At 44.0% G+C, this 71,786-nt stretch overlaps 2 long non-coding RNA genes across 3 annotated transcripts; both read left to right on the top strand.

Moving 5' to 3' along the window:
• Positions 1–31,886: 31,886 nt before the first annotated feature.
• Positions 31,887–37,355, top strand: LOC137442160 (uncharacterized). The gene is made up of 4 exons (XR_010987594.1): positions 31,887–31,936; positions 32,859–33,052; positions 36,156–36,219; positions 37,263–37,355. It is a non-coding gene; the product is annotated as an uncharacterized lncRNA (long non-coding RNA).
• A 2,630-nt stretch (positions 37,356–39,985) lies between these two features.
• LOC137442159 (uncharacterized) lies at positions 39,986–69,004 on the top strand. Of its 2 annotated transcripts, none has more exons than XR_010987593.1 (11): positions 39,986–40,185; positions 40,898–40,974; positions 42,037–42,124; positions 44,667–44,739; positions 46,496–46,681; positions 51,102–51,291; positions 51,876–52,059; positions 61,822–61,907; positions 66,728–66,797; positions 67,313–67,582; positions 68,883–69,004. It is a non-coding gene; the product is annotated as an uncharacterized lncRNA (long non-coding RNA). The 2 variants fall into 2 exon arrangements; XR_010987592.1 differs by having other exon boundaries at positions 61,774–61,907.
• Positions 69,005–71,786: the final 2,782 nt, after the last annotated feature.

Genomic DNA, 71,786 nt, shown 5'->3' with positions numbered 1-71,786 from the left:
AAGACAAATATAAAGGGAAAGTGGATAACAGAGTTTCCTAAATGGTTTATGCTGCGCATGGCAGTCCACAAGTCACCACCACCATAATCTATGACTGTAATGTTAGAGGCATAGTTAATTATTCATGCCCTCATCTCTGGAGCAGACGTGATTAAGAACATGAGGAGCATTCAGAGATCTAAGCAATACCTATGAAAACCGGAGTTCAAGATCTGATGCTGTTAGGAAACAGTTTAGGGGTGTCTCACATGGTGAATATTTTTATTAAAACACTTTCATTTTCTGCCCTAGTTCTGCTCTGGTTTAAATGGCCAAGCCCCTGGTTCACATGGTCATTGTAGATTTAGAGCAGTTGGAGATTTTCTGTACTTGAAGACACTTTACAGGCTGTACAAGCCCTGTTAAAAAACAAAAAACAAAACCACCAAAACAACCCCCCAAAATTTATTATTTAAGCAGAACGCAGCACTCTAAATTTGTCACTCCAGGAGCACTCTGCCACATATGTAGCTCATTTAACCATTTAAATGATTCTGAGAATTATGGCCCCTTTCCAGCAGCCTTTGTTCAGGCAAGGCTGACCTTGGCTTTGTGGCAAGCGTGCTGGGCTTGGCCCCTCTTACCTAGCCCTCGGGTCCCAGCTGGAGGACCACTGGCCTCCCTGCAGTCACACCTTCATCGTGCACTCAAATGTTGGTCTGAATCAGAGCTGAAAGCTTCCAGGATGATCTGTCCAAAAGTTTTGTTTATTTTCTGTGTGGCTGGCTGTGCAGTGCAGAGCTGTCTCATTTTCAGATTGTTAAATGTGCATATTGCTTTAGTGCATAAACTATTGCTCCCTCAACCTGAAATGAAAATGTATTTCCTTTTTAATTCAGGGACTGTAAGGCTTTCTGATGCTCTCTAGAGTAAAAAGCAACAAGCACGCTGTTCCCACCCTTCCCTGTTTCTTAAACCCAGCTTGCATGCATCTAGTCTGGGGTTTTCCTGTTTCCTTTGGGGATGGTTATAACTTGGGAGGACTTTCTGAAAACTTTTAATTTTTCTTTGGAGCCTACTGACCAAAACTGTTGCAGTACCAGAATGCAGTGGAAGTGAGAGAAGCTGCACCGGTGAACACTGCAGGAAGCTGGTCAGAGCCCATGGTCAGAGTGCCCTTTCCAGCTGTTTGACTGCTGCAGTGATTTGTATCTGGCACAATAAGTCCACCAAATAAGATGAAATCCTGATGGAAGTACCTGACCACCTTTGGAACTGTTTTTGACCTGCATGCCTGTACTGCCAGTCTGTTCTCTACTTGGAAGATCTGTGGACCAAATTTTAAAAGTTTCCATTTGTTGGGACACTCTCAACCCCCTTCCCCTAGTGCTCTTCTCAGCTGGTGTGAATCAGCCAGGCTCCATTTAATTCAATCAGCCTACTCAAATGTACACTGGTTTAAGATCCACCTCATTGTGTGTTGGTCAGTGAGCTCTGGCCTCTTGGGATGGCTTTTATTTCACTAGTATGGAGTCGATCATGGTTTTCTTCTCAACGGTCCAAGAAAGGATCCAGTAGGAACTGTAATGCAGGTGAGTCTACAGTGTCTATCTGATGCACCCTCAAAGAGTATTGAATGGTAAGAATATCATGTGAAAGCTAAAACTTAACATGAAGGAGGTTGGAGGAAGGAAACTCTTGAAAGTTATAGTCTTCTCCTTGCTCATTGGTGCTTCCCTTTCCAAAGGACTCTAAATGTTTGGTGGAGATACTAGAGATCTTCTCTTCTTGATGGATTAGAGTCACAATAAGGGCTCACAAAGTTTGACATTTGGAAAACCTTCCAATTTTTAGTAAAATCCTCTGAAGAGTCTGGCCCATTGACTTCTGAGATCAAATCATTGGTGAAGGTAGCTGTGCAAACTAAGCAGAGACCTAAAATTCCTTATTTAACCAAGTCACATACAAAACAGAGCAAAAACCCTGCTTGCATGCATATTGAGCTCTGCTGCCTAATCTATTTTATAATGTTTTGCAATTAACAGGCCAATGTTCATCAGCTGATAAATAATTAACAGCTGTTGTTGTTTCTAGGCTGTGACGTAAACGGCTTACATAGGACAAAACCTAGCTGGAATTGTTTGCCAAAATTCTAACCAAACACACATTTACAGCTCACAAAAAATTAATTTGTCTGAAAAATGGCACTTAGTGGTGTGTCTGAGGGCCTCCTCTTTAGGAGTCTGCCAAACTCAAAAAAAAAAAAAAAAAAAGAAGGTAATTTACCTCCTCGTTTTGTCAGCCAGGTGTTGGAAATCTAAGATGAAGGCTTCTCTTTTTTACTGGCATTATTCAGGCAAACCAAGAATTCGAGTGTAAACACAAAGGGGTTTTTATGACTCACCTACAACTCGCTAGTATCTAGAGTTTTCCTGGAATTACACACAGGATTGTTTGATCTTTGCTCAAAATCTTCAGATGTGGGAGGAGAGAGATCTGTGTTTGGTGAGATGAACACGTTTAAACAAATTTAGTGCTCTAGTTGTTATTCATCTAAAATAAATAAAAAATGACTTGCTGTAAACTCTGGTTACAAATGAGAGGTACAGAAAACAGATTGTTTGAGAATACCCTTTGAATGCATCTTGCTGAACTGTCTCGTGAGCTTGCAACTCTTTTATTTGCCTCCTTACATCTGTTCTGACTGAGGGGAGGGTCTGCATGAGCCTTAAATGCCAACAAGAGGAATACCTGCAACTGAATTTGCCCTGGAGGAGAGCTCAGTGGCTTCCTCCAGAGCTTTTCTGATTTATTTACTTTTATCCTACATATTCATCAAGCAATTACAAGCACTCTTGGCTGAGAGAGGGGGATGACTCCTGTTTACAGCACACACAATCATCTATGATTAAGCAAGTTCGTACCTTGCTCACAAGAAGTTCACTCTCCCACACGGGGAAGTTTTACTTCTGTTGTAAAGGCTTCTGCTACACTGGAGAAGCATGTTGCTTGACCATGGTTTTTATCCAATACTTTCACATAGTTTTTCAGATATCCTAGCTTCAGACCAAGGAGCATCTCAGAAAGAAAAGGGTCAAAAACTGGAACATGTCTCCAAATTAAAATTGTGAAGCTATTGTAGACAGTTGAGGATAGAAGTGATGTATTTGTGGCAGTGAGTGTCACTGAGGAGGTTTTCTGTAACATTTTGTACTATTTGGAGTTTCCTAAGTGTTGCAGGCTTCATGCCCAGGTATATCGGTTTGCTGTAATACAGCCAAGTGACCAAGGTGTGAAAAACTAAGGCCAGGTCAGTATCTGCCAGGATGGGATGCAGTCTCTCAGCCAACTGAGGGTGGTTGGAAGTGATAATTGTTGCTGTGAGCGAGCTGAATGTACTTGTGGATTCTTCAAATTTTTTAATAGGGGCTCGATTGTGAATGTGTCTTTTAACCAGAAACTCTTCCAAATTCTTCCTCTGCATACTGGCAACATCTGTCTCACTTGGGTTCAACTTCACCTGTCTGTTGTGTCTCTTTCAGGTTATCTTGACTCAGCACTGGGACCTCACCCTGGTATTGGCATGATTGTGTACGGTGAAAAATAGAGATGTTTGCTTTCTGTGCCTTGCCAGCACCGAGACCATGTGCCCTCAGTGGTACATAAATATTGAAAGAGCTGGAGATATGTCTTGGCCAATCTTTTACCCCAGGGCAAAGATACAGGCTCAGACTTTGCTCTGGACTCATGTTGCTTCTTGCAGGTTAAATACCATTGCTCAATGTAAGTGGTGTTGTATAAATACAGAGCAGCCTGGAAGGTTGGCAGTGGATTGCCTTCCTCTCTGTGGATGGGAGGGGACCTTTGGTTGGTGACAGTACAGCTGCTTCAGCTCTGGGTCTGGTGTGAGTCATTTGTGCAAGGCTTGACCATAGGTCTAGCAAAACAAGCATTTAGCTTACCAGTTAGAGTTCTCTAACCTGATCAGACATCAGTGGTTCATAGTGGATATTAGTTTACCAATGTATGTAGAGAGGGCTTCCTTAGAGGTAATTGTTTGTAGGAGCACAGAAACAGTCCTATGCTGTATTACACTGGGACCATTTAATTCAAGCTTAAGTACCAGCTTTTGTCACTCTTCCTCCAAACCATGGTGCTAACATCAGGATTGTTGGTGGCTCCTGTTGGCTGCTTGTCTTTTATAAAACTCCACAGCAATGTGATCACAGCCTGTATTACCACCATTCACAGTGCCCTCAGAATTATCAGGAAGGTTGAGCATGGGGTCAGGAGTGGCTTAGATCAGAAATTACCTGAGTGCTTAGCTAGAGGTGGCCTGTGTACAAACACAAAATCTATAGGGTTCTCTCTCTCACTTTTATTTGTTATGTTTTTATTATTTTTCCCCTTTATCTTTCAGACTTCCCTGAAACCAGACTGTGCATCATCCTGCAAGAGCAGAGCTCTCTTTTAGAAAGGACAGATTTTAAAACCAGGGTAACTCTCTCTATTCCAGTGAGATGTGTACCACCATACCTGCAATGGGATGCCACCACTCTCCCCAGATGTTTGTAAGCCTCCTGGTAGGCATGCCAGTCCTCCCTCTCTCCCACCAAAGGAAAGCCTATGCCTTTAAATGCCCTCCCCATGGCGGGTGCACAGTTTTCTGCTTATTCTGAGCTGACAGGTTTAACATGTCGCCTGCCTGGTCACCGGAGAGAGGCACCTCTGGCAAAAGTTCAGAAGTCAGTGTTTTGGAAAGATTGGTTTGACCAGCTCTCAAGCGAGAGCAAATCCCAGACCAAAGGCAGTCAAATCTTCAACGACATTTAACTGCTGTGGTGCTGTGGCTTGCTGACATCCTTTTAACGTGGAGAGGAGTGCTCAATGCACTTAAACCTTCAAGTTTTATTTATTGTTTCTTTTTGGCTCTGTTGGCATGGGGAGCTTGGGGTGAAGACAGGTTGCTTTGACTTAATCCTAATTAATTAATTAAATTTGTATATGGTTCTGGCCTAAGACCATGGTACAGACTAGCAATTTTGGATGTTGCCTTGGTTTCTAGACTTCTGTAATACATAGCATTGCAGTAAGGACATATGTTCCCTTATTGTCTCCTCAGGACTTGCTATTTAAGGAATCTGAAAATTTACTGCATCTTGCTTTGTAGAACTGCCAGTTCACAAACTTTTCCTCATCCTTTGGTATTTACTTTGAAGGCTAACAATTTCTCAACAAACAGAAAGAGCATGCAAACAGTTAATAGCAAGTGGTGCCCAAATTACATATTTCTTAAACTCATGGCCTACTTTACTAATCAGTTGTCATAAGATGTCAGACGGGGACCCATCACTGAAGAATTGCAGAATGCACCCAGTGAAGCAACTAATTAGTTGGACAGTGGCATGGAGGTGTGTGTCCCCAAGGAGCTGAAATGATCAGAGCAGGTGAAGAAAGTTTGGACACATCACTATCTCTGTAGTGTAAACCCCAACACTTGGCTGAATCACAGGGATGCTGAGTGTGAGGGCACCACAGGCCTTGCATCAGGGACTGTGCATGGCAAGGGACTGCAGTGCCTCTGTTTCCAGAAAGAAAGGCAAGTCAGCTGAATGCTTGAAGGAACACGGCCTGAAATGTGCAGGCATTAGAATGGCTGAGCAGTTGCTGGCTTTCATTTGGGAGGGATGTAGCTGGCTGACATGCTCATTGGTGGCTTCTTGCTTGCCCCTGAAGCCATTGCTCCCCAGCCACTGCAAGAGTTGGTGCTGGTTATTCTTTGTAGGCATCAGACATGTCTACCAGCACAGGTAGGTGATGGTCATTGAGCCAGTAGAGTGGAGGGTCTGCTGGCTCCTGCTGTAGCTAGGAAAAGGAAGCAATAAAGGACTCTCAGACCTCTGGAACAAACATTAGAACCTCTCTTGTGAGACGTTAGCTTATAAACATCTATAGGTGGCCTGTATGCTCCTTTAACACCACTTCAGTTGTTTCAAGAGTGCTGCATGACTTTCTTCCCTTCATCCCACCCCTATATAAGTGCACCTCTGCTGCACTTGTTTTGTCTCTATGCAAACTCCATAGGTGCAGCAGCAAAACAAATCCTCTCCAAAGGGAGAGCCCCACCACCCTGAAAGACCTGGGAGAGGCTCAGATTAGGACGCCAGAAAACCATTCTCATCAACAGCTCACTTTCACAGCAAAAATTAGGATCTTCCCTTTGGGTAGATCCAAACTCAAGCACTTTACTTGGAATCTTTAATGCAACAAGTCCTCAGCAGAAAACCAGAAGTGCTACAATACTCAAAATGTTATTGCACACTGTAGGAGCAATTGCACAATATGATAACTGTTTAATAAGTAATATTAAGCTGTGTTGTTGTACAGATTAAGGATAACTGTCACACAAATTGTCAGGAGGCACATTTCCTGATCTGGAGCTCACTTTTGGAGCCTTACCTTTCTACTTGCTTAATTCAGTGCAGTGGACAACTTCCATGAAATGGGACAATTCAACATACAGCCTGGATCCACAGTTTCAGGACTGGCCTTAAAGGAAGAGAATGACAGAGGATAATTGTGCTCTGGCAGTTGTGTGGCCAAACCTAGTGGATGGGCATGGAGGTCACCTTGGACAGGTAGGATGCACCACATACCCTGGCAGAAACACAGCAAGCCTACACAAATCCTATCTGGAGGTGAAAAGTAAAAGGGCACCAGTTTGTTTCATTCTGTTGAATTCAGGTAAAGTACTTTTATCAAGGGATAGGTTCTCAGTTCCAAAAAAGCTGCTTTGACCTTTGAGCTGCCAAATTCCTTTTCCCATTGCCTCTCATCTTTCTTTCCAGTATAGCGCAGCTACTCTGAGTCATTGTTTATCTAATTTAATTAACATTTACCAGTGCCTGCAACCTAAAACACTGTCTTAAAACATTTGCTTGAAAAGCCTCCTTGTCCCAGAGCTGTCATTTTTTAGCATGATGGATAATGGATAGAAATAATTATCCTGAACAAGGTTAGACAGCTTAAATGATTTGAGTTTCAAGGAATTAGTAATCTTAGCTAAACATCTTATTTTTCAAGACACATTCATAATAAAAATACAGCAATGGCCATAATAGATTGTAAAATCTCTACTCTACTAAAACATGCGTGGTCTCTCACAGGTGGCTATGTCCAGCATGCCTTCACCCACAGAGAATTAAATCAGCCCATCTTCTGATACATCACCAACCCCTCTGGTGAAAGGGCTCCAGGTAACTAAATCCCAGATAAGATGCTCCTAGGGCTGGCATCCAATTCAGTTGGTGCAAATGGGAGGACAATGCACGCACAAGTTCTCAGGAGGACCTAGGTCCGCAGAAAGCCAGCGCTGCAGCTGCAGCCAGAAGAAATCACAAAGCACAGGCTTGGTGCAAGTAGAGTGAGCTATTTTGGGTTTACAAAGGTAGAATGAAGGGTGGAATTGGGCTCGCTGCCTCTGCATTATTTCCCCAGCCCATAATTTGGAGGGAAATAGAAGTTTCGAATTAATCATTGACCTTTAGCTTTGAAGCAAAACAGAACTTAGTCATGGAATTGCCAAAAACTGAGAGTAACAATTTGTAATTGCTTAATTTCGCTCCTAGAAATCCAGGTGCAGCCAGGCCTCTGCGGTGCTTTGCTCTGCGCAGGAGTGGGCTCTCCTCCAGGGAGTCTCAATCCAAGGCAGACAAAGAAAACATGGAGAAAAACAGGCACCTGTCAGAGAAGTGCCAAGCCACATGCAATGGGACACAGGAGATGCTCCCTCTGTGCCCTGCATAATGCACTGTGACACCTTTCAAATAACAAACCTCCTCTGCCCAGCGAGGTGCACAGACCTGGTGTTGTTCTCCTCCTGGTGTGGAGCAGAGGGTCACATCCTGCTGCCAGGTGGCCATGGTGAGTGTTCTCAGGAGCTTCCCAGGCATCCTGTGTGGACCCAGCCTCAGGAACAGTCTGCAGAGTTTACAGGGTTCTGTAGTCTAAATTGTTAAATACATCAATATGAGCTTTCCACTTAAGGTAGATGTTTTTAAATTCACATTCCCCAAGTTTTATATTTCTGGGGCCTTCAGGCAAATTAAATAAAAATCTTCATTCAAAAAAGAAATGTCCCTTTTCACTTCAGGAAGCAAATGAAAATTTTCATTATAAAGATGGGGCATTTTTGTAGACCCACTTAGTAAAATCCAAAAGTTTCACTTCACCCCTCACTTTTTATGTTTTTAAATTTGTTTTTTAAAGATCTCTGCATTGGTGTAGAATACAATTTAAAATTCCTCTGGCAAAGTGGAGTTTTATTGCTCCAGACCTAGCATAAAGCAAAATGGGTGGCTGTATTTCAAGCAAGGAGCTGTGGGAGAGTGCAGCTTGCAAATGGCAAGAGAGCCCAGAAATTGAACTCTGCCCTTTCTACTCAGTGCTCTTTTTATTATAAAGTGACAGAATAAGTAAAATGTTATGGGGACACTTTAAATCTACACTTGTTTGTATAGCATCTGATGAATATATGATGGGGAAAGGAAATGAAAAATGTGGGGATGCTGAAAATAAGGAAAAGATTGGATGCTGACGAATCAAATATGGTAAATTATGGGATGCAGTTAAATCCATAATTCTAACCTGAAATAGAGGAATGCAGCTTTGGTGCATTCTCATGGTTGTGAGGTGTCTGTGGGGGAGGTGGCCTCTTCTTGGTGGCTCAGAGGATTGGTGGCACAGCAGGAGGCAGCAATGGCCATAGCTACCACAGCTGTAGCAAAAAATGTTATTTGAATATCAGAAGATCCCTCTTGTTTTGATTTATTTTCCAGACTTGAAATAGAACTATCCAGAACTTAATTGCACAAGGTCTTTTTATCAGGCTCATGAGAATCCTGGCACAGGTGGCAGGCAGGTGAGAGTGTGGAGCCATCACTCACATCAGCCTTAAGGTACAAAATAGGTTTGGGTGGAAGATGCCTGCAGGCTGCCATTAGCTCCTCTTAAAGATATGAATCCTAAATGTCTGTTTGATGCATCTAATTTAGACTAATGAGTCTTGCTTCATTTTTAAGGGCCAAGATATTTCAGCTCAAGCTGACTAAGGATAACTTGCAGACTAGAGTTCAGTGCAGATGGATCTTGGTACTACGCTGATTTTGTTCTGTTCCATTACGGTTCTTGCATTGTAAAAAGGCACATACTGGATACAGTTTGGGGGAGAAATCTATGCATCTTCTGCCCCTGCACATAAGTTGTGCCAGCAGAAAGCATTTCTATATGGATATCCCAAAGCTGCAGATCCTTGGGGAGCTTCCTCTATGGCGCTTCTCATTACCCATGCCAATCATGATCATGGAGGAATGAGAGGGCAGAAAAATGTCCATGTGGCTCCCATGCTGGAATGAGATTGCATTGCTTGTTCTTTCCACTGTAAGACAGTGCAAGTGACACACCACCAGCTTTCACACATTATTTCCTATTTGGATCCAGCCTTAATGAGTGTTTTGGGCAAGTATTCCAATGCAGGCAAATGTGACCATCTCCCAGCTTGGAGAAAGCAGGAAGAAACACGGGAGTGCAGATACTTTTCTAGGCAAGGACAACAGACAACCACTGCTAACACTGGTACAAAGGAAGCTGCAATTTTAAGAAGCAGCTTTCAATTTGGGAGTCTGTAGTTGTGCTCTTGTAACCCTGGATAGGAGATACAATGCCAAAATTCCTCCTATTCCTATGTCCCTGAGTGGGGTGGAAGAGAAACCTGAAAAAAAAACCACTTTTTTCTGTCCTCTGGGCTGACTGGGGCTATGGACTGATTCCTATTTCTCAGCAGTGTTAAACCAGTTCCCTGGGTATCAGCACTGGCCCTGGTCCTCTTATCCTCACCAGCCTCTTTGCCCTGACCTTGTGCCTGTGGTTCTTGCCTTGGTGCTTGTCCTAATAAGAGGAGGCATGAATTTCCCTGCCAAACATGCTGGAGAAAAGTGGAAAGGGCTGATCCTTCTGCTGTAGTCTTAAGCCTTGTTTTAAATGTGCTTTAAATTTCACAAATCCATTGTACTATTTTTCACCCTTCTAGCCTGAAAAAAATAACTCAGTGTTGAATATGATCTCCTGATGGTGTTTTTAACATGCAACAGCAGAACCAATGTGAATGCTAAAGAGCTTTTGCCCATGTTTTCTGTAGTCTAAATGAGGGACAAGTGGCCCATGAGCTACCCGCCCATGGCTACCCCATCGTTTCTGCTGTTGCAAATAACCATGGTTTGTGTGTTCTGTAGATCACAGATGGATGGCTCAGATGGAAGAGATCACTGAAGCAGATAGTCCTGTGACAAAGAGAGGCCCCCATGGAGGCAGCTGTTTATCTCCCACAAAAATGAGCTAGATGAAGAGGGATTTGGATGGGACACCAAAGCTGCCAGTTGTCCAGTTGGGCAGTGGCTTGAGACGTGCTGTTGAAAAAATGACATGGGGATTTATTAAGGCTGGGGCCTATGGTGTAAAGGTTAAATATGCCGTGGATGAAATCCTGCTGCCTTAAAGGTAATACCAAAGGAATTGCTGTCAGTGGACTTTTGTCCAGCTCTTGGGGCACCCAGGATCATTGCAGGTTAGATGATGCCTAGAGAGGAGAAGCAATAAGAAAACCACATCCAAGGGATGAGGGAAGCAAAGTGTATGCAGGACCCATGGGTGGCAGAAGTTGTGATCCACAAACCTGTTCCACAGAGCCAAAGGAAAACCAGCTCTGCCTTTTTGCCAACAACAGGAATTGAGGGAAAGGGACTGTAACACATGATGGGTGTCTGTTCCTTGGGGTTTCCTTTCAGTAGCATAGCTGGGGTTTTGATGCAATTTGTTTCTCATGCTTGTGGATGTGTAACATGAGGCAGAGCCCTCATTACTGGGGAGCCACAACTGATAGATGAATAACACAGCTGGGTGCCAGTGTTGGCCTTGGCTCTGTGTAACCATCATGTTGGGAACCTGCACTAATCACTCATGGCAAAACCAAATGGTTGGTTTTCCTTAGCAACTGCTTTGTAATTACAGAGTGAGTCCAAGAAAAGCAGTAGTAAAGTATAATTATGTAGTTACTTTTTTTACAGTTACCAGATCATTCTTGGAGATATATATACATATATATATATATGATTAATGTATTGCTGCTACATGCTGGGTGGCTGGGAGAAGCCAGGCTTTGGAGTATGAGTTATCTATAGTTTCCTCTGCTGATGATGCTTTAGGAGGTGTTGCAGCCACTGCTCACCTTTCTGGGCTGGGAGGAAACATTGCTTTGTCCCCTGGCTTTTGGTTGTGGTTCTCTGGCCAGTTCTTGGCAAGCCTGTCACCTTCTCCCATCTGATGGCATCTTTGCTTCTTGCCTGCCTCATGTCTTTGTGGCTGAAGCATTTCTGATTGTCCTTGAGGGATTTTAGCCAAATGCTGTGGCAGAAAGTGCTCTTAACCCATCCGGTGACACTGAGAAAGATAAGTTTGAGCACAGAAAACTGCTGCTAATACAACAGTTATTTTTTAATGGTGAAATGCAGAATGGGTGTAGTGGACCTTCTCTGCTTGTGTGCTGACTCTTCTGCATTTGTGCATGATGTGTGGAGCAGGTTGCTGGGAGGTCTTTACTGAAGGAAAAGGAAATCTCTGTGCTAACTTAAATTAACTCCTTGAAAATCTCAGGTTTGCTGCTGGGTAATGGGGGGAGGGAGAGAAGGGGGAAGAAAGGGGCAATCAAAAAGCAAAGCTGTGTTCTGGTTAGTTTGGGATCATACTGATGTGCCAAAGTCCATCAGTCTCAGCTGGACGTTCTGATCTGAGAACATCACAGTGCTCCATTGTATGTTCCATCAAACATAAGCAGTTGTGACTTGATTTTTTTGCTATTAAAAAAAAAAAGGGAGTATTTCAGCATTTGGCTGAAAACAAATGCCAGTTAATGTTCTTTATGTCTATTAAATAGGAAATCAGTGAATAAGAATGAGGGTGGTGAAAATGCTCTTTAATGATTTGGGATTTTGTTAATAATAACATAGATCTTTGCCCCAAAATTTTAAATTCAAGCAACTGGCCAACTTATGCAATATTTAGAAAACATGTGATCCTCTGATTATTCCAGTGGAAAACATTTAGGAATTCACAAAGCAAGCTCTGTGGTGAGTTTAAATGTAGAGATTCACTCAAGCATCTGCTTAAGTCCCCTTGATGCTGTAAGACCTAAATCCCATTTCTAAATAGCAGTTCTTTCCCAGGTGAGGAGTCAGGTTGGAAAAATGCCTCCCTGTTGGGTCTGCTTCAAGCCTTTTTCACCACTCATCCTGCAGTGGGATGGATGTCCAAGGAGAGGGAGTCATTTCCCCAGACATCTCCTGTTCCCTGCAGCTGGATCCACTGTCGGCTGTGAGTTGGGCACAGCCCTCATGGTTTAGGAGATGGTTCCCGTAAACCCAGGACAGGGCTAATTTTAGGCCATTAGAGTTTTGGCTCTCAAAACCTTGGTTTCCCCCTCTTCTGCTTTCTGCTCAAGCCCTGGCAGGTGAATTTGTGGCTGCCTAATGTGAGTTTACTCCTTGTGCAAATCTGGAGTATTGCTGAATTCTGCCAACCTGCTCCACCTTATCAGGGTATGCTCGGGTAGGACACTTGCTGCTGTCTCTCTGCAGTGTTTTCAGTGATTTTCAAAGGACAGTTGACTTTTCCTAAATATAAAGTGTATTTCTATGGAAACTGGGAGGCTAGAAGAGTTAAATGAAAAAGCTAAATACCTAATAGCACCCACAATAATGGCAATAGGCAGACGTACATCATCCTAAACAGCCAAGCTGCAGATGTAGGCGGTTGGAAGCTCTGGAGGATATATCCAGCATTCATTGCCCAGTCTGCCCACCCTCTGAACCCCTTGCATGGTGCTTAGCAGCCTGTCCTGCTCCCTGGGACCATGGGCAATCTTGGCCACTGCTGGAAGGCAACTGTGGCAAACTGGGAGTGGGGAGTAGAAGTGCGATGTGATCAAAGTACACAGAGCAGTAAAGCCTCTGCAGCTCCCTTGGTGCAAACTGCAACATGCCCTTGCCTGGGTGCGGAGGTCGGCGGTGGCGCAGCGCTTCCACAGCAGTGCCTGCATGGAGGCTATTTCCGACTGCCATAAAAATCTTTATGTCTCTCTGATCAGGCTTCGGTGATGCAAATTTGCTGTGTCAAAGGAAGATGCTGCTGTAAATGAATTAGTACAAGAAGAACTTCTTATTTAAGAAGTGCTGACTCTGCACTCTCCTCTATGCCCTTGCTTTTAAAATTGAAGTCTGGGTTTGCTGCTTGCTATATGATCTATATTTAGATACTTGTAAATGAAGTTTTGCAGTCACGTGGCTGCATTCTTGCACGGGTTCATGAGGCTGCTTTTTCACATTACAGAGATTTATACCTTTGCGTTTACATATTGCAGGTGTTTCCATAAAAGCTTGGGGTAGCCCCACTAAGGAGGATGGCCTGAAAGAAAACCAAGAGGTGTTTAATTTTATACTGAGCACACCTAGAAACATTATCCTGGGGCACAAGGATGGAGTCACTGCAGAAATGAGGGAGTCACAGGGAAGATAGAAGGATATAGGATTTTGGGAGCACCTCCTCCAAGCAGATGGTCAGGTTGTGCAAGCGGTCAGCACCTCTTTTAGGATGCATCTCCTGGGATGCATCCTGTGTGATGCTACCAAGCCCCTAGCAGAATATTTCAAAATGCTAGAGTGTGCTGCAGTGCCGAGCTCATGCTACGTAAATGATAGCCTAAGGAATTATGTGCTGTACACACTACACACAAATCCTGTCCCAGCCAGCCCTGGAAGAGATTACATTTTTGCCAGTGTGTCCTCTGCTCCAGGAACCTTGCCAGCAGGACACACCATAATTCATGCTCTGCTGATGCTTTATGAAAGTTGCAGCCTGTACTTTGGCTGCTGTGCTGCTGACCCCAGGATGTCACCCACTGGACCCTCTATGCCTGGAGCCTAACAGTATCCCCAGCACCTATCTTGGGAAGCCTGCTGTATCAGTCAGCTCTCTGGCTGGTCCAGGCAGTCCTGCCTCGCCTGGACTCAGCACTGCATCACAAAGAAGGTCAGGGCTCTCCTTGCTATGAGGGTATGTTCAAAGCTGGCTTGACCCCAGCTTTGCCCTTTTGAGTGCAAAAGCCTGCAGCTCAACCTAGAAAACATGGTGGTAATTCACAGGGCTCCTCCTTAGCTAGAGAACCTCTTCCAGCTTACTTAGTATAGAATTGTTTTGGTTGGAAGAGACCTTTAAGACCATCAAGTCCAACCATTGATCCAGCACTGGCAGGACAACACTAAACTATGTCACTCAGCACCACACCTACATATCTTCTAAATCCCTCCAGGGATGGGGATTCTGCTACTCCTGGGCACTCTGTTCCAGGGCTTGACAACCTTTTGGGAAAGAAATGTCCCTTGGGACAGCTTGAATCCATTTTCTCTTGTTTTGTCATTTGTTACTCAGGAGGAGAGACCAAGCCCCTCCTGCTTCTAACCTCCAAGCTCTAACCTTCAGGTAGTTGTAGAGTTACCAAAAGCAAGTTAATTTAGCCTGATTTAGGACTCATGATAAAGATGTAATAGAGTCCCTTCCATGAGGCAAGGCCTGGGAAACAGATTTCACAGAGGGAAGGGCTAGGCTGACAGTATGGGATGATAGAGGAACTCCACAGTATACTAAAATACTTCTGAAACATTGGGGGAAGATGACAGAATTTTGGGGCAGAATGGTCAGAAAGAGTTTGGCTGCAGGGGAACAGTATTTTCTTCCATTCTCCATCTCTTTTTCCATGGTGTGCTCTAAGGTTGGCCTGAAGAGATGCAAGCTGCATCCTCAGGACAAGGCAAGGCAAGGTGCCACACGGGGTGAGAAGGGCAGCCAGGTGTGTAAGCAGTGCCGGAAGGCTCCGGGCCGGTGGCTGCCCAGGTCAGCACACACAGAAGTGCCACTCTGCCTTTCTGGAGACTTCTACCTTTTTTGAGGTTTGTTGGGGAACTAAAGATCCCCAATTCTTGCTGCCAGAGACGCGACCAGTGGTGGCCCAAAAGTTGGTCAAGAGTGACACCCTGTGGACAAGTTACTCTTTTTCGTAACTCTCCAGAATTCCTCTCCTGCTGTTTGTTGCTGTGTTTTGTGGGTTTCGGAGGGGTTGGGGGGGGAGGGGGGCTGCTTGTTTGTGGGTTGGGGTTTTTGGTTTATTTGCCTTTCTCTTTTGTTTCTGACTTTATTCACCCACCCCCCGCACCCAACAACGCTTTGCTTGCACGACTCTCCCCTAGACCTCGGCTTGCGCAGAGGTTACCGCTGCAAGCCCCGCGATGTGCAGGGAACAGCATTTCTCAACCCTGTAAAAGTGACAGGTTGAGAAGAGGGAACCCAAATCGCCTCCCTTTCCCCTCCTTTTGTTCATTTTAGCTTTCCCCCCATTTTATATTGGTTTCACCCGTGCAGCTCAGTCCCAGCCGCAGCGCTGCTGCTCCCCGTCCCGGCTCACCCCGGCTCCTCTTGCCGCACAGCTCTGCAGCTGGAGCCGGGCGCGCTCCTGGGGCTCGTAAATCTACTGGCTGCTCGCAAAATTTGGCAAGTATGAACCCATGCTGTCTGTTAAACCGGGAGAGAAACTGCGTGGGCTTCCCCGCCCCCACGCCCTCGTCCTCCGCAGCTGCCCAGGGGGTGGTCTCCTGCCCGAACATGACAACGACTAAAAAAAAAAAAACAAAAACAAAGGCATTACAAGGACTGCTGCTCTTCCGGTCACTGTGATGGTCCTTTCCCAAACTTTTATCCGTTGGGGTTCCACCTCAACAGGAGTTAAAACTGCTTTACTGTGAGGGTGACAGAGCACTGGACTGCCCGGGGAGGTTGTTCACTCTCCTCTAGAGACTTCCAAGACTTGTCCTGCCCCAGGTGGTCCTGTTTTGGCAGAGGGGGTTGGCACAATGATCTCCAGAAGTCACTTCCAACCCCTACCATTGTATGATTCTATGCTGTCCTGATGTTGCTCTTGTTATCCCCAAGGAGCAAAAGCAAGTGTCCCAGGACAGGCTGATTGACACCAGCTGATGACCTGGAGAGGGTACAGCTCTATTTTAAGTGACAAATGATTCAGTTTTATATTGGTGAGAAATTCCTCATCACTCATGTAATTATGGGGGTCTAAAAGAAACCATAACATTTTGGCATGCCTGTGTGCTGGATGTTGGAAAGAGCAGGGAGAGCATCAAAATCCTTCCAAGAGTTTATGTCCTTTCTTACCCCCAGCAGTTTAACCCTGCAAAATCTGCACAGACCTATATAGATAATATACCTCTAAAAGCAGAAAGTGGGTGCAGATTCCTCGGTACTCTCAAAAGAAGCAAATATAAAAGCATTATTTTTTCTCAATGCTATTTATGTGCCACAATTAACTCTACTTTAACCAAAATAATTTATGGCTTTCAGAAAATATAATTTCATCTGCACCACTACATGTTTTTGTTGCCTGGACAGTCTACACAGGTTCTCTGGTTTTTCCATTGTATGCAAAGCCTGAAAAGGAAGAACTGTCCTACAGGAAAAATAATACAAATAATAATAATAAAAAAAATATCCAAGCCTGAGCATGCATCCAGGTCAAATGAAAAGAAAGAGATCAGATATCTCATCCCACCTCTGGGCTGCTGTAGATTAAGATTAGGTAAACAAAAAATATTGAAGGAGTGTATATTTTCCCAGCAATATTCATGAGCTATCGTGTTGTATTCCAGCCTTTAAAATGAAGTGGCCACGCCTGAGCAGGCATCAGAAGTGCTCAGAAGGCACCAGTGGGGGGGAAAAAAAGGAGAAAAACTTAAAAAACTCTGCATTGTCCTGGGAACCTCCTAGTGACCATCAGAAGTAGGAAGATCTACCAGGAAAGAAGCAGGGGGCAAGAAGCCGCTGGTGGCTGAAGGGTAGGTTGTCTGGTTGGGTTGATTTCAACAAGTAAACAATGGAGTTTGTGACAGTGCTACTGGGTTGCAGAAGATGAGGGTTAAGGGATGCATGAGCACAGGAAACTGTGTACCATCTCTAAGATGTGGCCAAACTGACAAACTCCCTCTTCTCGTTAAAAAGCCAGGGCCATGTCTGAGTGGGAAACATTTCATTCCAAGTCCTGCCTCCTCAGTTCAGATTAGGCCACTCTCTACAGAAAGATGTCTCCTTGTGTCTGTTTCAGTCTTATTGCTGGTGGGACGATATGACTGTGCCTCAAAGCAGGTTCTGTATTTCACCCAGAGATGCCTGCAATCCACGGGAAATGTACTGCTTGTAACCTTCATCATTGCACTGGGTGGTCTTGGCAAAAATGTGTAGCCCCAAGTCAGCCTGGCACCAAGAGCTTGGGGGGAGCTTCACTGCTTGCTGTGCAACAGCTCAGCTAGAGCGGCTACTGACAGACTTAGAAACAGGGTCAGGCCATAACGATCCATTTTGGAAGTTAGATTTGGTGGGCTTGGGGTAAATAACATAACTATGCTGCCTGGCTTTCAAAGGGTAGCTTACTTTTGCAGAGAGCAGCATATGCTGTTGGAAAGTGTACAGGGAACTTTCAGGATGAAGGGCTCCGCATGCAACCATCAAGTTTTTACCTTTTAATTAACAAAGCTTTATAAAGAATTTCAATTCAGAATTACTAAACAAAGAAACTATACAAGCCCCAGATGAGATCTAAACAGTTTCCAAAAGACATTAGGAAAGAGAAAAATACCGGGCCACATGTTTTTTCTTAGGTCTCTCGAGTCCATTTATTCCAGACATCTGACATGCAATTCAAATTTCCAATAGTTTTAGGTAACCATGTCCAATTTGGAAACCGCAGCCTTCAGCTAAGCCTCTCTACCTCCCAAATCAGGCCGGAAAGCTGGAGCACTTGCTGATACTCTTCATTTTCAGCTTTGTAGGGCTTTGTTATATGTGCACCATAGATACTTGGGTTGAGTTTTCTGGCTCCATGCAATCCATTTAGCTGTATTTCATAGACCTGTAGACAGTGGTCACAGTCAGATAAATTATAGTTCCTAATGGAGAGCCTGTTTGTGCTTTCAAAGACTAAAACCGCTATAAAATTGATCTCATCTTTTCAGATGCCTTTGACAGCAGTTGTTGTATGGCAGTTCAGATGAGACGGAAGCGAAGGGCTCCCTGTGGATGAAGAGCTAATGAGCTTTCTTTCTGGCTCTGAGATTTGGGCTGAATTCTTAACCTTGCAGTGGCCGTTTGTAATCCCAAAAGCAGAGATTAAATAGGGTCTTCATGATGGGCAAAGCCAAACTGTGGTGGAACTCCTGAGTTTATATATGGCCTGATTGGGTCCTTCTGTGTGCCTTTTCCTAATTCCCTGCAGAAATCTCCTCGGTGAGTATTTATTAGTGTTTGGGAGGAGGCAGGTAAGGAAGGGGATGCATTAGGTGCCAGTTTTCACACCACCTTTCTCACTTAACTCCCTGAAACCTGGGTCATCCAACTCTATAGACCCCAGCACCCTGGTTGACCTTGTATAGTGCCTTTCCTACAGATGTTCTCATCAAAAGTCCTCTCTTCCAGGGTCCCAAGGAAATACTAGATGGTCATGCACTAATTCCAAGAGAGCTCAACTGAATAAAAATTACAGAGCCGATTCTCTGCTGTTAAAATGCAAAGTCAGAAGAAACTTCATCAGTCTTCAGCAGTGAATCCCATTTTGCTGGTAAGTGGCCATCACTACCTCCTGAAAGCTCTCATTTTTCTCCTCTATTTTTATCTTTCCAGTACTTTTTCCAGTGGGAGTGCTTCTATACAGTCACAAACTCTTCTATTGGGGAAAAAAAACAAAACAAACACAAAAAAACAGGATTTGAATCAAGCTTTTTGCTGTTAATTACTTTCAAATAAATCATGAATCAGAAGGAGCAACTTGTGGTGGCAAAATGTCTGTTCATCCATAGTGAGAGGTCCCTGGTAGGGTTTAGCGACTGGGAACATAGGAAAGCAAAGGGGAGATTTGGAAAACTTACCCAAACCAAAGAGATTTCCTAAGCATCTCCTCCATTTTCCTTCATGCAGAGGTGATCCTGAGCAGAATCAATATTCTCCCTCAAAAAATAAAAAGAAATAAAATAGAGAATAAAATGAATCAAGACATTCTTAGCTGATAGCTGGTTTGGGATGACCTTTATGTCCTTCAAAACCAGAAGTGCCAATTGTCACAGCCCCACTGACTTGGGAGGACTTGCCCTGATTTTAAGGACTGCAGAATGCAATGCATTTTGAGAAGAATACAAGTGGCCAGATTATGATCCCACAACAAAAGACTTTCTTCAGCCTCTTTTTCTATATATACAAGGGCTGAAAAGTAAAGAGGGAAAAGCTGAGTCTGCTAAAAACTGTTCAGATTCTTGTGGGTGCTTTGGAGGGACTGCTGTACAATTATGAGGCCATTCTCTCTGCTGGCAAATTAACAGCTTAGAAAAATTACAAGGAGGGGGTTGGTAAATAAAAAAAAAAAAAAAAAGAAAGACATGGAAATTCTGTTAATGAAACAGAACAATGAAAATCAAAGCTAAAGATGGAAGGAACTGAGTGGGCCCCATCCACTTCATTGCCTGCTAGGCTGGATTTCTGCCTATAGTAATTTATGCCATAGCCTTGGAAGTGAAAACAGATTTCATTTACTACTGAACAGTACTACTCTGTGTAGACAGAGTTCATGGCCTTGCAGCATTTCTGAGAAGGTATTGTGGGATTATTGCTCCCACTTTGCAAATGGGCATGGTAATGCTGCTTGAATTCTTAAATTTAGGCTCTGGCGACAGGGACTCTGAATTAGGGCTTGAGTGTCTGAGGACTGTCCCTTTTCTCCTGCTGTCACATTGCCTGACCACCGTAGGAATTGTTGAGAGTGCAAAGGTCCCAGATAAAGACCAACGTTCAAGCACGCCAGGCTCTGTACAAAGATCATCACTTGCCCCAGGGATTTATCCCTAAAGGGTTTGATGGCAGTGTTGGACAAAAGGTGCTTCTCTGATAAGCAATAATCAACTTTCTATTTTAACTACACCTTAAGGGAGAAAAGTAACCTTAAACTTTTGGATTCCTTTTCCTTTACACAAGTCTGAGTAATGTCAAGGAGAGCCCAAAGCCACAGCCTGCTCTACCAACTAAAACCAGGATGGTGGATGGTGAGTCCTTGCTTGCTCACATCACTGCTCCCACAGGCACAACATTCCTCAGGGAGCTCTGGCCCTGAGAAATTTACCCATTCTGATGCAAAATACCAGAAAGTAGGTAAAATTAGCATGTGGAGAAAAGTTCCTCTGGTAAGAAACTCCATGTTCCCTGAGAGCCAAATGAAAAAAAAAAAAAAAAAAAAAAAAAGAAGGGAAAAAAGCAAAAACCCAACCACCACCAACCCTCAAACCCAAGTTTGCAAAGGCTGCTGTAATTTATGATATACCATATGAATCTAACTATAGAACTTCATTTAAAAATTTTATAAAGACTGTAAATCTGCAACAAAATGTTCTAGGGACAGTCTGCTGGCAGAAACCCACACTCTACGGACTGACCTATGGGAGAACCAGTTCATCAAGGGCTTGAGTTGAAGCCCACTGAAGACAAAGGAAATATTCTTATTGACGTCAGTGGCCTTTAGATCAAAAAGCCTCCAAAGCCTAGCATGGAAAAACGAGTAGTAAAGAGAAGGAAACAGCTCTAATCAATAGATTCTGCTGTATGAAGGTCTTTAACAATAGATTAATGATCCATGATGAGCTGCTCTGGACACTTTTATTTTGTGTTGTATGTATCTTAGAATCTTTCTCCTGAAACTTTTAATGGAATTTATCTCACTGGAGAATTTGGAAGAACATCTGCTGCAAATGATGGGTAAAGACATAAGCTGTTGTGGGTGGGGTGAGCCTCAGGAGGTTCACAGTTTGGGTTTGGCTTCTGCTTCAGATTCTTATCTGAACTGTACAGATCTCCTGTGGCTGCAAAAATTGGACTGGAAATCACAAGAGTACGAGACTTCTTGTGAGATTTCCAGCACTTTTCTTATGGTTTTGACTGAACACCAGATGTGGAAAAAATATTTAACAAAACTGGATGCAGTTTTTTCATGTCTAGTTCTAAAAAGAGAGGAAGGTTCAGGAATCTAATTTTATCCTTTTCAGTTGCACTCCTTGGTAAGATTCAGTTGTAGCTGTTTAAAAAAGTGCAATTGAAACCCAAAATGTAGCTATTGCAACTAGTCCCCAAAGAATCATTCAAGTAGATGAAACTCTAAACATTACATTGACCATGAACAAAATTAAAACCTTATGCCTTTGGCAAGTTGGGTGCAAAAAATGTACGGGGTGAATGGTGACCATGAGGAAACATTCAGTAATATTCTTTCTCTTCAAAGATTGTTTTTATTTGCTTTCCACACAAGCATTACTTGCATTTTTCACCCTGTCCTGCCTGCTTCCACCAACCAACCAACCTCAACAGCTTGCCTAGCACAGATATTTTTAAGAATACTTGAGCAATTATGCTTGCCGCACAGAAATTTGACGTTTTACACCTGACCACAACATTTTCTATTCATTTGACAAACTTGCCCTCACTATGAGGAAGACATTGAGGTGCTGGAGTGGGTCCAGAGAAGGGCAACAAAGCTGGTGAAAGATCTTCAGAACAGGTCTGCTGAAGGAACTGGGGTTGTTCAGCCCAGAGGCTGAGGGGTGACCTTTTGCTCTCTATGACTCCCTGAAAGGAGGTTAGGTTCAGGTGGGGGGCAGTCTCTTCTCCCAACTAACAGGTGGTAGAGCAAGAGGAAATGGCCTCAAGTTGCACCAGGGGAGATTTAGGTTGGATATTAGAAGAAACTTTTTCACTGATAGGGTTCTCAAACACAGGAATAGGCTCCCTAGGGAGGTGGTTGAATTCTCATCCCTGGAGGTGTTTAAAAGACACACGGATGTCCTAAAGGACAGGGATTAGCCGCAGACTTGGTAGAGTTAGGTAATGGCTGGAGTCAGTGATCTTAAAGGTCTTTTCCAACCAAAATGATTCTAAGCCTCTAAGATTCTGACTTTGCAAGCTGCTTACACAACCCTGTCTTACCATTTGGGTGTAACGCTGGTATGGGGATGCTGAGCCACTAACCCAAGGCAAGTTCTTCTCATCCATACATTCTACATGTTTTTTGTGGACAACTCACAGCTAGAAATGGTGGTCACTTTACTGAACAATTTATTCCAGTTGTATCACCTACTTATGCTTGCTTTTGAACTGGGTGTGTTCCATCAGAGAGGAAAAGGGAAACGGGTTTTGAAACCAAATACAGAAGTTAGGTTAGGGGAGCTTTTAAGTCACAGAAGATTTCACAACACACGTAGGCATCTTTGGGTGATGGAAAGTGGCCTGAAGTGAATGGCTTATCTTGGAGGATTTGGATCACGAGTGTTGGGATAACAGTTCAGCAACAGAAAATCAAAGAAATCAAATGAGGAAAACAAAGTTTAGAATTGGCTAGGCTGGTGCTGACCACACTCACATGAGTATTTTATCACTTGGTTTCAGTTTGGAACAGGAAGTTTGCACCTGTGGGGTACATAAAGATCAGGCCAAATGGAAACTGAGATGCCGTATCTTTTAAACTCCTTGTTTGGTGTGTAGTCTTATGTACAAATCAAATGCAGCTGATGGAAAGGCAGAATATCATATCACCCAGAAGCTGTGAAGCAGTGAACCATAGATCCAGAGTCTGAGGACACTGTCTAGAACTCATGGTGTCTTGCCATTTCACTCAGTTTTTGGCAATATTGGAACATTTTCTTCGAAGATCTAGAGCCAAGCCTCCTGTGAACCTACACTACCATTTAACAAACAGCAAGTAAACCAGTTAGTAACAGCAAGAAACAGCTCCTAAGTGTGGACACCAAGATTGGAAAAAGGCCAGAAATTAAAACTCCAGGGTTTGTTTTTAATCCTATTACTTTGATCAGAAGGAGGAGCTCTGGTGATCTTTGAAAGATTTTATAGATGTCTCTTTGGGACCAGGGAAGGAGTGGTTTGGGGAGCAAGACATGCCAAGACCCTGTCAGTGCCTCTGCTCCCATTGGAGGTGGGGCTCCCAGCCCTGGCGGGTGCGGGGCACATTTTGAGCACAACTTTCTCGGGAGCTGCTTTTCTGCATGTGCATGGGGAGGTGAAATCATGCTGCTTCTTTCTAAAAGTCTGGGAAATGTCCACTGGGAAGGACTCTCCAAGAAAAATACTGGATTTTGAAATGCACCTTGGGAGAGTGCTAAAAAAGACTGCAGAAAAGGGTAAGGAGAGGAGGGAAGAGCCCTCCCACTGCTCTCCCTGTGCTTTGCTTGCAGGGCTGTAGCTCCAGCCCATGTGGAAGTAGTTACCTTCAAATAACACATCCTGTGGGACCATTTCTAGTCATTTCACAGAAGCCTTATTAAAAAATAGATACTTTATTAACCTGAGATTCAGGGACTTGAATTCATGATAGAGGCTGTAAACTCTCAGCCTATGGCTCACTTTTACAAGAACGATTTGAGAGCTGGAAATGGAAATCTTGTGGAGAGAGGCTTAAGGAGCTCAATTTGGTGAACTTAGCAAAAAAGCAGATCAGGCAGCTACCTGGCTCTGTGCAGTAAATGCCTTTGGAGGAAAAAATACTGCATACAAAAGGGCTTTATAATCTAATAGGGGAGAACAGAATGAGATGCAATGACTGGAAATTTAGGACAGGCAAAAACAGAGATTGGGAAGGGAGAGGGGGGCTGACTGCTGGGACATCTTGAAATCAGAACTGGAGGCCAGCCCAGATGACTTTGGTGAAACATAGAGCAGTAGACTCAATTAACAAGTGAATGTGTGAAATTATTTTCTTGGGGATTTATATCAAGCGTTAAACTAGATGATCTGAATTGTCCCTTCCAGCCTTAAAAAGGGAGGAAAGATGCCAGAAAGGGAGCTAGATGCCCAAATTCTACCAAATTGCAATTGCTATGTCCTCTGGGCCACTTTGGAAAAGCTGTAAAGGAAAGGAGAAATGGTCTATTCTGAGTGCTGGGTTTATGAAGGGACAGACAGAATGATGCATGCCATCATATGCCGCTAGCACAAACCCATTTGTATCTGGTTTTCCTTCTTGGCCCCTCCCCAGCACGCTTTTCTTTTTTATATTAATTTAAGAGAAGAGAAAGAAAAAAAAAAAACAACAACCCACCTAAAAATATATCCTCAGAGGCATTAGTCACTCTGCCCACATATTAATAAATTGCATAATGATGCTGCCAAGCATCCAAAAACCTTTCAAACTGTTATATATTATTTCTTTCAATAATATTCTAAAAAGCTAGTGAAGCTTAATGGAGCCACATGGTATTGTATTTAATCCAGAAATCTGGAACTGTCTAAAATCTCATCTATAAATTAAGATAATATACAATATGTTTTTTCATTTAATTTGGTTCTCCCCATTTTGGTAGGCTATAACTCCCTAGGACTGTGTTTTTTGCAAGGGATTTTTGTCTACCAAATCTTAGATTTGTAATGTTGCTCTTGCTTTTAATTGCTCAGGGCTGTTCTCTGTAATAACTCAGTCGGTCATTTGCCAGCCAAAGGAAAGTTTAATGGAACCACAGTTTAAATGGGCAAAGTTTAAAAATTATGCAAGTTACAAGAGGCTTCCTGGGACTTTTCCACACATTGCCTCTCTTGTGCATTGCTGCTGAGACTCTCACTGCTGTGCAATGAAGACAGTAAGCTCTGCAGGGCATTAAAGACTTTTTTACAGTTGCCTCCTTCTTGAGCCTCCTTGGGCTCAGCTAGGCAACTGGCATTTGCAAGCAAGACTCTTTAGATCAGAAGATATTGAGTGAAGAGACCCAAATGAAAATATTTACCAGCCTGGGAAAAAATAAGGGCTTTAGATCTGGGGTTTGGGATGTGGCTATTTTTCACTCTGAACAGGTCCACCTCTGCTGTACAGTGCCTTCTGTGACATGTCATGGTAGATCACAGAATCACAGAATTATCAGGGTTGGAAGACACTTCAAGGATCATCTAGTTCCAACCACCCTGCCACAGGCAGGGACACTTTCCACTGGATCAGGTTGCCCAGAGCCCCATTCAGCCTGGCCTTAAAAACTTCCAGGTATGGGACTTCCACCACCTCTTTGGGCAACCTGTTCCAGTGTCTCACCACCCTCATGGTGAAGAACTTCTTCCTAATGTCTAACGTAAATCTGCCCTATAACCTGTCACAGGTTTAAGATACAAAGAGGTCAATAAATGCTACCTCTTCCTCCTGCTTTCTTTTCATCCCAAGTTTCTTCCATGCTTTCAGAAGCTACGCCTCTCACTGTGCCAGGATGGAACAAGGCTGTGTAGGTCAGATATCCTTTCAGGTATCTTCTTTTTCAGCAGTTGTAATTTCTAAACCTAGTCACCCTGAAAAAATGCACACCCATTTGCTAGTTTTAGAGCTAAAGTACTTCAGAAGGTGGAGGGAGAAAACTATATGTTCTCAAGTATATTCTGCTCTGCTGTTTGACATCCTGCAGCAGAAGAAAGCCAGGTGTGGAAACAAGCAGTGAGATGGTTTGTTGTGGGGTCAGTGGAGTAGATGCAAGGAAGAGGTGTTGAAATCTGGGGCACACCTTTTGTTTGAGAGAATGCATAGGAGAATTGAACACATTCTGGAAAGTAAGAGGCCTGTGCATTACGAGTGAACAGCTTTGAATCATATGAGACCAGCTATGGGGTGATCATGTGAATAAAACTTCTGTCAGGCTGAAGTACTTCTGTTCATAATTTCTGAGGCTTTTTTTCTCAGTTGGCTTTGAGTTTTCCTTGGCTTCATCAGGATTAGACCTGATCTTGGATAGAAATGTTCTCAGTGTTATAATCTAATTTTGACAATTTTTTGGTTAGGAGCAGGGTGTATGGAGGCCCCTTGCTCTACCCATGTCCACAGAACTGGCCCAGTTTTGGAAGGTTTATATTCTTTTACTCCTTTCCCAATGCCCCAGTCACCAGAAGTGCAATCTACACCTTTCTCGTCCCTCAATGGAGTATGGGCAAGCTGCTTGGCTTATGTGCCCTAATGCTGCTCCAAACTGTTCTCTGCATGACTGCAGCTGCACAGGTATTAAACTGCGATTGTAATAAGCATCTCTAAGTGCTTTATTTAATAGCAGATTTGTTAGACTGAGAGATGCCCCTTCTAGAAATACCTGGGTGATATAACCAGACCTGCGTTGGTCATCTTGCAAACAGCAGCATGGAGAGCAGCTCAGTTCACAGCAGGAAGCATCACATGAGAGGGAAGAAGATTATCCATGACACCATGAAACTTCATAAGCAGCAGCTGTGAAGAGAAAAACAGGTGTGAGCACGAGCATTCAAGGCCAACAGAGCCCCATCATCTCTGTCCAGGATGCACTAAGCTATATCACACCTTCCTCACTACCTCTGCCTTCTCCTGGGTCTTTCGGGACCCACAGAAGGAGTCCGGGTTTCCTCCAGAGGCACTGGTCCAGTGTTTGTATAACATTATTGTAGGGAGCAAGTGAAAATTTACTCATTTTTTAGTAGAAGGGTGAGGTAATTTTCTTGCAGTCCAGTAATTCCCTTGTTTTTTTATTGGTGGTGTTATAGACCAGCTTCGCAGAGGTGCTGAGGCTTTGCGTATATTGCATCCCTCTTCCCATCCTGTTCCAACAATAAACCCCTCATGGTTTTTGATCTCTGGCTTTCATGCTTGCTGACACACTCTGGAAAATTCAAAAACAGCGCAAGGAATGGGTTAGAGTCACTTGTTAATATTTATCCCATTGCAGAAAGGAGGAGGGCTGACCTCAGAGCTCAGGCTTTGGAGAATAGTTATGAGAATGATTCCACCCAGCTGAAATCTGCATGCAAAGCTCATTTGGTGCCTGGAAAGAGCTATAAGGAAATAAAGGTCTTAAATGATATATTTCCACAGTTAATGTTTTGTCCTGTTTACAGAATCTCACCAGAATATTGAAGGGTTTGTTGTCTTCATATGTTTTTCATAAGGATAAATATCCATGCAGCTCAAGCAGTTTCATTAGTTCAGACAAGAAGGAAGACAGGGGGCTATTTTTTTTTTCCTCTTTAATTATTGATTTTTTTTTAATGGTTATTTCTTAAGACACTCTTCAGAAATAAAAAGGCAGGTGAATCAAAGAGATGGGGAAAGTGAATCTCTTTAATTATTCTTAGAGCAATTTTGAGTAATGTGGGCTAAATTAAACAAAAAATACACAAGCAAGATATTTTGGCTGGGAAGTATGTGTAATGTATGAACAGCAGGAAAAAAAGAAGTAAGAAAGAAAAAAAAAAAAAAAAAGCCTTCCTTTCTAAATAGAAAAATCTTTGAAAGTAGCAGGGGGAAACTGATGGGAAAGGCTGAAGTCCGTATATTCCCACCTCCTCCGCCTTGTGCTCTCGTAAAGGTGAGCTGCAAAATGCAAAAGAGAAATGTGTTAAATTCAGATGACTCGCTCGGGTGTCAGGAAGTGGCTCGAATAACCACGCGAAGTTAACTAACACATTTCCAGGGTTTGGGGTTTTTTGTTTGGTTGGTTGTTGTTTGGTTTGTTGCTTTTTTGTTGTTGTTGTTGGTTTGGTTTTGTTTGTGTTTTTTCTGTTGTTGTTGTTCATCCCCTCCCCTGCTCTTCCCGTGAAATCTGGGGGGGGAGGGGTTTGCTGCTGTGGTTTCTGCCTCCAGGCAGGAGTACAGTTGCTTGTCCACCCAAGCAGCACCTCAAGACCCCCCCAGGGCTTGCAGGGAGCCAAGACTTTCTGGAAGGATTTTCCAGAGAGCATGAAAGGAGAAGAATTGTAGAAAATTTATTCCTGACCTAAACACCCTGGCTACAGGAGAAAAGAGACAAGCTGTAAGGAACTGTGCGGTGAGCTTGCACTGCTTTGCTGTTCATCTTTTGTCTGGCCAACCCATCTTATTATTGTTCACCTGATCTACTCAAGCTTTCCTTCAGCAACGTGGTTCCTTGGTGTCCATGGTGTTGAGCATTGTGGTCACAGTAACCCAAAATGTGAGTAACGTGTTTGCCAGTGACTGCTTTCAGATGGAGGCACAAAGGGAAGCAGTTGGAAGTGAGGATGTGCTTTTTGAGCTTCAAGTGGCAGAATTTGGTTTTCAGTTGGATGTGTGAGGTGAGAACAAGACTCATTTAAAACACTTTGACAGTGGATTAGGTCACTCAAAGAAAGTCTGAAAAGCAAGACACCCTGATCCGTCAGGAACGGTTCCACTGCCCATTGCAATGTTTCCTATCCCATGGACCAAGTGCCCTGCAGAGCCCTGCACCACGCGGGGAAAAAGGTACAGATGCGTGGCTGTTTCTCATTAGCTTCCACTTTTCCCTCTGGAAATGCTCCCCTTGCCTTTCTCCACCTGCTTGACAGCAGGGGTGCTAGGGAGAAGTTTTAAATCTAGATGGAATGGAGTTAACTGATTTACAGTAAGTAGATTTTTTATTTGAAATGGCAACACAAGGAGTCCTGTGCATTACCTTGGATTAGTATGATATACACATGCACAGATGCCATGCATTTATGCCTAGGATATAAAAATATTATATTATTGTAGTGCTCTCTGTGTGTCTGCATGCAGCTAATTCATGTACTACAGCACACTCATCAAAAGACACTCCTTAATTGCATAGTAGTATTTTTTAATTACTGATTAAGTTGCGAGACTGTTACAAGTCTCTCTGCTGATTTATGTTCTTTTTAGCTACAGTGTGGGTGACTTCTGCAGCAATTCCTGATTTTAATTTTCTGTCCTTTAATAATATACAAGCGCTCTAAATTTGGGGTGGTTTTTTTAAAGAATAAACTCTGAGACTTTATAAGCAAGGAAAGCCAAAGTGGTGTATGAAAACAAGGGTTGCTCTCCCTCTCTTAGGGCCACTTGGGTTCTGTTTTCCTCTCTAAAAAAAATTATCAGAACTGTTCACTCTTTGTTAGGGGCCAATGAAATAAACTGTGTGTTTGGAAAAATCTCAGTGGCTTAGTCTCTGGAAGAGAAAGTAAGTAAATTGAAATAAAGAGAGAAAGTGAATATTAATTTGTGCTCTCTCCTTTGGGAGAAATATTTAATTAATTTAAGAAGGAGGTTCTGCTCCTACTTAATGTTGAATTTGATGAAGTTGCCCAACTTATCACAGCTCTCTGGAGGAGGCACAACATTTGATAAAGCCATAACAAGAGCAACTCAAGAAGCAATCCCCTTGCAAGGAGGGGGAGTATTCTTGCAGAGGATCACTACACCTTCTGTTCCTTAGCTCTTTTATTTTTTTCTTTCTAGGGGAAGCAATCATCAGCAGTGGAAGAAGAGTGAAGTTCGTGCAGCAGCATGGGGACTTTGGGCCAAAGTCTGTTTCCATGAAATGTCTGTCTTGAGACATTCATAAAGGTCTCTCAGATGCATGTCTCCTATGTTCTCCCATGCTCTCTTGCAGGAGGAATGGTGGGCCCAGAGCTCACTAGTGTCTGTTGCCAACTTCACACTCCAAAACCACTAGTGGTGACACTGAAACACTCCACCCACTGAGATGTTTGTGGTACCTTCAGCACCATAAACTTGCTACCCGGCATTTCCGTTTTCATGAAGTCAGAAAGAAAGCCAAGAACTTGATTTTTTTCCCCTGCTCCTTTCTTTTTCAAGGTGTAGTAACAATTTCCCCTTCGTGTCCTGCTCTGGCAGCACAGTGGAAAGATGACGATCTGTTCTGTACTATCTTACCTGAACCTGTTAGATGATAACTGAACACTGCAGGAGATGGGAAGGATGGGACCTGATTTAGCTAAGGGCCTTTGCACTAAAGTGTTAATTCCAAAATGTATTCCTGCAGACAGCAGCAGTAGCAGAGCTGCTGCAGGGAAGGGTTGAGGCAGCTGAGTTACTGCACTATCCTTCATCCCTCCCACAAACCTGCTATCCCCATCAAAATCCTGATTTTCTGACACAGCCATGCTGATGGCAAGATGTTATGACCATAACTGTTGCGATGAGCTCTTTTTTCATCCCCATTTACCTTTTCAATTCTGCCTACATTGTTTGTGGGTGGTGCAGGGCTGGTTTCTCTGTTTTTTTTTGTTTATTCCTCTCTTACTACAGCACAGTGGTGCCATGGTTTCCTTTTGGAAGGAGTCTCTGCATGGCAGGACTCATGTTTACAACATATCACAGTGCAAAAAGCACCTCCAAAATGTCCATTGCTAGTAGAGCCTGTCACCTTCTCTCTGCAGCCTCCACACGCTATCATATATAACTCCCCATAATAAGCAGTTATTGGAAGTTTTAAAACTTTGCAAGATGCAGTGGCTTTGTTTAGGCAGCAAAGCTGTGTATTGAAATATGAATTAGTAGCGTGTGTATCGGCAGGATAGACCATCTGCTGTGCTCAGCACCCGGGTTTGAAGCTGGTTGGCTGGCAGGACAGCATGTGTTTACAGAAAACTCTAACAGTTGTAAAGGAGCCATTTAGGTTTATCGTGTCAATCCATGTACAACTCCACGAGGAGAGATTCCTTTCGCAAACTCTCATAAAAAGGATAGATAGACTAGTTTTGACCTCTCTAGAAATATTTGACAGTTGAGCTTGTTGCAAGGATAAAATACCTAGAAGAGAAAAGGAAAAAAAAAAAAGCCAAAACTTGTCTTTCCCCCCTCTTAAGCATTAGACTCCTCAAATGCAACATCCATTCATAGCTGAGTTCTTGAATTATAATTTAACTGCTTTTTATTTTCCTCTTGAGCCACAAATGCAGGAGCTGTACACTATTTTCATCCCATATTATGCAAGCCATTGTGAAAAAGCTGCACAGAGTAATGGCCCCATTTCCAGGTGATGCATATGCCAAGGTACAGAGATCATTTATTCTTCTTAAAAATTAAATGAGGGTAGGATTAAAAATGTTATGTTTTGCCTATATGAGCAATATTCCTCTAATCAAACGTTCCAAATATATTGCCTTGTTGTACCTTCTCTGTAATACAAATTGTCCAAGGGAAACCATATGGCAGCACACCAAAAGCACATAATCATCCCACTTACCTGGGTTATCACTTGCAAAGCACCAGTATACCAAGGACAGGGTAGAATAAAACCAGTTTGGCCCTGGGGGTACTTCTGAACGAAGCATTCAGTTGCTTTCTTATGCATGGAAAAATTATTAAACAACTTCTTTAGTGAATGTGTGGAAACCTTTGCTTCTCTTTAGCAGGCATCTGTATGGCACATATAATTCCTCTACATATGGATGCAAAGTGAGAAGGGTCTGTTCTACAAAAAGCTGAGGCTAAGGCCAAGCCCTCTGTTCATGGTGTCCCATGCATGATGCTTCCTGGCTGTTGGACTAAGAAGTTTAGATAACTTTTGTTTACTCTCTTGTATATCTATGTGTACATATGTATCTGTGTGTGCATTTGTGTCTACAGAAGCTCAAACTTCCTTTAACCTGACCAACAGCTGCCTTTGCTGAGACTCAGCAATTCAGTACTCAAATCATGGAGGAGCAGAACAGAGTGAATCAGGACTGTCAATATTCCACCTCCAGGAAGGCAGCAGATTAACACAAAACCACAAGCAAAGGCTCTGTCCTGGAGACTGCATTTCATATTTAGGGGCAACAGGGAGTGAAAGGTGTCTCCAGCCAAGCTGCACAGTGTCACTGCAGAGGAGTTAATTGCCCAGGATCTAATCTGGGGGAGAATTGCAACACATGCCTTGGTAAGGCATCCCACAGGATGATGTGGACAGTCCTGGCCCTCTCTAAAAGCAGCCTGGGAGAGAAGAGCTCCGGAAAGTCATCTGAAAAAGAGGTTGGTGACCCAGCTGTTTGGTCTACCTCTCTGCCTTGGGTACCCAATTTGGCTATTTGCATTAAAACACTTTCAGGGCAGACTACAGCAACTTTTCTTGGAAAGATAAGGCCTGGTCACATATGTCTGCTAGACAAGAGCTTTTTGGAGGAGGTAAGTAGACAATTCAATTTGCACAAGATGCCATGGTCTGTAAGCGGGCCTAAGGCTGACCATCCTGTTTTACATTTGTAAATGTTACACTCTGAAATGTCATTTTCATATTTAATGCATGTGCCTTCAGTTTCTTGCTCTGATTTTGTTCCCGATTCAGCTTGTGATCCAAGTTAAGACACATCTGCTTTCCACTGGACTAGAAATGCCATGACTTTGAGGGTTCCATTTCTATGTGCCATCAGGATTCTTATTATTATTACTACTACTTCTTTTGGGGGATATTCTTCTGCTCTGCTTATTTCTGTTAAGTGGTGGAATATGGTTTAAAGCAAAGCATGACAACGCCTGTGATGGCAGTCTTTTCCAGACTTTTTCTGAGCATCCCTCATGGCTGCCTGCAGCTGGGATTGGTGAGCTTTCCTGTGAGGAATAGAGCTGTGCAGCCACCCCACGTCATCTCACTGCCTATTTTCAGGCTGTGTGCTGTGCCCTCTTGGGTCAAAGCGAAAATGGGAAAGGATCCCAAGCCAAAGTGTGTGGAAGATGACTCACTGGATTATTTTCTGCATTTCAAATATAACCCTTGCATTCTTGCCAATGTATCAATACAGTCAGGACCTCCCTCCTGCAGCAAGCCTCATGTATTTTTATTTGTGCACACTACGTAATGTTTCTGCCAATACATTTACCCTTTTCTTTTTTTTTTGGTATTTAGTTTATTTTTCTTTTTTTTTCTGCCCTTCTTTTTTTTTTTATTCCCAAACAGGCACAGAAAGACCAAAACTGCAACCCATCCAATGCAATTCCTGTAAACACAAGATACTAAGGGTTCAACTAGTGACATCTTTGCATGATTCTCCCCAGTTCAGGGACTTACAGAAACTGGTCAAAATGGCTCTGTGGCACCGGGCAGCCCATGACCTGTCTGTCTTTGAGGAAGGAAAAAGCATCTTAGCTAAGGTATGCTCTTACACAGAGAGAGGGCAAATGGGTGACAAAAGCAGTGCAAGCAGGGCTGGGAAGTAAAGGATCCATACTCTTCTCCCTTGTATGCTAGCAATGCTCTACTCAGCCCAGCCCAGCTCTGAGCTGCGTGTCCTGCTGTCTGTTTTGGGAGGGAAGAAGGGAATGGGCTCAGATTGGGAAGGGCTGAATCAAAGCTGTTGTTACTAGGAAAATGTGAATGCAGAGCTCATGGTGAGGAAATGAGGTTGATGTCCCAATGGGAAACTTCATCATCAAAGCACCTCATCCCAGGGATCATGTTATTCTCAGAAAGTGGGGCATAAATACTGAGTTAATTGTGGTCAGAACCTGTAGCAATAACCTGTTTATGGGCAAGCTCTAGTCCTAGTCTAGAAGAGCTGTAATTGTACCCTGCCATCTAAATTTGCTGCTTTATTAAGATTACGTTCTCGAATGAAGAAAAAGAAGTGAGTTAGTTTGATATGTTTATTGCTCTTTGTCAGGATGGCAATATTTTTTTCTGCTTTGGAAATAGATGTTCCTGCTTATGTGGCTATATATTTATCCTTTCTTTTAGCTTTTTCATTACTGTTCCCTTTAATCATTTAATGAGGAGCGTTCAGGTTCCTGATGATTTAGAATTATGACTCACAGAGACACTGGCAATATCTTTGCTGGAGTAACGTTGATCCTCTAAGTTTAAGACTTTAAATTCAAACCACATGTTTTTGCCACTAACTCTGAAGACAGCCCCTAGAGTTGTGTGACTGTCACTAGAATATAAACCATAACTACCCTGCAAACAAAAGCCACAGTATTTAAATTGTGGTTACGGTCCACAGAAGTGACTATTTTAATCATTGCTCTGGTTTGCTCGGGAGATCTGCTCCCTCTGCACATTCCAAATATCTCTGCAGATTTTTATAGACTGAAAGGAGATTTTACTGCTTTCCACTTCTCTTAGCCCCACGGAGGCCAGCCAACGTGGGGCGAGTGAGCCAGATTTCTTCCAGACTCGCACACCAGCAGGAGTGTGAGCTGAATTCCCGCGGCAGGACCTGTCAAGCAGATGATGTGCCCGCCAGGACGAACAGTCACACTTCCATGCCCCCGGAGAGCTCACAGGGTGCAGGGCAGGGGGGGGGAAGAAAACCAAAACCACAGTGTTTTTCCTATAAACCAGATGGTTCAGGGCAGGGGGGGGAATAATCCCTGAAAGGCCTCTCGGGCTGGAAAGGTTTTTTGGAGCGCAGCTACCTGGATGCCACACCACTCCAGGGAAAGGGGCTCTGAGTAAAGGAAAAAAAAATATTTTAAAATGACATTAGATGTAGAACTAGGAAATTGAAATAAGAGGATGGAAAACTCTCAATGGGATTTTCTTTTCCTGATGGGTTTGAGAAGGTACTTCAGTTCCATTAACATCTCCATTATACAACCTCTTTCTTACAGCCTTCTGGTCTGCACTTCATCCTCTTTAAACTCCTCTAAACTTGATCACTGCTTTCCCCATGACTCTCAGGCCCTTTTAGATCAAATCCCATTTAGAGAGTGGCTGCTTTAATTCACTATCTGCATTTCTGAAATGCAATATATGTATTTTGTTCTTGTAAAAATCTCCTATTACAGTATTGAGAATGCTCCCCTGATACATGTGTTTTCAAAGCAAATGTTGGTAGGAGAGGACCTAATTCATGTGAGATGGTTTTATTAGGCGTCTCCTAACAAATACCAGAGTATGTAAATGAAATATAACTGTACATACATATTCATCAGTCTGTTCTTGGAATTAAATGTGAGCTCTGTGACATTTGGTTTTAAGGAATGACTAATTAACATGTGTGCAGGATGTTCTCATCTTCCTTCTTTCGAGTCCCAGAGTCAGAGAAAAGCAGACAAAACATATTTCCACTCTTTCTATCATAGTTTGCAAAGCAAAACACTGCTCATGGCAGCCAAGAACTTCTCAGGCTTTTTGGTACCTGGTGGGTGCTGACATGAGGCCTCTTCTTGAGAGTTTATTGTTGTTAAATGTCATCTCCTCTGTGCTGGGGCCAGGATGTCATTAAAAGAAAATCAGTTTTGCATCTGACCTGTTGCATCAACATGTCTCAGATCACAGTAAAGAGCAGGACAGCTTCTGGAGTACAGCCACTGCTGCTGGTGATTTACCTCCACAGTGGGATGCTGTAAAACTGGGCTGAGCCCTAGGCTGCTCCCCATCCCTACCATCCCAGAGATCCAGCTCTCTAAGAAAACCCGGGCTGGATCCTGCAGGGATGTTTGGGGTTTGGCTGCCTCAACACCATGCTCAGGAACACTGGGCTTAACTGTACTGCCAGTGAAAACCCAGAGCAAACCCCACTTTTGTTTCCAGCAGGGCTGGCTGAAGTCGCTTTTGTGCAAGAGCAACGTGTGTGCAGAGCACGCACTTTCTGAGGGAGCAAAAAAGTAATTTAAAACCCCCCACCATAATGTCTTTCCGAGGGTGCTGGGGGAGGGCAGGCACACCACGCTGCCTCGTCTGAACGCCCTGGAGAAGTTGACCAGAACAAATCTCAGCAGGAACACACAAACCTCTATTATACCTTTTAAAAAGCTCCCCATTGAATTCAACCAGGCAGATGGGAAGGGCCCTTTTATTTCCTTTTTCTTTCTTCGCCTGAGTTCATTCTCTCCCTTTGGGGGAGCCAAGTTCAAAGAGATGCCAAATGCATCAAAACCTTCCCAATAAAGTCCCTTTCACTTCCCGGCAGAGCAGGGACGGGCTGGGAGCGTGCTGGGAGCGCTGTGTCTGCCGGTGACTTTCAGGACTGTGTGTGGCAAATTGTGTGCACAGCTCCCACAACAATACCCTGAATTGGACGTCTAATTCCCTGGAAATTAAATCCTTCAGCTGGTCAGGGAAAACAGGAGCCAAAGAGATTAAACAGTGCAGCACGGAGAATCTTTGGAAGTTGATTGGGAGGGGTTCTTGCGGTTTGCTGTGTTGTTTTTTGGTTTTATTTTTACAGAGGGGTAGCAAAGCAGTGGTTTAGCATTGCTTCCATTTCTATTTTAATCTGAACCATGCATTCCTTCATTTCCCTCCCAACAGTCCTCGATCCTCACTGCCAGGGGGCAAAAATTACTTGTTCAGCTCTGTACTAATCACCCAACAGGTGAGTTCTGTCCCAGCAAGCACAGACCCAGTTCAAGGTGCAGAATGCATTTTTGTGGCTGTGGGGTGAGCAAAGGGAGATACTGTGGAGGCAACCCCTCCCCCCCCCCCCCCCCCCCCCCCCCCATAGCTCCAGGCATCCCACATTCAAGCTCCGGTCCCTGCTAGAGCCTGCAGCAACTAGCATCTCCCAGGCACTACACTGGCCAATGCAGCCTTTGCTCAGTCCTGGGTTATTTATCCCACTGCAAACTTGGTTGAGGTTGGAGCCATTTGGGTGCCAGGAAGGCCAGAAATGGGGCCGAGACATTCTCATTGGTTTTTTGCTGTCAGTCTATTAAATATGAGGAGGTCCAGCAGTGGATGCTCTGGTGCAGCACAGCGAGTAGCTGGATGCTGGATAAAAGCACAGCCTCTGCTCCTTAGGAAGCGATCTCTTCCCGCAGGGCTGCTTTTTAACTGCTACAAGTCAAAACTTAGCAGGCCTAGCAGTGACAATTTTTTTTTCCCCTTAAAAAAACATAAATTAAAAAAAGCTTTTTCCTATGTATTTTTACTGACAAAAGCCTGAAGCTTCCTTTATATGCTTTATTTTCTTTCTCCTCTGAAACGGTCGTTAGACAAAAGCAGTTTTGCTGCTGGTTAATCAAGAGAGTGATGTGGCCCTGCATTTTAATCCTAAACCAATTAGCAGGATTTGACATCATGCCATTAGACTGCTTGAAACAAAAATCAAGGACAGCGTAATGCAGCTAGAAAAGAACAATAACCATCAGCGCTGCCCTGTCAAAGGGGAAGGAAGAAATTTGGCTGTGTGTGTAATTTCCAAGCAATCCCCTTTCCCTCAAACCTGTGCATTCAAAGGAGGGAGCTAAATAATAATGAGAGGGGGAATAAATGTTGAATCTCTAATCACATTACCCTAAACTGCACCAGGTTTAAAAGCAGGGATTGCTGTTCTTGCTCCTCAGTCAGCTGGTATTTGCAAATCCTGAGCTCTGGTTTCTGATTTCTTTAGCCGGTGTTTTGTGCCTCCCTTTGCAGGCAGGTCGCAGGCACACCAGGAACGGCAGCAGACATGCAGACATACAGAAAGGAGCCCTGACATGAACACATCATCATCCCTAAGAGACAACTTCCCAGGCACGTAAATATTTGCTTTCTCCAAACCACCCAAAGATAATTAATGAACAAAAAGCTCCTTTTAGCAACTGTACTTTTTGCTGGCAGAATTGCACCTTACTGCTGATCCCACAGCGGCCATGCAGCCCAAGCCGGTGGCAGGGGCTGGAGCCAGGCTGGCAAGCGTTAGCCCAGCCACGGCTGCAGCCTGCAGGCAGAAATAAGTCTGGCAAAGATGTGTGGTGAGAACAAAAACGCAGGCAGGCCCCGGGGTGCGGTATTGGAGGGATGAATGCCTAAAGCACACCGGGGACTCCACGCCTTGCTGCGCTCTCGAGGCTGGCAGCGGAGAGTTGGAGCAGGAGTGAAACCCAGCATCTCGTAAAGCAGCATATGGATAGAGTGCAGGCGGCTGGGGGTTTATGTCCTGTGCAATATTTTTATTGATATTTATTTTGATTTAATTTGGCTAATGTGCAGGAAAAATGAAAATGCGCCACGCTCCTCAACATCTGATGAGGAGCTGAATGCGTTTTAAATTTAGTATTCCCACATAGGCAACGATCTTTAAGGTCTGCCCAGCAACTGTGCTGGAAAATCATGAGTCACTCCATGTAAATCAAGGGATGACCCTTGGAGCAGCAGATTATTTCTAAAATGCTGAACTGTTTCTGGAGCATTACAGTTTCTAATCTTTCTACTTCAATCTTAGTTTTCCTTTTAATGAAAGCAGAGTTCCCCACACCTAAAAATCACTTTCAAATAGTGGGAGTTTAAAATAAAATTAATAAATATCATGAGATTGATGATAAAATGGTGAAAGATGGCGATGGTCCTTATCACTGCGTTGAGAGAAGAGGGGTTGAAACACAGCAAGAAGGGGGAGGAGTGATGGTCACTAACAGTAGTGTGCAGTTGGAGATTGGGGTGCAAATCTCTGCCAAATACTTCCAGGGCAAACTTGGGCAAGTGACATAAATCTTCCTCTCTCATAGCTGCCATCTACAATATGTATGGGATAAAAAGAGGCCATTACCTCCACAGGGTTCTGTAGAAATAAATGTTTTAAACTGGTGAGGGGAAGCAGCAATGGCAGAGCCATGCACAGTCTGGAGAGGAACAAAAACGAATTCCCTAGAGATGTTAAGAGCAGATGAATCCTCTGCCTTACTGCTGAAGCAGTACTCCCCATGCTTACAAACAATTTTAGGGGAATAAATTGGTGAGAGGAAGTTAGAATGGGTAAGGAGAACGGGGACAAAGAGGTAGCTGGGGTATCCCAACAAACTCTGTTTGCCATCCCCCTAAGTCTGCCTCTCACTGCAAAATCAGGATTTTACTGTCCTGGTTCCCTCGCCTATTAATAAAGGAACAAAAACTGCATTTGCCTCCTCAAGGGTGTTGTGAGACAAAGTTGGTAAGTGTTGAAAAGAAACCCAAACTGGAGGAGAAAGCCGGCTTTGTTGCCTTGGGACACAGACCACAACAGACCTCACTCAAATTTTGCTGTAACATCTCTTGAATGAAAACGTGTTCACCCCCAAAAAATCCCATCAGACATGTCCTGACTTGAAATGGCTGCCAGGGTAGTGAAAGGAGCTGCAGATTACAGATCCTCAGGGCTCTTGTGGCAGCAAAATGTTTGTCCCGTGGATTTGGGCTGGATCCAATGAATCCAAAAAGTGCTCAGAGTGACTGTTTAACTTGTACTGTAGGAGAAAAGAAAAGAGCCAAACAAACGAAACAAAGAAGGACCAAAACAAGAAACAGCAAGAAAAGCCCTTTATATTAAAATAATAATAATATTGAGACACTGGCCAGGAATAATGGATTCAGAGGGTCAAAGGCTAAATTGCAGCCTGAATCTTGAACCGAATTAGAAAGTAAACGAAGGAAAATTGAATTCAACTGGTCAGACCCTGTAAACTAGGCTTGAGGCTTAAAAAGGAAAAATGTCTTCCAAGGAGAACAGTAGCACCAAACTTGGAGAGAGTATTTAAGGTATCATACAAATTATAAAGGATTATTGATTCCATATTTGTTTCTTCTACCCTGTATCTCACTGAGACGTACAAAAGTAAAAGCCATATTTGTGGGATTTTAAGCTTTACTTGATATCACAGCGCAGGCTTTGTGACCCAGCCTCTGAAGGAATATAATGGTCTTTTTTAATAGGAATAATTTTGTTTAAAGCTGTTCTAATCTAAATAAAATCTGAAAACACTAGGAAAAAAAAAAATCTGTAAACCTAGACTGGGATAAAATTATCCCAAAAGGAAGCAGAGTAAAGAGTGCACCCACAGTCTGGTAAAACTGAAGAATTAATTGCTGAAAATAATGAAAGGAATGGCAGCTTTAACGGAATGGTGGGCTTTCCTGCTGTATTCTGGGCAAGCAAATATATCCAAATATAGCAAAAATATTGGAGATTGTAACAGGATGCAGAGAAAACACTGCAACTGCCTGGTGTTTTCCAGGTGCATATTATATATACAAAGCCAGGGGTTTTATCCTTAGTGAAAAAGAAGGCTTGGCTCTTGGAGATCTTTGGGTTTGTTTGTTTGATTTCTAGCCTCAGAAAACAAAACCTTTTTGTTTGTTTGTTTTGTTTTTTAAGGATTTGTCCTTTTTTTTTTTTTCCAGATACAAAATCCTTAGGCTTGCATTAATTTGATGTGCATCCATCTTAATTCAAGTTGATCCATTTCAGTCTTGGCAGCATATTGATAGCAAATGGGAACGAAACGACATTCGACAAACTCCGCCGCACCAGCAGAAGCAGGGACCAGACAGGAAACCTGGGGTCATCTCCTGGAATCAGCTCCTGGGCTGCAGCTCTGTCCTTGTATGTATATTATTTTATTTTATTTTTTTATAGCCAAGTGGTTATCATCTTAATTGTATCTGTAATTTCAAGGGTGCATTATCATTCTAATGGATGATGAGCACTCAACAGTCACAAGGAACATTAATTAAAAAATAAGTTCTCCTGTCCTAGCAGGGAGAGTGTTCCCTAATCCCCATTATGGAAATTGGTTAAGCCAAGAGAATATTTCCTTTATAGTTTCAGCTCTTCAGAAAGCCTTTGATGTCCTAAGCCAAAGCAACTACCCATCAGGAACTGAGAGATGTACTTTGGTTCCCTGTGCCAGCTTTTTACTTATGTCTGTCATTTCATTTTCCCCATAATATGGGGTAAAGTCTTCGCCAACATCTTCATTTTCATTCATTAGTGAAATCATGGTAATAAAACCACTTTGCACTTAGCTCTCTCCTAGGCACTTTGGAGGTTTCTGTTACTGTGGTGTGGATATATATCGAGAGCCCTCCATCCAAGAATGACCAGTCAGTAAAGTTTCTGAATATAAAAAAGGTCAAAGCACTACAGGACTCTATTATTATCACTTAAAATTCTGAGAGGCATTAAAATTATGAGGTTAGGAAAGGTGTAAAATCTAACTGGCTGCCTTGGTATCGCTGGGGCTGTCAGTGAGCTCTACCCTGGGCTCAGCACTCACTCTTCTCACTTGTTCTTGCTTTTTTTCCCCTCAAACAAGAGGTCATTTTGTGCTGTGCCAGAAGGTGTTTTACACATCCACTGTTACGCTGTCCTCCGCAGCTTTAATCTGTATAGGTAAGATGTATCCCTAAATAGTTTGAAAGGCAAAAAAAATAAGCACACACACAAAAAAGCTGCAGCTTCTGTGTTTTCTAGGAAGGGGGGGGGGGGGGGGGGGGAGGAATGTCCTGAGGAGCTCACTTTATTAATATGAGATGGCAAATATTTTTTCCTGTTTATTAAATCATATGAAAGGTTAATTATGGTTAGCGACTGTGGGTAGAAAACAATTCTTGGAAGATGCTTTTGTAACAACAGGTTGGCAGTATGCAGAAGCCATCTGCTTCCTGCAAATGTTAAGGTACAATCTCAAACTTGTGAGGTTAAAAATTACAGATTGCAGAGTAGTTTGGTAGAAGGAAAATCCATGTTGTGTTGATGTAAAGTTGCTCAGTCTCCTTGACACACAGCCTGGAAGGAGTGCCAAGTTCCCTAAAGGACAGCGTTTGGCTGGAGAGGACCCTCGCTCGGGGTATTCTATACTCACACTGGCTGTCTGCTGAGCTAATTAAGCTGGTTTTGTGCTGCAGTTAATTTTATTTTATTTTTTTAATACAGAGACTTGTTTGAAATTCTGACCTATAAAGAGGAATGGGTTGTGGGTAAAATATTCTGCTTTCAAGCACAGAATTCAGCTCCTCCATGAAAGAGAATAAAACAGTGACACAAACATCAAGGTGTCATGCTCCTGCAATTTGTTACTTCAATCTGCAATGTTTAGACTCAGCTGTGACTGCGGACTCATCATGCTAAGGACTATTTGCTTGAAAAGAAAGAGCTATCACCCTCATTTTGTAGAGTGTGTTGGGGGGGGGGGGGGATATAATAAAAAAGAAGTGATTTGTCCAAGAGCACACAGGGAGGTTGTGGCTAATGGAATTAAACCCAGATTTTTCAGATCACAGTGATGTGCCAGAACCACAAAACCATTCTTCCTCTCTGTGGGTCAGCTACTGTAAAGTCAGCATTTGGGCTGGGTTTTCCAATGTGTTCCTCTTATTCAAGGATCCAGATTAATTCTGCTGAATTTTCCACTTCCATGCAAAACATCTTCCAGTTTTTCCTTCCCCTCTACAGGTAACGTTGCCCCACTTTTACCTGCTTCCTGACAGTGAAACACAGGTTGAACCACCTGAGAGTAGGAATGGGGAACTGGCATCACCAGGTCTGCCCCCTTCACTTTTCAACCAAATAGAAACTTTATTATCTTTTCTGAACTCTGATCTGGAGTGATATCATGCAACCTTTAGCCCCTTTTCTGTCCTCCTGAATTATTTACAAACCCTCTCCATGCTCATCCCCAGGAGCCATCTGCTGAAAGGTTGCTGTTTAGAAAGAGCCTATTTCCAAAAGGTGCAGGTAATGGAGACATGGAGTTGTTTAATATGCAGTAAAATGATCCAGGGCCTCATTTCTAGTGTCTCTACCCTAGCAATGTTGTCAAGGCTATGCATGTATACAGAGGTCTCCCCTCCAACACTGCCCTGTGTTTTTCAATACACACTTTCCAGTCAGACAACTTCTTTTTAAAGAACCTGGTAAAGTGGTTTTATCTTCTCCCTTTGCACAGAGCTGGTGATCCACTCCATTATTGACACCTCCAGCCAAGAACAGCAACCTGATGTTAAAAGCCCTGTAGATGGAGGAGAAAGGGGCTGACCCCTTGGGCAACACTGCAGAACACTTTGCCATTAGTTCCCATCCTCCCTGGTACCCAGAGCAGCACTGGCCCAGGATTGTTGGCAGCAGGACCTACACTAGTCTGTATCATCCCTTTCTGCTGCCATCAGTGCTGGGGGCTCTTTGTATGCACAGTCTTGAGCACAGGACTTCTGGTAGGCTGAAGTCCATGGGGTCTTCTATTTCTAGGCTGAAACCACTGATGGGGAAGAAGGAGCCAGCTGTATTCATCTGCCTGTCATTTTGTCAACAGGCCTGGACCCTTCTTTCTCTTCTCCCTACTCTGATCTCTTCACGGAAATTTAAGATGTTATGGGCAGTACCAGTAATGCTTTTATCAGGCTTCCAGGAGCACCCTGCAAGAGTTGGCTGCACACAAGGACAGAAGCACACAGAAATTAGGGATGAGATTTTTCAGTCCCACCAAAGGGATTTGGATGCCCGGCATCCATTAAAATGAGTAGCAATTTCTGTCCCACCCTAAATGGCCAGAGCCCAAATTGCTCCATGAGATGTAAACCATCTTGGTTAATGCATGGACACTTAAGCCCTCAGCATCTGACTTCATTTATGTTTTGTTTCCAGCAAACTTGGTTGATCATGTCCAACAAAACACTCATACAGCCTCCCATCCCCGTACCCATTACCCACTCCCCAACAGCTCATTGAGCCGTTGCTTGCCAGCTCCTCTATCAGGGGAAGGTGATGAAGGTAGCTAATTTGTTTGCAAGTTGGTGAATGATGGAAAAGGTTCCTCGTCCATCATAATAAAGGCTCTCAAAAGAAGGGAGACAAATGGTCCTTCCTCTCGTTTAGCCTGCACTAGGCAGGGACATTTGAAACTGAGGGAAAGTTCAGCATAGCCATATGTAGGGAGGGATGTGCACAAATCACATCTGCTGCTAATTGGATCCAGAAATCTAATTGGTCCCTCATGGTTGGCCAGTGTTAAATACAGGGTCAGTGCAGTGGTAATGGGGGGTCCACGGGGGCTTGATCTGGGCAGCCCAGTGGCAGGGGGCTGTGCTGGCACTGTAGTCTGGGCCATGCCAGGGTGTTGCTGTCCAGAGTCAGGGGTGCAGAGCAGCTTGGGCTGCTTTAGCTTCTGCTGACCTGGCAAGGGGGTTAAGCCACTCTGACAATTGGCATGGGTCGCTCATGGAGCAGACTGGGCATCCAGGGCCCTGCCCAACTCAAGGGGAGATGAGGACATAAAATAACATAAAATTAATACAAAATAACTGCAGGTGGGTGCTCTGCTTAATGCCTCATCCAGAAAGCATCCCTACATCAAAGCACTGAGAAGCATCTCTTAAAGTGCCAGAAACAGGATGTTTTCCCCACATCCCCTTCATACTCAAAGTCATTGCAACCTTCTAGTCTATGTTAAGGACTACTGGCCTCTTTTGAACCCTTTTTAGGACCATTACCACACCATCCATACATGAGCCAAAACAGCCACCCTGGACTTGAATGCTCCCAAAGTACACAGAACCAGGGGACCTGGGAAAGTGGAGAGAAAAACCTCAGTTTGGTCTCAGGTCCATTTTAGTCCTGGAGATGGCTCTGAGTCTTCTTATATTATGCAAATTTCCTCAGCCAACCCTAATTTTAATAAAGTTGATTAATCATTGTGCTGTAGACAAGGACAGTTATTCCCTGACTTATGCTATGGCGTATATTGAAGCTGTATCCTTAAATGAATTACTGCAGGGATCATTAAATTTTGACTTAAATTGGACATAGTAAGCTCATTTAGAAAAATAAAAAGCTTAGCAAGTTATATATAAACTAGAGGAAGAATGAATCTCCTCAAACTGTCTCCTGTCTCCTTTTCAAGTGGGAACCTAAAGGGCAGATTTGCAAAGAGGAGTTTTAATTTGCAGGGCAAGTTTTCAGGAGGGCACTTTGAAACTGCATTTGTGTAAATCCTAATTGACTTATGGGCTCAAAATTTGGTGCTTTATCCTCGGACAGCTCAACTGGTCCCCAGATTTGGGGTTGACAGTAGAAATATTGCTCCCCAGGTTAAAAGCTGCCACCTTGTCCTTGCATGGTGCCACAGGGCTTGATGGGAAGTGGGTTTTGCTCCATGAACAGGTAAGACTTGCTTTTGGGGGCAAACAGGGTAAATTGGAAGGGCTGGATGGCAGCACATGTCCACCACTTTCATGGTAGCATTAGATGAAGCTGTGCCCGGCGCTGTGAGAACTGGGGGGAAGCAGAGACCCATAGGCAATGTTTTTATGGGATTATGCTAAAAATTGACATTCAATACTCCACTACTGCTGATGGCTTTAGGGTCTGAGTATTTATTCACTGAGGGTTTTTAGAGGACGGATGGAGATGTTTAGCTTATGTCTTGTCTTCTGCCTTGCAAGCATTTGAAAACAATCCAGTGTCTATTCACTTTATTCCCTGTGGTGAAACTGCTGACCTCACTTCTCAGTGCTGAGAATAGTCCCAGGAACATCATGGGGCCTTATTGCACCAGGCAATGGGCAGAAAGAATTTTTTCAAACCCCTATCTCATGTGCTGCTATTTGAGATTCCCATCCCCGACAGCAGAGCTAGGCAGACCATAAGCAGCTCAACTTGGGGCTGCAGGGCAGCAGATACAACACTATTGAGTCCCTCAAGGTGGAATAGTGCCCTGTAAAACCCCAGAACCATAGCAACATTGAATATTCATTTATTAGATAAAAGAGGACTGCACCTCTGCATATGGACTGTAGAATGATTTGGGTTGGAAGGGACCTCTCAAGGTCATCAAGTCCAATCCCCACCCCTGCAGTAAGCAGGGACATCTTCAAATAAATCAAGGTACTCATCAGAGTCCCATAGAACCGGACCTGCAATCCACCTCCTCTCTGGGCAACCGGTGCCAGTGTTTCACCTCCCTCATCAAAAATTTCTTCTTTAGATCTAGTTTTAATGTGGAGATGTATTTTCAGCAAAGGGGAAAGACTGTAAGCAAAAATAAGGTGATAAAGTAGAGGGGTTTGAGTAGTAATATTCAGATCCAACTTGACATCCAACTTGTACATTCAAGTCACACTTTTCCATCCCAACTTAGACATCCCAGTCACACCATCCCAGGGGTAGGGGGGGAACTCTGGAGGGTAAAGGGATTGAAGCTGCATCAGCTAGCCCTCTACTTGCAGTGTGTCTCTGTATTTTAATTAAAAAACCTTAATTAATTTTTCACTTCATGTCAAAATGCCTTTCAGTGTGACTCTCAGTGATGGACACATCTCTTGGGAAAGGGGGCATTTTGCAAGAGAGAGAAGAGATACTTTTTAAAAATCAGCATTAAGCAGCAAACTCTGAAGAGCTGCATTTTAGTGCCCCTTTGTGCATCATTGCATGGTCATAGCAAAATCAAGCTGTTGCTTGAGGAGGTTTCAAAGCAGCTACTACTACTAAACAAACAAAAGCAAACTGTGCTATCCTTTGGATCTTTAGTAACACACAATATATGCAGAACCAGTGTGTCCATACCTCCAGAAAAGCAAAGGGAAATCACAGAATCACAGAAACATTCAGGTTGGAAAAGACCCTCGGGATCACCAAGTCCAACCGAGAGCCCTACTCTACAAGGTTCACCACTAAAGCATATCCCCAAGCACCACATCCAAACCATCTTTAAAGACATTCAGGGTTGGTGACTCAACGACCTCCCTGGGCAGTGCATTCCAATGCATGACCACTCTTGCTGTGAAATGTTTTTTTCCTAATGTCCAGTCCAAACCTACCCAGTCACAGCTTAAGGACATTCCTTCTTGTTCTGTCACCAATTACCTGAGAGAAATAATGTGAACCTTTAACATGTCTTGCTTTGTGCTTTCTGGTGAAGGGCTCAGCAGCCAGAGGAGGTTCATACCTTCCTACCTAACCCCGAAGAGGTTTTTCTCCTATTCCACCGCCATCTCGTGGTTGCCTGCAAAAACTGCTGTCGCTGCAGAACGCCTCGCACCAGCAGCTCATGGTTGCACCACGGCACCTACTAAGAGCTCATATCCGCTGGAGATAAGCTACACAGGTAATTGCAATTAACACTGCCCAGCAGTAACAGGGATGCTGGGGAGGGGGAGATGCGGGCGGTTCAGTCACGGTTTGTGCACTCATAGGGCTCAGAGTTGCCTTTCTCAGCGCTGTGTGTGGATCAATGGACATGTGCTCTCCCCCGTGTTACAAGGGCTTGGGAGCGCTGGAGAGCATTACCCAACAGATTCGGCTTTTGCAAGTGAAAAGGTGAGTATGGGCTGGGCTAGGAGCCAAATCCGTCTAAATCACAGAATCACAGACTGGTAGGGGTTGAGAGGGACCTCTGGAGACCATCTAGTCCAACCCCACTGCTAAAGAAAGTCACACAGCAGGTTGCTCAGGATCACAATGTCCAGGTAAGTCTGGAATCTCTCCAGAGAAGGAGACTCCACAATTTCTCTGGGCAGCTTCCTCCAGGACGCTGTTACTCTCATAGGAAAGTTTTTCTTCGTGTTCAGATTGGACTTCTTGTGGTCTAATGATGAAAGACATCAGGGCTGTTATTTAGAGTAGGATATATCTCATGCTTAATGTGTATGAGGATCTATAGGAAAGATAGCAACAGTCTTTTTAACAGGGCCTTTTGTGACAGGACAAGGGGTGATGGTGTTCAGTTAAAAGTGGGGTGGTTCAGACTGGGTAGGAGGAAAGTGTTTTGTACACTGAAGGTGGTGAGACACTGTCACAGGTTGGCCAGAAAGGTGGTAGAAGTCCCATCCTGGGAACATTCCAGGTCAGGTTGGATAGGGCTCTGAGCAACCTGATCTAGTTGAAGATGTCACTGATAGGGGGTTGGACTAGATGAGCTTTAAAGCTCCCTTCCAACCCAAACCGTTACTTGATTCTTTGACCTTCTTGCAATTACAGCCCCTTTTCTGGCTGGAGCAGCAGTGTGCTGGGGATGAAGCTCTCCATCCCACTGGGGAGGATGATCTGCAGAAATTATCATTGGGATGAAAATGTCAGGTCCAAGCACACCTGCAACAGATTTCCAGTCCAGCTTGCTCTGTGGTTCTGGACAAAATTTCCCTGCCATGGTTTCATCCTGCTGTAAATGGCGTATGTCTTTGCAGGAGGCTGCATATGTGCCCCTGGTTTTCCTCAGTAAGGCAAGGGAATGTTGAAACTCAGCCGGCATTTGGGAAATTACCCCCCTCTAATACAATCCAGACCTGTGGAAACCCTCCAGGTCTCAAAAGCCCTCATCGGCCCAATCAGGACTTTGATGACAGAAAGCAGAATAAAAGTGAACAGGAAGAAAGCAAGTTTAAACAGCCCCAGCTGTTTGAGGTGCCCCAGAAAAAGCCAAGAAACCATGGAAATTGCTATATTATGGTGAATGACACCAGGTATCTCTGTAGCTGTGTGTCTACAATCACGAGCACTGTGGATAAGGAGAACAAAACCTAAACCAGTGAGCAGTTTTGCTGGCGAGTCCTAATGATGCCAATGTTTTGATCAGTTTTGGGGCTTTCTGATGATAGCTGTGCCATTTTCCTGGGAAAAATGTCACTGAACACATTGGCTAGTAGCTTTCCACTTCAAATCTCCAGGGTACATTGGCTTTGCTGCCTATCCCCATCCCTCCTGGATCTTCTGCATCATCAGTAAATTTGTAAATCAGTAAATCATCGTTCTCTTCCATCATCAGTAAATTTGCAGATGACACCAAGCTGGGGGCAGGAGTTGATCTGCTGGAGGGTAGAGAGGCTCTGCAGAGCGACCTTGACAGGCTGGACAGATGGGCAGAATCCAACGCCATGAGATTGAACACATCCAAGTGCCGGGTTCTGCACATTGGCCACAACAACCCCATGCAGTGCTACAGGCTGGGGTCAGAGTGGCTGGAGAGCGGCCAGGCAGAGAGGGACGTGGGGGTGCTGGTTGATGGTAGGCTGAACATGAGCCTGCAGTGTGCCCAGGCAGCCAGCAGGGCCAATGGCATCCTGGCCTGCATCAAGAACAGTGTGGCCAGAAGGAGCAGGGAGGTCATTCTGCCCCTGTACGCTGCACTGGTTAGGCCACACCTCGAGTACTGTGTCCAGTTCTGGGCCCCTCAGTTTAGGAAGGATGTTGACTTGCTGGAGCGTGTCCAGAGAAGGACAACGAAGTTGGTGAGGGGCTTGGAACACAAGCCCTATGAGGAGAGGCTGAGGGAGCTGGGGTTGCTTAGCCTGGAGAAGAGGAGACTCAGGGGTGACCTTATTGCTGTCTACAACTACCTGAAGGGAGGTTGTAGACAGGCAGAGGTTGGTCTCTTCTCCCAGGCAGCCAGCACCAGAACAAGAGGACACAGTCTCAGGCTGCACCAGGGGAGGTTCAGGCTGGAGGTCAGGAGGAAGTTTTACACAGAGAGAGTGATTGCCCACTGGAATGGGCTGCCCGGGGAGGTGATGGAGTCGCCATCACTGGAGGTGTTCAGGGGGAGACTTGACAGGGTGCTTGGTTGCATGGGTTAGTTAATTAGGTGGTGTTGGATGATAGGTTGGACACGATGATCTTGAAGGTCTCTTCCAACCTGGTCTGGTCTGGTCTGGTCTGGTCTATTCTATTCTATTCTATTCTATTCTATTCTATTCTATTCTATTCTCCACACCACGTGTTTACAGTCATTCAGATCAAAACTCAGTCCTGTCCCTCCTTGTCACCGCTCACCCTGCTAATCTTCAAACTAAACTTTCTTTCTCTCCTGACATGGTGCTATGGGCTTTGTGCTACTTCCCTTCAGCCCAAGGAACATCAGGAACAAGGCACTGCAGAGGTCATTTGGGCAGGCTGATGAGTGGGATGCTGCTGCTGCATTTGGGACTTACTGTTAGGACAGAGCAAAAGCCATTTTAATAATGGCAGGGTTCTGTGGGTATGAGGAGGACAACCTACAGCAGGACCTGGAGAGGAAGGAGGAATGTTTGGCACCTGGCACCTATGGAGGTAGTTAATTGACATTATTAGGCATTTTAAAGCATTTTCAAGAGGCAGTTCCCAGCTTACATTTCACTTCACCATGGAGTAAGTTTAGAAACAAATGAGAAAGTTGTTAATTTGGCTCTCACTGAAATGAATGGCTTCCTTTATACCAGAAAATTTTTCTCAGAAATGTGGAGATTTAATTAATCCCTTGCTGGAAATAATGTACAGTATTCCCCTAATCTCTAATGCAGGATATCAATGCTAATGCTCAGAATAAAGAACAAGGCTTGTTAAACCTACAGCTGGAAACACAACCATGACCCCAGTGGTCTGGTGTGAGCAGCTCTGCTGTCTGCTGACCAGCCTCAGCACCCTCAGCTGCTTGGGTAGATGAAATATATTCTGCTGGCTGTACTGTATTGCTGTGCTGAAGCAGCTGTACGAGTCCCAGCTTTCCTATTCTCCATCTCAGTCCTGGCCATGTAGCCAGTCCAGCTCTTGGTACCGTGTTACCTATTGAAGTGGAGCAAAGCCATGTGAGAAGAACAAGTCCTTCCACGCATTCATGAGAAATGGATTCCTGTGGTCTTCCTTTAATTCAGCTTTGCCATAAAACCTGCAGAGAAGACTTCAGGTGTGGCCTCCCACCTCGCAGCACATCCCTGGAAAGCAGATGCCCATGTCAAGCTGCTGGAGCTGCTTGGAGGGGAATGAGGCAGCTCTTACTTAGGTGTGTTTGAGCAGGATGGTTGGTGCATGTGTGCTCAGACAGTTTGCCCTGTAAGAGGATCTCCTGGTTTTTCTAGAGCAATTACCTGAGGTGCATGAGCCTGTGTCTTTTGGGCTGTTTTGGTAGCATTGAGCATTCCTGGTGTAACCCATTCTGGCATCCCTCAAGTTCCTGCTGCTAGCTCTCTCATCAGCTCTCACACACACATTGGCATCTGCTGCTGAGCTCTGTCCCAGCCCCATCTGCTCCACTCTTCATCCTCACCTCCTGGAAACAACTCTTCTTCCTCACCCTTTGCCCTAGGCTATAGATAAAGGGCTAATCCTGAAGCTACGAGTGTCAAAGATCTGCCTTTGACTCCCGCAGACTGCAAGGACCTTAGCTGTTCATTTCAGGGTGGATTTTTAAGAGATGAAGAGCACAGGCTCAGCATTGGGACAGTTCAAATTTTGTCATTGAGCCTGAGTGTGATTTCTTTCCCCCAGGAAGATGCAACGTGGGAGAGGTTGGGACAGGTTGGTGCTCCTGGGTGACCTTTGGTTTGTCTTATCTTAATTTGTATTTTCCTAGGTGAGATGTGAAACACTCAATGAATCTTGAAAGAAAACTGCATTGGTTTCAGTGCAGAACATCACGACGTGTTCCAGGTCATTACACACAGAATCCAACTGGAAAGGATCAGAGGAAAAGGGTCTATTTTGGGGTTGATATCTACTAATTGCTCCAAACAAATGAGCAATGCATCTGAGAAGTAATTTTATTTTTTTTTTTTCAGGTTTCCATCTGGTAGAAGTCTTGTAGGTGCCATAGCTTCAGAATAATTTCAAGGCTGTACTTTTCACTGAAGACTCCAAAGTTGGAACCAACCAATGAGTGAAAGAATGCAGATTTGCTTTTGTGTCACTCATGTCCATTCAGAAAACTACTGAAGCAACACGTCTGAGGGCTGTGAACACCTACACTCGGTAACACTGGATGTGGGGAGGTTTGTGGCTGATGCAGAATCCCCTTTGCAGAGCTTTCATAAGGAAACAAAAATGTAGCAAGGGATCAATCCTCTGGTCCTAATTTTTCTTCTAACTCTATTGTTAAGTGACCTTCCTCTGCAAGCCTCAGCTCACCTAGGGAGAAGGTTTGTCCTGGTAGTGCAGATCTGGGACCTCCAGATCTGGGCCTCTGAATCTGGTATGTTGAGATTGTGCATCCTGCGACCCAGTGGCTTCCTCTTTGCAGCTCTTCTCAATGTGCAGTGAACTGTGTGTTACCTACACCTCACCTTTCTAGGTCTTTGTCTTCTGAAGAGCTAGTAAAGACCATAAAGCCAATTTTGGAGGCATAGAGGGAGGAACTGAAAATAGACAAGCTGACCTTGGCTTCTCAGAAAGGAGTTGAGTGTTCCCCAGGGTTTCACCCAGTTTTGAGAGGTACAAAGTTGCACGGCCAGGGCACGACCTAACCCCATCACCGTACATAGCACCTTTGCAGCCCTCAGTGCATTGCAGACAGTGACATGGCAAGTAATGTTAATAGGACAATCTTGCTTTTGCAGAACATTTTGAAATCTGTACTTTTATGCCAAGGAAAGAAAGAAGGAAAGGAAACTGAAAGAACAAAACAAGGAATAAAAGAATGAATGGGGACAAAATGGAAAAAACAAAAAGAAAGAAAGAAAGATTAAAGGGGCCCAACTCAAAGAGATGTTTCCTTTTTATGACCTGTGAAGTTGCACCAAGGTGAGAATTCCCTTTGCCTCAAAATCCTAGTCTGCAGAGATAATAAAATGTCACAGTGGGGAAGGGGAAGGGCTGGGGGGGAGATGGAGAATTGGAAAGGAGTCAGAATTGCAGGCTGTATTTACCATTGCTTGAGCCCTACAGAAGGGTGCGAATCTTTCTATACTGCACCCTAGGAGTGTGGCAGTACTTGAAGTTTACAAATCTCCACCTCTTCTCAATGATAGATGGACGAGTATAGATTTGCAGGCTGATTCCTTCAGAGCCCAGTGGTGATTCTGAGGTGAATTTCCCAGCTTTTTGTGAAACCGAGGTTTCACATTGCTCATGAGCGAGTTCCACCCACTGAACCATAGTGTCATGGACCTGTGGAAAGGAGTGGGAGCAGAACAGGAGACTTCAGAGCTGTTGCTTTTTAGACGCCGGTTACTGCAGGGTGTTCTGTGCATCATCCCGATTTGGGCTTGTTTTTGTACGAAAGCAATTGGCTGGCAAGAGTGCTGTAAGTATTCCTAGTAGAGCTGTGTTGAGGAAAAAAAAATCTCTTTCTTTTCATGGAAAATTTTTACTTTATATCTCAAAACTTGAAAATTTTAGTTGAAAATTGAGGGAGCCTTCCTTCCCTGATGTGGCTTCTTGTTTTCCAACAAAAATAGAGTGGCATAGATGAAAACAGAAACCTTCTGTCTTCATATACCAGAAAAGTTTCTTTACAGTTCAAATAACTGGTAGTCTCTAGCCTGGCCTCTCTGCCAGCTTCTCTATTGTTTTCCAGGAGGCAGTAGAAGTTGTACAGAGCTGAAAAAAAGGTCCATGCTTAGCCACATCTGTTTCTGAGCACGGACAAGGTCACTGAAATATATGCACTTTGCCATGGGTCTCCAGCCATGAGAACATACTCATGGCTATTGAAAAATAAAATTCTGATCATGGAATCATAGAATATTTTGGATGGGAAAGGACCTTTAAAGGTCATCTAGTCAAACTCCCCTGCCATGAGTAGGGACATCTGCAACTAGATAGGATTCCTTAGTGGCTCATCCAACCTGACCTTGAATATTTCTAGGGATAGGGAATCTACCACCTCCCAAAGCAACCTGGGCCAGCGTTTCACTACCCTCAGTATAAATAGTTTCTACCCTATCTCCCATTTTTAGTTTAAAACCATCACCTCTTGTCTTAGGGCTACAGGCTTCATCATTCTACAGGCCTTTGTTCCCATGTTGTAGTCAGTACTAAACTGGGTTTTGATGAGAAGGTGTTTTTTACATTGAGAAATATGTAAATACAAGCTCTTCAGCACTCTCTTGTTGAAAGCTCTGGTCAGGAGTGGTGATGTGGATGGTGGCAACTGAGTTCAGCTGGGGTGGTTCTGCTTACCATTGGCACCCCTTAGAGCTGAAGTCCCCTTGCTTAACCAGCCATTTGCATTTCTCTAGGAGGTTTTGGGACTGGAAATAGGGACGGTGCAGAAATTGCACCAGGAAGCTCACCCTGTCTTCAGGGCAGAAGAACTGATGGATTTGGTACAAGGGCCTGATGCTGCAAAGGGCCTGACACTCACCCAGATACCTGAGCCATGTGCAGAGTGAGGATGCTAAAGGGGCACCATGCAGCAGCCGCCCACCTTCTGGTAGTGCCATGAGCACCCATGCATGCTGCCACCATGGGCAACGCAACTCCAGTGACCTTCAGAGAAAGAATTACATTTGCAATGGATAAACTGTTCCCCACATATCCTAACTCTGGCTAAAGTCTAGCCTGTTAAATTAAACCCATTTTGTTGAGGGTTTTTAATGCTGCTTGCCCATATGCAGAATTATGTCTTTAAAGATTAAAAAATCCAATATAAACAAAATAAATCCAGGGAGCTGAATGCATGAATCATTATTTTAGTACATATTGTCCATTCTAATCTGCAGTCCAATTGTGAAGTCATTCAAAATGCTGCTTCTCAGTAATTAGCAGGAATCTAACTCAGAGCCAATTTCTGATTAAATGTGCTTAAAATCAATAAAACATCATGAGTGATTAGAGTCACGTGTGATTAGCCCTGTCGAACAAAGCAGAATAAGTTATGGCCTCACTTTAACTTGTCAAAAAACAGAACTGGGGGTGGGAATGAAGAGGAACAGCTGATATTTCTATAAAGGGTTTTTCCAGTTCTCTGCCTTTCTCTTTGCTCCTTTAGAAAAGTGAAAGGATTGGTTTGTTGTCTGAAAATTACAGGCTGAAGGGGAAAGTTTGAGGCGGCTTTGGCTTCTCCTGTGGGTTTGTTTAAGGATATGCTGGGAACAGCATTTTTTAATCCCACGTCTCAGCTGCAGGAGGGTTACCTGCTTTTCCTGGGGTTACCTTTTCTAGAGCTCTGTCCTGAGTATTTGCAGGAGGAAATAGCTATAAGATTTCAATTTATTTGATTTTTAATCTGGAAGAGGCACAAAACTCTTTTCTCCTTCCCTGTAAGAGTGAGCAGTGCAGTGTCTTATCCCCTACCAGTAATAGAAACAAAGAGAAGCAACAATTCAAAACCAGGTGCGGATTGGAAAGCATTAGAAGGTGGTGAGATGCACAACTCATTAGGGCAACTCACAACACTTCTGCCCCGTGGTCTTCTGGACACACACCACCACTTCTTCCATCTCTCTGGGGTCCAGCGTGAGGTGCTGCCAGTGGAAAGTGGCTTTTTGGGCAGGTGGCTTTAGGCAGCATCCCCCTTCCCCATGGCAGCTTGGGGCTGGGGGGGATGCATGGTGGCACCCAGCTGTGGGGGAGATGGCTGTGATCTCACGTTGGGTGCGTGGGGGCTGCGTGTGGTGGGAGAGCTTCTCTGGAGCTTGGCGCCTGGCAGGGCTTGCCAGCAAAGCTTCCTTTGACGTCAGGAGATGGAGAACAACACTCATTTATAGCTGCAGCTTCTTCACATACAGCTGTGTGACCACATCCCTGCTGTCTGGACCCTCGGGGGAAAATCCAGTTGCATTGCTCAGTGCTGCTTATCTCAGTAAGCAGGACAAGAACCTCATATTCACAATGTGCACATGGTGGTGGGTGAAGAGGTGTTGGCTTGGGAGGCATTGTACCAAATGTATTTCCACTGGCAGGCTCTATTTAATGATATTTTTTTTGTGGTGTATTTGAGAGGACATTGTTTATTCCAAGAGAATAGCCACATGCTTGTTTCCTGCTCTTGGCAAGGCTCTGGCCTTCCACTCAGGAAAGCTCAGGAATTTTTGGCAAAATCAGATGATTTTATAATTTTTCTTTAATCTTGACATGTTGCCTTCTGCAGAAATAACTTTTATGTGGAGCTGCTTGGGACCTCTTACTCCCAGGAGATTTCTCATTTGTCTGTCCCCTGGGATAAGGATCTTGTCACTCCATGTCATGTCTGGGAGATGCAGTGAACCATCAGGGAAGGCTGTATTTAACCTGGGCAAAAGATCTGGAGGCACAGCGAACCTTCCACTCTGGTGAGACCACATCTGGAGCATTGTGTCCAGCTCTGGAGTCCTCAGCAGAGGAGAGACATGGATCCATTGAAATGGGTCCAGAGGAGGCTGCAAAAATGATCCAAGGGTAGAATCTCTCTGCAGTAAGGACTAGCTGAGATAGCTGCAGTTGCTCAGCCTGGAGAGGAGAAAGCTCTAGGGAGACCTTCAGGACTCAAAGGGGCTAATCAGAAAGATGAGGACAGACATTTTACCAGGCCTTTTGTTGCAGGATAAGGAGTGGTGGTTTTAAACTAAGAGAGGGAGATTTATACAAGACAGAAGAAATTTTTGTGCTGAGGGTGACAAAACACTGGCCCAGGGTGCCCAGAGAGGTGGTAGACCCCCCCAACACCGGAAACATTCAAGGTCAGGTTGGACAGGGCTCTGAGCAACCTGATCTAGTTAAAGATGTCCCTGCTGATCACAGAGAAGTTGGACTAGATGACCTTTGAAGGTGCCTTCGAAACAAAATCACTCTATGATCCTTCTAAGGGACCATGCTATGAGCAGCCCCACCATCTCCAAGTACCCAAGCTGAGTTCCTTCCAAATTAAAAGGTCCTGCTAGCAAGAAAGTCAAAGAACATTCATGAAATAGTGTTTCTGGGTCAAAATTAGCAGTCCAGTGTCAGTGAGGGTAGGTTATGAATCATAATGTGCCATCAGTTGGTCAGCACTAGCAACACGAAGATGCCACTTCTCACTGAAAGACAGATTGCACTGGTGGAGACAATGCATCTGGTTTGCCCTACATAAATGTCCTCTTTTATAGGTTTTCTCTCTACTGTTCTTTCTAGCTGCTGTCTTTAACAATAAAAACAGTTCAGAAACAGAGGAGCAGATCCTCAGCAGATGTCCATGGTGGTAGCTGGGTCACCCCCAAATTACACCAGCTGAGGCCCAGGGTCTGCAGTGCTCCAAGAGATAAATCACCCTGCACTGACCTCCTGGATCCAACAGGAATGTGGAACCATCTGCACTAATCCACAGTGCCATGACACATGAGGAGATGTGCTGCTCGAGATAGTTGGAGCCAGAACCATCCAACACAGGGTGCTGGCTGGCTCTCTGCACCTCTGGAAATAAAACCCAGAGCTGAATGTGAGAATTCCATAAATCAGCTAATTATTGTACCCCCTGTGCATAGTTTGGTGTCTGAGTTGGGACTTCCTGCTTTTCTCCAAAGCAGCTGGAGATGGGATGTTGAACATGGTGTGTTATTGCTCCTAATGGTATTAAAGAAAAACATCTCAAGTGCTGGTTGGCATGTTTTGATTATATGTGAGGGTAAAATGAATGCCAGATTTGGAGTGGGGAAGACTTTTTCCTGCAGATCTTATTAACAGGAGCTGTTGGGGGAGCAAAGTGGGCAAGAGTGAGGCATTGGGGCTGGGGGAGCACTGGATAAGAGCTTCCTCTTAGAATTCATTTGATATTTTTACTGAATGAATCCCTGATACAGAAGACCAGAGCCCTTGGTGGTTCCTCTTCTCTCTTCCTTTGGTGTTACTATTTGTGGCTTTATTTATTTGTACTAAAAGCCTTAAGCTCGTTACGGCATTTTTGCGAAGTGTTTCTGTGGCTTGTGTTGAGTGAGTGTGTGCAGAGCAGTTGTTCCTTGGACCCTTTTGGATTAATGTTTGTCATATGATTGCCTGTGATTTCATGACCTCTGCGGCTGAAGTGAGCCCTGTGGGGGTTTTTTATGTATGTGCAATTTAGCTTTTAATTAAGGCCTTGTTATCCAGGGAGTTGCAGCTCGGTTGGTTTGCATGCCCCAAGGTTCTCCTGGCTTGATACTGGAGTAAGGTAGTCCATATTTGGAAATACTCAGCTCGTTTCTCTTGTTTCAGTTTCCCAAGCTGTTTGAATTAATCTTCAGTCTTCTTTTCCAATGTTTACTGAAGAACAGCAGTTTTTTTTAACACTCCCTTTTATCACACAGCAGGATCAGCCGAGCTCAGACAATGCGTATTCATGCTAGGGTCTGTTGCTCATTTAGCAGTCTGCAAACTAGTAACAAAGTACAGATGCATTGAGGAAGATCCTTCCTCCACAGATGAACCCTGGACCAGGATGCATCAAGGAGTTGTGTCATGCAGTTCACAGCAGGCACATCACATGGGCCGGAGAAGTTCCACTGGCTGTTCTTAGGACTACTCACCCCTAAGCGGTTTTATGCACATTGGGCACCCTTGTAGCTTGCCAGGTTGGCACAATTAATTCAGTTGGGTTTGTCTTTTATTTATCTTCTATTTTCCTCATTTTCTGACTAACATGGTTCATAAGACTTAGGTTGGACATAAGGAGGAATTTCTTTACAATGAGAGTGGTAAAATACTGGAATAGGTTGCCCAGGGTTGTGGTTGAGGCCACATCCTTGGAGACATTCAAGATCAGACTTGATGTGACCCTGGGCAGCCTGATCTAGTTGGAAGTGTCCCATGGTGACTGCAGGGGGGTTGGACAAGCTGACCTTTGAGGGTTCCTTCCCACCCAATGTAGTAGGTGAATCTGTGATCAGGTCCTTATGTTCAGTTCTTAAGATCCATATTACACATGGACATGAGGTCTGCCTTTTTGCAGGAAAGTGAATGGTTTCTGCTGCCGTGGGTGTTTGGTGCATGATCACATTTTTCAGAGCTGATATCCTTTTCATGCACACTCTCTAGGCTGTCTCTAGAACACCTTTGACAGACACCTAGCTGCAAAATAATACCAGAAAACCAAAGCAGATAGTTACCAGACCTTCATCATGCTCCTTCAGCTAGATCTAGTTCCCCTTTTTCTCTTGCCCTTCTCCAAATCAGGGAATCACTTGATAGCAAGTTCCCAAGATGCCACCACATTCCACTGCCTTACTAAAGTAACCAAAAGATTACTAGACAAAGTCAAGTTGATTTTTATGACAGTGGTTTGGGATGTAATTCTGAATAATCACATGTCATCTCTATGAGGAAGTAATAGAGGTGCTTCAAACATCAGAATTCCAGCACTTGCCCAAATTTTGAGAATCAAAAATTCTAGAGATTTTTGTAGCCAGTGCTTTTCTTGAGCAAATGAACATCTATAAAATCAAGAACCAGATTTGAGCTCAGATTTGGTACATTTTACAGTTGTCTTGAATGTTAGGTGGGCTCTAGCCACTCCATCCTGATCCAGTTGTAACAGCTTAGTGTCTCATTCTTAGAGGCTTCTTACTACTGCCTTTGTTTTAAAGCTGTTTATTTCTGCTTCCCATTTTTCCAAGCTCAGTGTTGAGATGCTGAGATGGGTGCTAGTCTAATGTAATAATCTTTAGAAATCATTCTGGGGTGTTTCATACTCATATGGTGGCCAAACTCTGAGTTCAGTCAGTCATAATCATCACACTGGAGCACGGTCAAGATGCAAAGTTTGGCCTGGACCCTGTGACCATCTGGCCACGGGGAACCCAGCTGCCTCTTGAGCTAAAAATGCCCTTCATCCGTCATGATAAATCCCCTTTTCTACCAACAAACCTTCATTCTGCAGCTTACCTCCTGGCATGTAAATGACTATACTCTTTAAATAGGATTGTTGGTGGTTGTTTAGGTTTCACATGGCCTCTTGGAGAAAACTCACACCAGATACCCTAGCAATAACCATAGGTAGATCTGCCGAGCCTTGCAGAAATCCACCACCAGGTACACAGACCCTGGTGGCATCACTTTAGAAGACAGGTGCCTGTAAATCATTTGAGCCAAAGGATGTAGAAAGGCACCTGTGAAGGGACAGGATCCTCCTGAAGGAAAGGCACATTCATGGCATTCATTTTGGAAACTGATTTCCATGATACAGGATAGGAGTCATATCTCCTGACATTGACATCTCCATCAGCTGCTACCTGGGCAAAAGAGATGTTTGCAATGCAGAAATTATGTCCTGCTAAGTTCAGCTGCCTCTGATAGGTCAGCAAAATCATGCTTTAGTCATTCATTTCTCTCCATTGATTTTAAAGTGAAGCTAGATGACTAGCTCCAATGTAGACATTAATCCCAGAGACATCTAATGTCCATGGAGATGTCAATCTCAGCTGAATTGCCTCTGCCTCTAAGCTTGAATATGAGAAAAGAGATCTCAGGCTGAAGTCAAAGGCAGTGTAGAACTACAAACCAGATGCAAAATGTCAAGAAAGATAAAAGCTTAGAGATGTTCCATTGCCCTGGGAAGCTAAAGGCACCTATCTGAAAATGAAGCAGCAAAACAAGAGAACAGCAGAGAAAAAGGCAGTGTTGGACCAGTGCAGGAAGATGAAAATTTCCTATCAACACTGAAAGTAACAGTTTCTGAAATCCACCTTCTCTGTCCCTCCCAGAATGTAAATGCTAGCAGTTACCCCTGTGAAAATCTGGAGCAGTTCTGTGGTAGTAAGTAGCAGATTCTTGGCTAGTGGAGCCTCTATGTGGCAGATGGGTTTTTTGGAAAATGCCACTTGCAGAGCCCAGCTGGTAACCACAGCTGAGATCTCCCTGTCAGAGATCTTAGAAGTCAACGGCTGTACCAGCTCTGATTTCACTGGACACAGGGACTGGACTGCTGGAAATTACACCCAGGTGTTAGGTGAAGAGGTCAGATTTGGCCAGTGGTTCCCAGAATGATAACATACCCATTTCAGGCAATTCTCCATGTTTACCATGAGAAACATCTGCATTAACTGTGAAATTGCTGGAACCTTTGGCAAATTATTTTGCCTTTTTAGGTGAGCTATTAAAAATTTCCTTCCCCTGAGTTTGGTTGATATTTAGGTCTATTTTGGCTGAGGATTGGGCACCTCTTCCTGTCACTGCCCAAAGCACCTTGCTTTGGAGAGGCCAATCTCCTGCCAGCCTGATGCTAAGGCAAGCTAGGAACAGGCATTTTCCACCCCCCGGAAGGAAGGCTGGCATTTAGACACAGTTCCCTTCTGAATCACACAAGAGACTTGGAATATTAAAGGATTTTATTGAATAAAAGGATAGTAGAGTGTTTTATCTCACATGTGGCAAGATGAAAATCAGTCAACAATTTCCCTGAAGAGTAAACAACGCAGCATATGGGGAACTCTGTTGGTGCTGTTGTTGTTGTTGAAATCTTCGTGCTCCCAGAAAATTCTGAGGAAGTGTTATTTTCAGAGGGAGGGGGTGGAAACTGTGTGGTATGCCTGACCAGTTGCACTTGCTTTCAAATGAGAAACATCAGCTGGGTGTTTGACTTTCTCTCTGCTGAGGGCTGCATATCGTTGCCCCAGCACAAATGACTTGGTATTTTATTTTCTTTTTATTCTTGCACCAGGTCTCCCTGTACCAAATAATAAAGGAAGGAACTTCTAAGTGTTTTCAGTGGCACCTGCAAACTGGCTTTTGTATCATAACCTTCCCTGAGATCCAGAAGACACAGCTTTCTCTGTACTGTCTGATCTGCATGCTATTTAACCCTCCTTCTCCAATAGTTTCTGTGTCCTCAAACTTTGTCTCTCAAACTTACTTTCTGTGCCCATGCCATATGCACACCCACCTGGATGTGTTATGTGCGATGTTATGTTTTATGCTGTGCTAAGTGCTATGCACACACACCTAACCGTGATGTGTTACAAGTAGAGATAGCTGTGGATTTTCCATCCTGTCATTTTCCAGCAGAAAAAGACTCAAAAACATCCAGTTTTGCTGTTTGAAAAGTAGAAGTCCTTTCCCCCCTCTGTATTACAGACCCCAAGTGAGGCCACCCTTGGGAAAAGTAAAGTAAAATATTTCAATTGGGGATGGGTTGATGATAATTAGAGTCAATACAATGTTTCAACTAAATGTTTTAGTTTACACTGTTTCAAACAAATCTTGAATTGCTTTTGCTAGTGGTGAAATTATGGAACATGAAAGCTATGGTTCAGTCCTGGATTTTCTTGTGGGAGATGACCTTTCCCTACTCATGGGGTGAAGCAGTCATTGCACTCTTATGTGTGATGGGAAGTGGCATTTGGCCAAGGCCATAGGCCTACAGAAAAGGGGGAAGTCCTGATTTCAAGACTGGTATTTAATGTTTACATCATTGCTCCCAGAAAAGGGCAGCAGTGGGATGCTCCTGAAGGTAAGTTTGGGTCTATGAGATACTTCCTATTACCTGCAGAGAGCATTAGAGAAGGTCTTCAGTTTGCCAGACTTGCCTTTGTGAGTGTTTTTATGGAGGAACATGGTTGCAAGGCCTTCCCATTGCTGTTTCTGCTTTAGGAAACAACAAAGAAGGACTTTGCGCTGACTTCGGTACCTATTGGACAGGTTCAGTGGAAGGGACGGAGTCAAGAAGCAATGAAGTTTTGTTGGTATGTGGCGGATTTCAGTTTCTACTGATCTCTACAAACAAGGTAGGCATGGACTTGTTCTTTCAGAAAAATAGTTACAGAAACCCTTGCTATCCAGTCAACAACTAGAGGTGGACAGCAGTGGTGGGTTTGCTCTGCTTTACATTTCTCAGTGATTCCCTTTGCCAGGGAACCCAGAAGAGTGGAGCAGTTGTTCTCACAAGGCTCCAAGTACAAAATGATGTGGCCAGGAGGGAGAGAAAGTGAAGTAACTCTGGATGTGATTTAGTCAGGCTGATGAGTTGTCTCCACCAGGAGACACCAACGCAGAAAGCTGGAGAGAACACTCTATTTGTGCAACATGTTAAAAAAAAAAACCAGAAAGTAAGATACAACTGACAGAGGCTGTGCTCAGGGGTCTGCTTATATAATGTAGAGTTTGGGAATTGGATCTTTCCTATGAAAGTAAATGTTTTAAATCCACTTTTTAGCACAGTTGCATTTTCCAGACAAAGTACCTTATGAACTTCACCAAAGAGGTTCTTTGAAGGTTAAATGACAGCACTGTGGGTAAAGAAAGCATAATTGTTAAAGTCAAGAAATAGGGGTTCTCAACTCAGCTCCATGGAGATATTGCTGCATGACCATGGGCAAGTACTTTCATCTCCACATACCACATTTGTGCATTCAGTCCTCCTTCAGTCTTTCACCTGGCTTCATAGTCCTCCAAACAAGCTAGTGAGCAGCTAACCAGTACTGGCTGAGGTGTGGATATTGAAGCTCATGCCATGCAGAATGGCTTTGTTTGGATCCAATCAGACCAGCTTTATGTAGCCAGGGGTACACATGGCTCCTAAAACCATGCGATCTGAGCTCTCTTCTGGCTTTGTGCAGCTCCCCTTGTTTGCTACATCTTGGGTTTTTTGGCAGATCAGAGTGCCTGCTAAGTATGTGCTAATACACAGACTGAATGACAATATCCCATCACAGATTATTTCACTCCTTTCTCACCCTCCATGCTAAGGGAGATAGAGGCTGTACACTAACCAAGGCAAGAGTTACTTAGCTTATTTAATTTTCACAAGGGAAATTAGTTGCTTGGTTTAGGGGAAGGGGTGTTTGCTTTGTTGGGCTCTTCTTCCTATAAATAATTTCATTTTTGCACCTAGTCACACTGGAAAAATAAAGTTATCTATTCCACAACTATAACCTTAGCTGTGATCTAGCTATGTCCTCTGAAAATTGCCTCAGCTTTCAAAAATGTCTTGTGGTACAGCAGACATACCATTACAGCTGTTCTGCAGTATTTAAAGGGCAGAAGCACCTAAGCTATTGCTCCCCTGACTTCTGTTTCCAATGAGTGAAAATTATCTTACAGGCAGAATATTGCTGATCACCAAACACAGTGTGGAATTGTTGCTTGTTTCCTATTCTCTACCAGGGATGCAGCAAAAATAGAAACAGCTGCATCTTTCAATTGGGTGAAATTTGAATAGTGTTGCTGTGCTTGAAATAAAAAGGGAAAAGCAGCGTGGAGTGAGGGGTTTGATCTGGTCACTGCAAATGAGACCAAATTTCAGGATTTTGTGGCAGATATAATTCTAAAACTAAAGAACATTTGAATCTAGGCTTCTGGTTTGGTTTTTGTTTATTTGTGGTTTTTGTTTATTTGTGGTTTTTGTTTTGTTTTGTTGGGGTTTTTTTCTTATAAAGACAGCAATATCAAGACAAAAGTTTGCAGTAGACTGCTGACTGGGGGTGGTCTCACCAGCAGATAGACAGATAAAGCAACCCAGTGACTGCCAGATGATTTCCATGAGATTTTAGACCAAGAAAATAAGAGAGGTGCTTTTCTTCCTTAACTTTGTTCATTTGAATGATTTTACAGGTTCTAATAGAAATTAACTAAAATTGGCAGCAAAAATGAGTTAAAAGTTTGCAAGTACCAGCCACTCAAGAGCATCGGCAGACTTTAATTCTGAGGGATTATGCATCTCTCCTACATAGGTATATACAGGAAAGTAGCCCAAACTTCCAGGACCCTCCATGATGCTGTCTCTTCTTGTCCTTGCCTTTGAGACTGAACCTGCAGGTGCTACTTAGCATGAGTATTGGACCAGCTACAAGTCTTTGGCAAACAGCAAAGCTGTTATTTAGTAGAATACCTCTGAAACAGTCAAATTGAAAGAGATTTCTACAGATGAAATTATTCAACTGTTGATGCAGTTTAGGTCTTGCAATATCTAAGCATCTTCAAAGACCCAGGTCCTGATGTAGGCTTGAGCTGTCACTGGGATCACCCAACACAGTGTCATTACACCCATCCCAGTAAGAGACAACAGCATGGATGGGAAATGGGGTTGCGGTCCTGCACAGTGCCATGTCAGTGTGAGTTTGTTCCCCCAGGTCTGTCCAGGAATGTCTGAAAGGCTGTGGAGGATCCTTCTTGCTAGGTTTGTTGTCAGCTTGTAAGATCACACCTGTCTTGCTCCCATCCTCCTGTTTCTCTTGGTCTCTGTGGGTCCCCAAGGCCTCCCAAAGGCTGTCCCTCTGTGACATTTACATCTCTCACATACTTGGGCTCATTTGTCACATCCCCCAGTTTACTCATTGCACGGTGATGCATATTTACTAATTCTAACATTTCCTCGTTAGTCATTCCCTCCAGGCCCATTAATCACTATAAATTCCCAAACGAGAGGCTGCAGTACATCGTTCCTTCTAACAGACAGCTGACACGTAGTAATTAGGCAGCTGAACATAAAAATAATGAGCCTGAGGCTCCCGCAGATCTCCTTCCCCCTCTTGGCACCCCGGGGGCAGCCCCTCTGCAGCATACACAGCGCCACACGCTATCGCTTGCACCATGGCTGTGCAAGCTGCTCCCCAACACAGATGTGCCTATTTCCCTCCCTTCACCCCCAAAACCTGCTCTCTGATCCATGGAAGAGGGACTCGAGCATTTAGCTTCATGACTTCTGGCATTATTTTCCCATGCATCACGTCAACCTAGGCACTGAATTATTTAATCTCTCTGCCTTCCCTTGTTTCCCCGTCATGCAGGGACTGGTCCAGCTCCTATTGTTCATCTCTACCTGCTGCTCCAGAAAATCCTCGTGCCAAGCTGCCCTGCCAGTTTGCCGCAGACTCTCTAACTCAGAGCACACTCTTGGAAATAATGCATCTTTTCACAATGGCTTTACACCCTGAAATAAATAGCGTGATTCAGGCAGCAGTTTGACTGCCATGTGCAATGCAGAAATGGTCTGAGAGACCAAAAGGCTCTTTGTGTCCAGCCTAATTTTCCTCTTTCCTTGTATTCTCCCTCCTCTGCACAGCTAGGGGGCAGTTCCACAAGCTTTTTTTTCTCTCTTGTTTTTTTCTTCTTTCGGCCAGGAAGCTTTCTGGTGATCACTTTTGTTTGCCACAGAAATACCCTGGAAACAGAGTGCCCTTGGAGAGGGACACAACACCATCCACTCCAAATTACACTGCTGTCCCAAACATCACTGGCCAAACTGGAGTTAATGGGAGGTGGGAAGAAACTTCCCCAGTAGCTTTCTTTTTTCCTCCTGCTCCCTTCTGAGACAATGTGTCTTGGCTGCATTTGGGTTAAATAGACCCCTGATCTGCTTTGTTTATGGTAATTTCTTTATTCCTGTGAGAGCAAGAGGGAAGGCAGCATCGAACTGATATTGTTCTGGGACTGCAGATGGGCAGATGGTTCGAAAAAATGATTGTAAGATTTCACTTGCACTCTGGGCCTGTCTTTCACATTTGGGTGCAAAGACCAAGTTTTGTCTTCTGTCACAGAGAGCCTAATTTAGACTGCCTAAAACTTGAAATCAGTTTGAAGACAAATCCCCAAGGTCAACGACTGCACAGATTTGGAGGTTAAGGAATTGAGGTTAAGAGCTGACAAACGAGGATGTCGAGGCAAGATTATGGAAATGAGGATCTGTAGCAAATTCTCTCTTGTTTCCCCCTTGTAACCTCCTAATGACATTAGCGCTTGTCTTTGACAGTCCCTCCTCTAAGGGGAACTTGCTTGAGCGCTAAAGACGCTTTTATGAGTCCCAGAGACACACACAGGAAAACATGTGGGCAAAGCTGCTAAGACCCAGATATGGGACACAGTCCTTAAAAGCCCTGCAACGACTTAAAAGAAATTACCTGAAACAAGGAAGAGAGCAAAATGGGGTTGGCAGGTGGGTCCCCATTGCTGTATTCTCACCCCAGGCCCTGTGCTGAAAGCAAATGTCGTTTTTTTATCCCCCATGCTGCTAAATGCACTCAGTTAAAAATTCAATCTTCACCTCTCCCCAGTGAGCTGGAGCACTTCTACTGTCCCTTCTCACAGCTGCAAAGCTGCAATTTGAAGGGATTAAAGCCAAGATCATAAACCAGTGCCTATTAACACTGCCTGGCCAGCTCAAACCACCCATCTCCCAAGTCCTCAGAACAAGTTAGCGTTTTGTGTAATGTGGTTTTCGTGTTGCTAATGCAAGTAACTGCTCAGAGGTCGCTGAACTCATTTACCCCAGGGAACGTTTCTGGACACCTGGTCCATGGCTAGAAATTTGTGCTCTAAGTATCAAAACCATCCTCACTGAGGAGCACTGCGTGGCTGGATTTATTTCTGCAGGGTGGTGGCTCCTTGACTAAAACACAAGACCCACTTTTTCCTGCAAGGTTGTCTCATCTCATGCATTATGGTTTGGTTGCTGCAAATGAAGTGCCCTTCTGATGTCAGTGTAGCACCAAATCATCTTTCCACCCTGTTTTAGTTTTGATCCTCTCCATTGTATGTATACAGAGAGCTGACCAAGAGCAGCTGGATGGATAGGAAGAATTTAATGGAGATGCCTTTACTTCCCCATTAGGTTGGTGCACTGAGCCACAGGACTCACTCCTTCTCCCCTTCTCATCTGTAGGACATTTCTACTGATGTTGGTGAGATGAGGTCCATTTCTTTCCTCCTATGATTAGATGACAGAAAGCTAGGCATTATTAGCCATTAATATATTAGCCAGTGATGGCTAATATAAAGCTGAGATGTATTTTTTAACTGTAAAGTGAGTAAGATATAGCTCATGTGGTCAGCAAAGTATCTCTGTGGATGGAAGCATTAAGTAAGGATAAATAATGTGCATAGCTGTTTAAGAAGCACCTTTTTCACCTATCTGGAAGACCTGCCTTTCTATTGATCTCAGATGTCTGAATTTATGGCCTTGTTATAAATTTTCTGATGCCTCAGCTCCCTAAAGTTGAAGCATTCACTCAAAGTAGCTATAGCTTTACAAATAGATTATTTATTTATTTTTCAGAAATAGAGTTTTTCCATCTGTTTGTTCTATTTCCCCATCTGTTCCTCCAGCCTCATAGTCTTGTTCAAACTGTTTATGAAGACTGTCTTTAAGTGAATATATATGTGATTTTTGTTTGTTTGTTTGTTTGTTTCATTCCAGGACAATTGTTTCTTTGCCAGTGGTTTGATGTGTTCTGAAGCTGCCTCTCTGAACTACCCTGGGCACCTTTTTTTCTAACCCATTTACTTTTCCAATATGCATTTTCATACATTTCACCTGTGATCACACAGTTTAAGACCACAAGGAGTTCTTGTCTGATGCACAGTGATCACCACAGCAGGGCTTGACTGTGGCCTGCAGCTAGATTTGTGGGAGAAACCCAGAAGGTCCAGTGGATGACATTGTGGTGTCCACCTGGGTACTTCAGAGGTGAGTGACACCAGGGCATTTCCAGTAGTGCTGCTCTTGCTCAGCTGAGTGAGTCAGTTTTGCATGCTGCTTTTTTGTTACACTAAACCAGAATCACAAACTTGTTTTCTTTGGAAGAGACCATTAAGGTCATCATGTCCAACTGTTAACACTGTCAGGACACCACTAAACCATGTCCCTCAGCACTACATCTACTTGCATTTTAAATCCCTTCAGGGATGGGGACTCTACCACTTCTCTGGACAGCCTGTTCCAGGGCTTGACAACCATTTCAGGGAAGAATTGTTTTCCTCATGCCCAACCTAAATCTCCCCTGGCACAACACGAGGCCGTTTCATCTTGTCCTGTTGTTCCCTGGGAGTTCAGGGAGTTCTAGAGAGCAAGGTCTCCCCTCAGCCTCCTTTTCTGCAGGCTAAACAATCCCAGTTCCCTGAGCCATTCCTCACAAGGCTTGTTCTCTCAACCCTTCACCAGCTTCATTGTCCTTCTCTGGACAAGCTTCAGCACCTGAATGTCCTCCTTGGAGTGGCCCAAAACTGAGTGCAGTACTCAAGGTGCAGCCTCACTTGCTCAGGAACATTTTCTACACTCATCTAGTGTGACCCGGGGGCTTCTCAGTGGATAGACATCTTTTAAAACAGAGTTATCATACAATTTAGAAACAAAGGAGCTTGTGAGAAGAAGGAGATAAATTTAAAATTAAGAATAAATTACATATAAATAAAGTGCCTGTTATCAGTAGAGTCCTCCACTGAAGATGGTCTTAGAGCACCTTCCATGGGCTCCCCTCACTGAAGAACCTCTAGTAGCTATGAGGTAACTACTAGATAGAAGTCAAGGCACCCAAAGCCATCCCTGTGTTTGATCAATCTGGAAAACTTTGTCAGGAATCACCAGCCAGAATTTTGTTACAGTTAGATCAGAAGGTGGACTGGATTCATCTTTGTAATTGTCTGAGAGACCAAGTATTCACCCTTTGAGAAGCTACCACTTCTGCTACAAAGAGAGCAGAAATTTGCATCTCTCCAGGCCACCCAAAAAGTCATCTTTGATTTGTCAAAATAATCCTTTATGCAGAGGAATTGAGAGCTTGGAAGTTATCCAAAAATGTGTTAATCTACACTTTTAAAATTTCTCTTTTTATGTAAGGAGGGGTGGGGGAACTAATAATAAGCTTGTAAATCATGTGTTTGAGTTTAAAGAAAAATGCTTTGGGAAAGTTTTGTAGCCTTCTGCAAGACATTTTGTTCTTATTCCTTCTGTCTCCACAAGACTTTTGCCTTCTACTGTTTGCCAGCAGGAGGAAGATTGAAAAAAATTCTACTGGTCCTGTCATCGCAAGGGACAATTGTGGAGTGATTTTATTGTGTACCCTGCTCCTTCTGGGAGGATGAGATCAGACCCTCCATTTAGCAGAAGACAAGGCGCCTTCTTTTTCATTCCAGATGTGCTAATCTGTTTGTAAACAATGAGGGCTTTTGTCATATTCAACACAAAGTTCTTCACTTTATTGTGTGCCCTTGAATCTTTGAACACTGCTGTGCTCCACCTTTCAGGTAAAAGAGCTCACAGAAAAGTCTTTGGGTCAAAGAGAGCCCAAATTGCTGGTTTCCATACAGGAGGACTTGCCCAGAAGGACTCATAGCAAGCACTGTCCTTCAAAACCAAATCCTTAATTTACTTCTTTGAAAGGTTTATATTTAACAAGAACATCTTGCTAAGACATGTGCATGATGGGGAGGAGCAGCCTTTTGCAGCAGCCTTCGTCTTGGTCTCATTAATGACTTTATTTCAGGCTGGTCTTCTGGCCACTTGGAGCTAAGCAGAAATGAGCTATAAATTTGCTTCCAAGTCCAGGGGTTTTAGGCACAAGAGGCCAGTCCTGCATGTTTGACAGCAAGTCCAAGGCTTGACCTTCCAGCTCAGTGTAAATTGATAGAAAGTTTCCTCATTACCAACCTGTGTGGGTTTGATTCCCTTTGTTCCCAGAAAACAAAGGCTCTGTGTTCACAATTAAATCCACAGACACAAGGCTTGCCTTTTAGCTAAACAAAAAGCTACTAACTAAGAACATTTCTCCCTTTGGGTAAAGACACATTCCCCATGCTCATGGTACACCATAGTGCCCGAGTTCACTAGTTACTTTTTACAGCTCAGTTTCCATACACTGCTGCTCGCGTGCGGTGCTAGTGCTGGTGGTGATGAATTTCTTGCAGAGCTGGCTTGAGCAAAGTCTTTCTGAAGTAATCATTTTCTGTCTCCCCAGTGTTTAGCTCAGTACACAGTCTCCAAGACCTTTCACCACGCATCCATCAGCAGTGAGTTCAGGCTAAGCAAGACACTGCCCTGTTCCAGAGGCTGAGCAAATCACATATCTATGTTGTAACTAATTATTTCTATTGGGTGATTGTTTTTTAATGGCCCTGTTTCACAGGTAAACAGATTTATCTTAGAAAGGTAAAGGTATTAATGATGCTGGGATTTATTCATTGCCTTCTTTCACAGACTGAAAAGCTGCATGCTGAAATAGGTGTAATCTAGCTGTACAGAGAAGTCATTTGATATTCTTTCCAAGGCAGGATGGCTGGAAAAGATTGGGAAAGCCTGAAAAAAATTGTGGAGCCTCCTAACAGGACTCCCATAAATGGATGACGTTAGACATGTGGTCTCCAGCCTCATGTACCTCCCCATTTAAAACAGAATGTTTTCTAATTGAAAAATGTCATGGAGAAGCTGATTTCTGGTGTGAGGAGCCCACCATATAGACCCCCACATTCAGACAGCTCAGGAGCATCAACCATTTGTGATGTTCAATGTGTGAACCTAGGTGTAAATTCGAGCATGGGCATCTAACAGACATCTGAACAGCTGCTCTGGCATCTGTGGTGCTGTTTGTACCTTGGTTGTATTGCAGAAGCACTCAGAGCTGTCTCAGAGTACACCACCCATGGATCAAGGAGAGCCAAAAAAACTGTGCTTGCTCCAAAACACATATTTCTGAAACACCAGAGAGGAGGACGGAAGCACAAGAGACAGAAGAGCATTGCTCACAATTTAGGGGACTGCAGGAATGGGAATGGACCCTGAAACGCTCTTTGAAGTTCACGAAATAAGGAAAGGAAAGAAATTCACCAAGTTAAAATTCTTGGAGGGAGATGTCATGTGTATGCTGTAAAGTAAAGCCATGGGCAGATAGCATTGCCTCGGTGATGTCCTTACCCATGACACTCCTGGAGTTTGTTTTTAGGGAATTCTGGGTCTCAACAAAAATCTATGGCCAGAGACATTTAGGACATTTAGGAGTGACTGCGGCTGCTTTCAATTTAGTATGGGCAGCCCTGGGGACCTGAACCAATGTGAGTGCCATCAAGTGCTCAGTAGTGTCCGTACGTAATAGTCCTGGTGAAAGTTTGCATCCCCCTTTCCTCAAGTTTTCTGCTGTGAAACGACCTTTCTCTTTTTTTTCTTTCTTTTTTTTTTTTTTTAATAAATGCCAAAAAAAGCTGTTTTCAGTGGAAATTTTACCAGGGCCAGACTTTCCTGCCTGCACTCCCTGGGCTGAGGGAAGGAGTGAGACCTTTACCTGCTGCTTACTGTTGGGGGGGGGGGGGGGGGGGGGCCCACCATGAAGGAAGCAGGACTCAGCTGCCTGACAGTGGCGTTTTGGGCTGGATTTCAGTTTGCCTGCCGGGCTGGGGTTGCAGCTGGCTGGCCTGATCTCCTTTCCTCCCACCGGCTCTCACTGAGAGCAGAACATGCCTTCTCCTGCTGATTTCTGCTTGCCATATTGATTGCAGCAGGGTATAATGGAGACGAGTCAGGCAGAAAGCCAGCCACCCTTGGGAATGATTAAAGAGCAAGCAGAAATGGATAGAAGTGAAGAAAAACAGGCTGACACTTAGGACAGGGTGGGTTTGGAGCAAATCATGCCCCATACCCCACCTCACCCCAGCGCAGTGCCCAGGACAAGGCAGCAGCACCTCCTTTTCAGCTCTGCCCAAAAGAAGCTTCATAAGGACCCCTGTGTAAGTGGGGAACAAAATCCCCAGAACGTGTACAATATCCCCATTGTGCATGGATTTGCAGACTGATTATTCTGCGCGTAGCCAAGGAAAGGTAAGGCTATGACCCATTGTTTTGCTGCGATCAATTGAATGCTGTCATTTGCATTTAAAACGCTCCGAATTCGCACTGTCAATATGCC

Source organism: Melanerpes formicivorus, unplaced genomic scaffold (assembly GCF_026170545.1).
Source record: "Melanerpes formicivorus ecotype bairdi unplaced genomic scaffold, bMelFor1.0.p_v2 SCAF_7, whole genome shotgun sequence".
Classification (NCBI taxonomy): Eukaryota; Metazoa; Chordata; class Aves; order Piciformes; family Picidae; genus Melanerpes; species Melanerpes formicivorus.
Note: the sequence above shows the minus strand (reverse complement) of the source record. Positions and strands in the feature narration are given on the sequence as shown.